The sequence below is a fragment of the Lolium perenne genome, chromosome 3 (assembly GCF_019359855.2).
Source record: "Lolium perenne isolate Kyuss_39 chromosome 3, Kyuss_2.0, whole genome shotgun sequence".
Taxonomy (NCBI): domain Eukaryota; kingdom Viridiplantae; phylum Streptophyta; class Magnoliopsida; order Poales; family Poaceae; genus Lolium; species Lolium perenne.
Window position 1 is genome coordinate 316126214 of NC_067246.2, and position 71677 is coordinate 316197890.

At 46.0% G+C, this 71677-nt stretch overlaps 3 protein-coding genes and 1 long non-coding RNA gene across 5 annotated transcripts; 2 read left to right on the top strand and 2 right to left on the bottom strand.

The window, feature by feature from the left end:
• Positions 1-5435: 5435 nt before the first annotated feature.
• Positions 5436-8619, top strand: LOC127340304 (uncharacterized). Its single transcript, XM_051366074.1, has 2 exons — positions 5436-6739; positions 8175-8619. Exons 1-2 carry the CDS (start codon positions 5436-5438, stop codon positions 8185-8187), a joined length of 1317 nt encoding a protein of 438 aa, XP_051222034.1. The 3' UTR covers positions 8188-8619.
• An 803-nt stretch (positions 8620-9422) lies between these two features.
• Positions 9423-12081, bottom strand: LOC127345558 (protein indeterminate-domain 7). The gene is made up of 3 exons (XM_051372045.2): positions 11628-12081; positions 10587-10995; positions 9423-10478 (listed from the first exon to the last, which is right to left on the bottom strand). Exons 1-3 carry the CDS (start codon positions 11896-11898, stop codon positions 9653-9655), a joined length of 1506 nt encoding a protein of 501 aa, XP_051228005.1. The 5' UTR covers positions 11899-12081; the 3' UTR covers positions 9423-9652.
• A 28663-nt stretch (positions 12082-40744) lies between these two features.
• On the bottom strand, positions 40745-49136 carry LOC127345559 (probable glutathione S-transferase GSTF1). Of its 2 annotated transcripts, XM_051372046.2 has the most exons (3): positions 48769-49136; positions 48599-48647; positions 47941-48497 (listed from the first exon to the last, which is right to left on the bottom strand). In XM_051372046.2, the coding sequence occupies exons 1-3, from the start codon at positions 48916-48918 to the stop codon at positions 48070-48072; spliced, it is 627 nt and encodes a 208-aa protein (XP_051228006.1). In that variant the 5' UTR covers positions 48919-49136; the 3' UTR covers positions 47941-48069. The 2 variants fall into 2 exon arrangements, 1 of the variants encoding a protein (XP_051228006.1); XR_007878751.2 differs by lacking the exon at positions 47941-48497 and adding an exon at positions 40745-42107 and having other exon boundaries at positions 48599-48910.
• LOC127345561 (uncharacterized) lies at positions 43607-45057 on the top strand. The gene is made up of 2 exons (XR_007878752.2): positions 43607-44359; positions 44601-45057. It is a non-coding gene; the product is annotated as an uncharacterized lncRNA (long non-coding RNA).
• Positions 49137-71677: the final 22541 nt, after the last annotated feature.

Here is a 71677-nt window from a genome sequence, read left to right on the forward strand (position 1 = left end):
CAGCAGCGGTATCATCGTTTGAGAAGCGGCAGGGGATCGAAAGAAAAAGGCAAGTGACCAAATATGAGGTGCCAAAAAGAATCCAAGAAAAGAAAGTTTTATAGTACATAGAGGATGACATGCGGGTCCCATGAGCCTGCAGGGTCCTCAACGTGGCATGAGGTCGAAAGAAAAATGCAAGTGACCAAATATCAGGAGCCAAAAATAATTCAAGAAAAGAAACTTGATTGTACATAGAGGATGACATGCGGTTCCCAATTAGCAGCAGCGGTATCACCGTTTGAGAAGCGGCAGGGGATCGAAAGAAAAAGGCAAGTGACCAAATATGAGGTGCCAAAAAGAATCCAAGAAAAGAAAGTTTTATAGTACATAGAGGATGACATGCGGGCCCCATGAGCCTGCAGGGTCCTCAACGTGGCATGAGATCGAAAGAAAAATGCAAGTGACCAAATATCAGGAGCCAAAAATAATTCAAGAAAAGAAACTTGATTGTACATAGAGGATGACATGCGGGTCCCATTTAGCAGCAGCGGTATCACCGTTTGAGAGGCGGCACGGGATCGAAAGAAAAAGGCAAGTGACCAAATATGAGGTTCCAAAAAAAATCCTAGAAAAGAAAGTTTTATAGTACATAGAGGATGACATGCGGGTCCCATTTAGCAGCAGCGGTCCCACCGTTTGAGAGGCGGCAGGGGATCGAAAGAAAAAGGTAAGTGACCAAATATGAGGTGACAAAAAAAATCCAAGAAAAGAAAGTTTTATAGTACATAGAGGATGACATGCGGGTCCCATTTAGCAGCAGCGGTATCACCGTTTGAGAGGCGGCAGGGGATCGAAAGAAAAAGGCAAGTGACCAAATTTGAGGTGCCAAAAAAAACTCCAAGAAAAGAAAGTTGATTGCTCATAGAGGATGACATGCGGGTCCCAATTAGCAGCAGCGGTGTCAACGTTTCCAAGGCGGCAAGGGATCAAAAGAAAAAGGAAGTAGCCAGAAATCAGGGGGTCAAAAAAAATCCAAGAATAGAAAGAATTTTTGTTCATAGAGGATGACATGCGGGACCCATGATCTTGCATCGTAAACGGCTCGATCGGAGAGCGTTGAACGAGATGGCGCGATCGAGAAAAAAAACAATGCCAGAGAGGCTGCCATCTGGGCCCTACATCCCTCGGCGGTGCGGATTTGCGTTGACTCGGCCGGCAAACCCGAGAATTCGAGATGCACCACGTCCCGGGCCACCATACGCAACGTTTTGGCCGTTTTCGTCGGGCTAGGTGGCCTCAAAAACGAGAAAAAAAAAACGTTTTGACATGCACAACGGACAGACCCAAAATCATCGGCCATGGTACACCAGCAACCACGGCGCGACTTCAACTTCGTTGGCCATGGCAACTTTTCTTGTAGTGATATAAACCTGCTACCTTGTAAAAACCAAAACTTAAGATTGGTAGCTCCGATTAGAGTGAAACCAATTTTGTTGGAAAGAGGATGACAAGAGCTTACCCAATAAAATATGGAAACTATTGGGGGTGATTTTCTATTATTTTTAGAGGTGCAACACCTCAACATGAGAAACCGAGAAAATCACCAAACTCGAAAATGCAACAAGTGATCTATGCGAAATCCGTTTTCGATGAACTAGAGCTTGTCATGAGAATAAGCACAAGCTCTAAAAAATCCCATGGATAAGATCGAAATAACAACCAAGAGAGATGATGCAAGGATGCAAAGGTTTGAGCTCTCCGAAGGATACGATCGAGTTACTCACTCGAGAGCCCTCTTGATAGTATGACAACTAAACTATAAACCGGTCTCCAACTACACTATGAGACCGGTGAGAAAGAAACCCTATCAAGAGCAAACCTTATACTTGCGCATTCCACTTGAGCTTGATGATGACGATCTTGACCTCAACAAGATGGAACGCCTTTCTTGATTGTGCTTTCTTGACGAAGTCTTGTGGATTGCTCCCCCATAATCCACCATGGGAGAGCTTCTTCTTCGGTGCATCTTCACATATCCATGATCACCATATGGATTGCTCCCCCATAATCCAACATGGGAGAGCTTCTTCTTCGGCGCATCTTCACATATCCATGATCATCATATGGATGGCAAGACTCAAGCAAAGGATCTTTTAGAGATGGCTCATCTTGAACTTGCACTTCATTTCGTTGATGTCTTGAAGTTAACCTTGAGAGCTCACTTCATCTTCATCTTCAAGACATACTTGACACTTGATCTTCTTCATTTGCATGGCAAGACTCAAGCAAAGGATCTCTTCGAGATGCCTCATCTTGAACTTGCACTTCATTTCTTCATTCTTCATCATGTTGATGTCTTGAAGTAACTTAAGGGCTCACTTCATCTTCAAGACATACTTGACACTTGATATCCTTCATCAATTTCTTCTTCTTGCAACCTTGAAGCCAACATATGGTTCAAGCATTGCCTATGGACAACTCCTACAAATATAACTCAATGCAAACATTAGTCCATAGGGATTGTCATTAATTACCAAAACCACACATGGGGGCTCCATGCACTTTCACATGTCTCCCCGGTGTGACCCTAAGCCTAAGCCTAACCCTAACTGTAAGCCTAACCCTAAATAGTAACCCTAACCCAAAACTTGTGTGTGTCCACATGGTGTGTGTACACTAGTGTGGTGGAGTGTTGTTGTATCCAATGTTGAACCCCCGGGTGCGTCCGACTACACGCACATGCGCTGACGACACTTAGCCATGTTCGTATGTGAGGAACTCCCGGGAGGGGCTAACCCTGAGAGCATATGGGGTGTTCCTTGTCACCACTTGCCCCTATGACCTAGCAAAGCTCAAATGGAGGCATAAGTCCACCGGGGAGGCGACGCCGGTGCCCAGTCAATGATGTAGACTGCGTGATCAACAGAATCAGGGTTTCTCCGAAAATCTACCTTTGGAGGGTGGGATGCCCACATGGTGTGTACACTAGTGTGGTGGAGTGTTGTTGTATCCAATGTTGAACCTCCGGGTGCGTCCGGCTACACGCACATGCGCTGACGACACTTAGCCATGTTCTGGACGTATGAGAGGAACTCCCAGGATGCGCTAACCCTAAGGGCCTATGGGGTGTTTTAGCTGGAGAATGACCGCCGGAGCACCAAAATACCAATAAATCTTGCATGTGGGCCTAGTAAGCGTCGTGGAAGGTATAATTCACCAAATTGTGCAACACATGTCAACCGGTGTGACCCTAACCGTAACCGTAAGCCTAACCCTAAACCGTAACAGTAACCCTAACCCCTAACCCTAAACCCTAACTCTAAACTTGTGTGTGTCCACATGGTGTGTGTACACTAGTGTGGTGGAGTGTTCTTATATCCAATGTTGATCCACCGGGTGCGTCCGGCTACACGCACATGCGCTGACGACACTTAGCCATTTTTGGGACGTATGCGAGGAACTCCTGAGAGGGGCTAATCCCGAGAGCATATGGGGTGGTCCTTGTCACCACATGCCCCTATGACCTAGCCAAGCTCAAATGGAGGCATAAGTCTACCAGGGAGGCGACGCCGGTGCCCGGTCAATAATGTAGACAACATGGTCAGCCGAATCAGGTTCTCTCCAAAAATCTACCTTCGGAGGGTGGGAATGCCCACATGGTGTGTACACTATTGTGGTGGAGTGTTGCTGTATCCAATGTTGAACTCCCGAGTGCGGCCGACTACACGCACATGCGCTGATGGCACTTAGCCATGTTCTGGACGTATGAGAGGAACTCCCGGGAGGCACTAACACTAAGAGCGTATGGGGTGTTTTAGCTGAAGAATGACCGCCGGAGCCCCGAAATCCCAACAAATCTTGCATGTGGGCCTAGTAAGTGCCGTGGAAGGTATAATTCACCAAATGGTGCAACACATGTCTCCCCGGTTTGACCCTAACCCTAACCGTAAGCCTAACCCTAAACCGTAACCCTAATCCTAAACCCTAACCCTAAACTTGTGTTTGTCCACATTGTTTGTGTACACTAGTGTGATGGAGTGTTGTTGTATCCAATGTTCCCGGGTGCTTCCGGCTACACGCACATGCGCGGACAACACTCAGCCATGTTCGGGACGTATGTGAGGAACTCCCGGGAGGGGCTAATCCCGAGAGCATATGGGGCGGTCCTTGCCAACATATGCCCCTATGACCCAGCCAAGCTCAAATGGAGGCATAAGTCCACCGGGGAGGCGACGCCGGTGCCCAGTCAATAATGTAGACAACCTGGTCAGCCGAATTAGGGTTTGTCCGAAAATCTACCGTTGGAGGATGGAATGCCCACATAGTGTGTACACTAGTGTGGTGGAGTGTCGTTGTATCCAATGTTGAACACCCGGGTGCGTCCGCCTAGTAAGTGTCGTGGAAGGTGTAATTTACCTATGACCTAAACATATAAAATGTGTGCTAAAAGAAAACTGAGGGAAAGAAAGGGTAAAAATAGCTCTTTGCCGTGCACGATTGCATGACAAAGAAGCCTTTGCCGTGCACGGTTACACGGCAAAGAAGCCTTTTCCGTGCACCTTTGCACGACAAAGAAGCTTCCCGCGTTGAATAATTCTGGTAGGCCATTTTTCGCGGGTTATAAAATCAAATGGCGGGAAATTTTCGTGGTGAAATAGAATTTGGGGGTTCAAATCTTTGCCGTGCTTGACAGTAAGGCACACGGCAAAGCCCTGCCGTCACCACGGCTCCGTCAACTGCGCCATAGAGGTGGGCCCTGCCTGATGGTATGCTGTGTATTTTCTTTGCCGTGGGCCTTTTCTGGGCTTTGCCGTGAGTATTTCTTTGCCGTGTGTTATTTGTAGTCTTTGCCGTGTCATTTTTCTTTGCTGTGCGTTGTCTCTGGGCATTTGCCGCGCAATACTTCTTTGCCGTGTGCTCTAATTTGTTTTGCCGTGGTTGCCTTCTTTGCCGTGAAGCAACGCACGGCAAAGGTGCAACGCACGACAGTGATGAATTTTCCTATAGTAGATGCACCAATTGTTTAAAAAACATATTTCAAAATATCAAAAAATCTGAAAAATAAATCCAGATATTATATGCCCGCACACTAATTTCGTGAAAATGATGTTTTTTGTGACTTGTGTAAAAAAAGATAATTTTAGGTTCCGCAAAATAGCCTTTTACGAGATGTTGTTCTGTCTTTTTTGCACAGCCCATAAAAATTGTCCTTTTCTCATAAATATTTGTGTGTAAACATAGCATATCAAGATGTACACCTAGAATTTTTTCCACATTTTTTTAACGTTTAGAATTTTTTTAAATACATTATTCATAATGGTGCATTTGCACCTATAAGGTAAAACAAAATATCCCCTCTTTGGACCCTAACCTGCGTCAATCTCCAATTCTCGATCCCCTTTGTACCTTAACGGTTAAGGCTTGACGCTCAAACCCACGGTAACCTACCCAAAATGGAAGGAGAGACTCAGCCCCCGCCCCCACCCCCGCCGGCCGAAGTGGCGAGCGAGAACCCGCTGCCGCCTGGCGAGATGGTGGGCGAGTCCCAGCCGCCGCCGGGAGAAATGGTGGGCGAGACGCAGCCGCTTCCGGCGTGCGTGTCCAAGGTGCTCGACGACGACGACCTCCTCGCAGAGATCATCGTCCGCGTCGGGTTCCCCACCAGCCTCGTCCGCGCCGCCGCCGTCTGCAGGCGCTGGCTCGGGCTCGCCTCCGGCCGCGCCTTCCTGCGCCGGTTCCGCAAGCTCCATCCGCCCAGGCTCCTCGGCTTCTACCTGGAGCAGACGGAGTACTGGGACGGCACCGCGCGCTTCTTCCCGATGCTGCCTCAGCCCTCGCCACCGGAGCTCGCCGCCGTCGTACGCCGCGCGAGCTTCAGTTTGGACTTCTACAATGACGCACGGACCGACATGGTGGGCTGCTGGAACGGCAGAGTCGTCACCTGCTTGTTCGCATCTCATTTTTACAAGCGCAAGGAATTCCGAAGCGAGATTATGTATGCAGTGCACAGCCCGCTGTGCTCCGAGAGAGGTATGGCCGTCATTCCAGCATTAAACCTCCCAATCAGGAATGGCAATTTCTGCAGATACAGACAACTCTTCTCCAAAGAAGAAGGCCATGTTTATGTCATGATGGAGTCTACCAGGGATGAAAGGGAATCTACGATTCATGTATATATGCTGCAAAATGGTGATGATGCTTGGCGCATGCATCTTACATTGGCTGCTGACAACTTCATTTATACACTATATACCCCAAACAGCATTCTCGTTGACGACAAAATCTACATGCCAAACGGCTGGAATGAAATTCTTGTCTTGGATTTGACGGCCGCAAGCTTCACCACGATTCAGCTCCCAGAAGGGGTGGATTTTCGTGAAACAGGCACCACTATGTTATCGCGGGCTGATGATGCTTCTGCTGTGTACCTCATCCATGCCAGGGAGCTTCAACTTCGCATCTGGCTCCACAAGGGGGGCAATTGGTTGCTGGTGGATAACATTTGCCTGCGTGAAATGTGCACTCATTTGCTTGAGGATGAGCCTACTGCTCTGCTCAAGATAAACCATATGGGAGACTATACTGGTGAGTTTCTGTTTTTGGAGATTGGTCAATGCGCACACTACTTGGATGTAAAGTGCAGAACGCTGCACAAAGTGTTTGAGAGGACAGAAGAGGATGTGTATCTTGGCAGTATCTTTCCCTTTATGATGAGCTGGCCTCCCATTTTCCCTGCGCTCAAGGATGGTCCTGCAAGGTTTGTCTCTTTGCCTTTCGATGATCTGTACAGTGCCCTTCTTGAGGTTACATAGTCTTGCAATGTACATCGTGTGTCTCACTGTTGTATAGCAGAACGGTGTTAGGTAAATGATCGATTTCTTGGGCCATTTAAACAATACTATTAGTTGTTACGCGGCATTACGGAATGCTCGGCTTAAGATTGGTTCAGTTCTGTATTGATTCCTTGGGCCATTTAACGATACTAGTTAACAACATTAGTGAATGTTTGTCATAAGATGATTTAAAACCACTTGCCTACTAAGGAATATTACAAGGTATTTACTGATGGTCATAGTAAGGTGACCGTTTGTGCGTCATTGGCTAGCTAGAATGTGCATGTAGATAGGTAAGAGAATTAGAGAGATAGGTGTTTTGCTTACTGCTACTTGGATGACTATTTTATATCTAAATGCAACTACCAGCCATATATTGTCATCCGTAATAGGTTTTTGCATAGCTAGTAATATTATTATGGGATCAATTTTACTTGTAAAATCACATTTCGTAGTGCCCAACTGGCCATGGCTACTGTTATCGTTTTCTAGACGCATCACCCATACTAAAGTATCAGACTACAGCGAACGACTTCATGGAAAAACCTTGTGGCACCAGACATCAAGCTTCCTGAACTTGTTCTTCCCCCGTTGTAGTCTGACATAGTAATTTGTAGTGCTGCTGTAAAATAACTTGGTTGTTATTTTAGCACGGACCTCTCATTCCGTTATAATATCACAGTTATCTGAACTATCAGTGCAGAATTACAGTTTGAACCTACAGATGTATAAAACATCATGTATATATAAGACTAAAAGCTGAAAGATGCCTAGCCTTTTCTATCATGTTGACCAGTGTGTTTTCTTGCCCAGAAGTTTTGTCACAAACCCATAAAGCCTGGAATTTTAGCTTCATGTTTCTTCAATATAATCGTGCTGTAATTTTTTTACAGCGTACCTTTTAACAGTGAACCTCAAGCTTGTTTGTGATTCCTAATACTTTGTTTTTCAATCTTGCTTAGTTGATCGTATATAACCTTTTTCTCGAACACAAGTGGTAGATTTTACACTGGTACATTTAAGTGATTCAGATGTAACAATGAAAATTTCCTTACATATGCCGCTGCTAGTCCTAGCTAACCGTGGCTAATTTTTGTTTGTGTTGCATTTGTCATTCTATAATCAGAGTTCCATTCACTCTAAAATGGAAACATGACTGCTGTAGTTTTTGGAAATATGAGCATATTGCCAGACCCAATTCACCACTTTGATTTATGAGTGAACATGACAGTTAACTATTGATGTACTAGTCACTTCAGTTGTTAGTCCATTTGATATTTTGATGCTTAAGGTGACAGGAAATATATATTCTGGTGCTTAATTACGTCCATCCTGATACTACTGTTTTCTCTGATACAGCAATTCTATGTGAAGAACAAAGATAAGAGGAAACTTTTGGATGGTCGGCGACAAGGGCCACCATCCATGAAGAGCTGAGAGCTGAATTTCCTTAGTAGCAGTTCTTTAACTATGCTATTAATTAGGATGATACATAACTGGAAGCAGGTGTCCTATGCTATGGTATTGCAGCTGTTACCGACCAGCATATTTCTGTATCGCTAAGAAAACCTTTATATTCAGTAGTGGATTAAGTAGGATGATATGTAACTGGAGCAGGTAGTCCTTTCCTATGGTATTGTAGCTGTTAGCGACCAGTATATTTGTGTGTTGGTAAGAAGACATGTATGTTCTGTCATGGATTAACTGGAGTAGCAGGCAGTCATATCCTACGGTATTGTAGCTATTACCCTGGTTGCGAGCAGTGTATATTTATGTGCCGCTTGGAAGACCTGTATGTTGGGTAGCTATCCTGCCTGATTTGCTTGCCTTGCGCTCTGGTGTGGTTCCGCATCTGCTGCTAGCATGCTTGCTGCTTGTCGAATTTTGACAATTGTATTCTTGTTTAGTATTGCTTGATCGGTTTCAGTTACCTATGTGTTTCTTATTGTTCACCGTTGCCTTGGATTAGTTTGGACGAATACAGGGGCTTCAATATGGTTTTACACTTGGTTTGCCTTGGATTTGTTTAGATTGGCTGAGTTTCCTTTCTACAGAAACTATTTGATCAAACCATTTCATTCACTAGTATGAGACCGGTTCTATCAACTAGTCTAGCGACTGGGACTGGGAGACACCGTCTGGCAAACATGAGTAGAATGGTGAAGGACGGCAGGTGAGCGCTAGTGCTCTGGTTTGGGCTGGATTTGAAAACCAACCCAGCATTGTGTGTAGCTCTGACGTAGCAGTAAAAGAAACTTCGTTTGACACCAGAATCTGTGTTAGCCGAGATGCCACTTGGGCTAGTTCAGTAAGGAGTTGTCTTGGAAATGGATGAACAAGCAGTTGTCTGCGAGCCATCCATATTTCACCCCATGCTCTAAACAGATGTTACAAAAAAGAGTGGAGAGGTGTCAGAAATACAAATTCAGTATAAATGAGAAAACAGGCACATGCGACATGAATTCCTCGGAGAAACAAGTTATTGTTAGTTTTTTTTTTTCTAACCGATGGCGTTGCAACACATTAAAGAAACCGACACCGACAAACAGACATCAACAAACTCCGAAGTTTTATGAAAGCAATTTGAAGTCATCGTCTCTAGCTTGGTCTCGATGTTCTTCCATGTACCCAATAAAGAATACACACAAGAACATGCCTGCATAAATTTAATACCTCGAGGGTGTTGGATATATCACGAGCCACCCACCAGATATGTGAGAATCTTATACCGTTAAACACACGAACACACCTCTCACAATGATGTAACCATTGCTTCATAGTCGAAATGCTGAAGCAGAAGATTGTGATCATGTCCCCCATGATATTACCCGAAAGACCTAGGTCCACGGGCCCATGTGATCCGCAAACGGGTTGGCACCACCGAAGGTCCTATGATGCTCAACGCCCATGTAATCCACGACATGCATGTCGTCAACTCGTCGTTGCTCCTCTGTCTTACTCCCACCGCTCATCACTGAACTAGCGGTCGTTGTCGTGTGGGTGCTATGGGCTCCTTCGTTGTATAGCTGGCCTGGCATCAGCCCACCTACATCGAACCCAACCAGTTGTGCCCCATCTTGTGGCAGTCCATCATATGCTCTCATCGGCCCAAATGGGCCTGAAATAATAGGGCGGTCAAGCCCAACCATTGTGGATCCAAAGCCTGTGTGGGTGAAGCTAGCGGCATACGGCCCATACCCGCTACTTGTGGTCGCGCCCATTTGGGCCGCCTTCTGCAGGAGCGCCGTGGCAGACATGCTGGCTGGGCCGACCGGCGAAAACCCCATGGCGGCATCAGTCGATCCGCCTAGCCCCAGTGGGCTGAACTTGGTTCCGCTGAAACCGGAAGGAGAGGCGCCGAGGCTGGACAGCATGCAGCCGAGCGGATTGTCGTCGGCGGCGGCGGTGTCATCGGAGAACATCTTGAGATGCGGGCTCTTGATGTCCCCGACGAAGCCGGAGGTCTCGTCAGCTACGGCGTCGACGTCCATGTCCACGTCGTCGTTGTGGCTCGACGGCAACAGCATGAGGTGGTGGTGAGTTTGCTGCTGACCCTGGAGCGCCGAGGCCACCGTGGCCATGCTCATGGCGGGCTGCGGCAGCTTATTGTTCTCCTGCGCCAGCGCGTCGCAGAACGCCCGGTGCGTCACGAAGCTGTCTCTCCTGCGCACAAACCAAGAACCAAAGCGAAATTGTTCAGTTTGATGATGATCACCTCACCGAGGCTGATGCAAAGGATCACAGAGAGAAAGCGTGGCCAGCGTGCCGTACCTGGAGAAGAGGGTGCCACAGTCGCACTTGTACTCGCGGGTGCCGCAGACCTTGGAGTGTGCCTTCCAGTCCGAGTGGACGGCATAGCGCTTGGCGCAGCGGTCGCACTTCCACTTCTTCTCGCCGTGCTTGCGGCAGAAGTGCTTCTTGATCCCCGTGAGGTCGCCCAGTGCGCGACGAGGGTCGTGGTGCACGCACGACGGTTCCGGGCACACGTACGCGCGCTTCCGCGGCGGCGCGCCCTCGGCGCCGGTGCCGCGCTGCCGGAGCTTCCACGGCAGGTTGTGGCCGCGCCGGTGCAGCTGCAGGTTCTGGTCGCGCTGGAACCCCTTGTGGCAGATCTCGCACACGAACCGGTTCGTCGCCATCAGCGTCGTCGGCGAAAGCGCGATCACCTCCGCGCTTGGGTCTGTGTGTCCGTCATCACCGAGTGAACGCAATGCATTGTCAGTACTAGAAAACGAGTGTGAAGGCAGGCTACTTCTCAAATTTACATGATTTGCAAATGTAATTTACTAGTCAGTTAAATAACTGAAGGGCATGCACACAATTTTTGCAGAAACTTTCTTACGCAGTTTTTTACACTCATTGGATCGATAGCTAAAGCAGGTTTGCATTAAAGAACATCTTCTAGGTCGTCATTTTCTAAAAGAAATTCAAGGGAATTCTTGGTGTTTACTGAACCTACCCGTCTCATTCAGAATCGTACGAGCAAATCTATGGGCAAGTGGAGTATTCTTGAAACAGACGTACAGTATAAGTCTTGTCATTTCACCCTAGTTTTCAGTGTCAGGAGACTTGGACTGACTGACTAACAGTCGCTGCCACTATTGACTTTGCCATGTCAATAATTGCAGCCACAAGACCGATCAAGAAGAACACGAAATTCAGTCAAAAGAGAAGGAATTCAGCAACCAAAAATTTTCTGAGAACAATGAATTAGCAATTCAATTGAAGTTGAAACAGTACAAATCGGCATGCAATGGCTCAAACTATATGTGCATGAACGATAGATTCAGATGCCTCCATGCATACACGCACCTGGTGTGCCTGGAAGGCTTCTCTTCTTCTTCTTGGCAGCCGGCAGGGCAGGCGGCGAGGTTCCACCAGTAATCACGTGCTGGAGATCACCGTCGTCTTCACCAATCTCCGGAGGACTTGAAACGAACGGCTTGCCGTGGTATGGCAGCCGGCCGAATTCCTCCCCTAGCACCTCTCCCGTGTTGTTCACAGAGGAGAAGCTGTGTGTGCACTCCCTTGCGGCACCGCACGCCATGGACGGCGCCATGCAACTAAGCTTGCATCCTTGCATGAGCCAGAACACACTCACCAGTAGGCTGAAGAACTGCCCACACGATTGACCAGTTTCTCTGACTAGAATTCTGCTACCTTTTGCTTCTAGTGATGCTCCTGCAACTCTGTGTAGAGCAAAGGAAGTAGGTGAGTGCTCAGTGTGTTCGTGTGTGCGTGTGTGTCTCTGCCAAACTCCCTGTGACTTGTGAGTGACAGTGGAGAAGAGAAAGGGGGTTGGTCTTATATTTATGCCTTCTATTATCTATTCAACTTTTTTCACATCACCACATTACCTTTCAATGTGTGTTCCTGTCTTTATCTTTGTGTGTCAGTGCTGACCGGAGTGTGGACTTCACATGATAGTCCCTGGATTTTTCTCTCATGCACTTGTAATGCTTGATCTCTTCAGTAAAATCAGAGTTTTAGTCCTTTTGTCAAAACAAACAACTTAATTCAAGATTAATATTGCGGCCTGAGGAGTGTAGTGGAGACTGAAGAGTGTTACTGGAAAGATCTCGCACCGTAGTAGTTTTTTTCCTATACAAAAACATTGCATAGTTTGGATCTAGTACCTTCGTTGTTGCCACACCCTCGGGAGTAGAGACAACGCTCAAGCTTTTCCGGGAGGAGGGGTCTATATAAAACACTTGCTTCTTGCCCTGAGAGCAACTTGTGGTCAATTTTAGGAGCTTCTTGTTGCCTTGTTTTCTTGCCTAGGTGCTCCGTGACTCGTTTTCAATTCATAGGGAATCAATTGTTGATTTTAAAATGTGGTTACCGATCCCCAAAACCAATCTTCTTCCGTAGAAATTTACCACCATGCGTTTTTGGGTAGAGAATTGAATGTGATCTAGTTAAACATAGATATAGCAAGTCATAGTGCTAGTTTCTTAGCAAGTACTAGCCCCACAAAAATAATGATGTGGTAGCTAATTTAGGAGGAGAGAGACAATTACACTAAGGTAGATGGATACCCTATCATAGCCATAATACGAGAAAAATTAATGTTAAATAGATATTGTACTACCTCTATTTATAAACAGACACCTGCAATTTGTCTAAATCTAAATGTATCTAATCGCTATTTAGTGTCTAGATACATCTAGATTTAGACAAACCTCAGACATCTATTTATAGACGGAGGGAGTACATAATTTTGAGTTGAGATTCTACATATTAGTAAATACAATAAGATCATGATATTACTCCATGTATTATAGAGATAGTATCATAATATGATATCATATGCATGATACTAGTATAATACTACACACTATAGCTAGCTTAAACGGCTCTTGCTACGTTACCAAATTGATTGACCATGGACCTCAGGATTGGCTTGGAAATACAACGATGATGCATGGTGCATGCTTAAATTGGAGGATGAACCTAACATAAGAAACATACCAGGTTGGACACACCAACGGTGCTAAGAAGGAAAAAAAAAATACGTCAAATGTTAAGCGTACCGGTACTCTCCTCTCCCCTTGAACATGGCTGAAAAGTATTTCATAGACTTAGTCATCAGTTTGGAGCCCTGCTCCCCACCTAACCCTAACCCCTCCCCTACCCCCTCGCCCCACCGCCGTCGATGGTTGCCGCCGGGCCTAGCCCGCGCGGTTGATGGCGGCGGCGAGGCCCCCTCCTCGTGGTCGGCTGGCGGAGGTTCAGCGCCCCGCATGAGCAGGCTCCCCTCGCGGTCTTGGCGGCGGCGTCCGGTCAACGGCTGCGGGAGGCGCGAGCGGTGACTGGAGAAGCGGGCGGCGGCGCGTCGGGCGTCCGCTCCGCCTGGGCGGCTCCCCACCTAACCCTAACCCCTCCCCTACCCCCTCGCCCCACCACCGTCGATGGTCGCCGCCGGGCCTAGCCTGCGCAGTTGATGGCGGCGGCGAGGACCCCTCCTCGTGGTCGGGCCGGCGGAGGCTCGGCGCCCCGCACGAGCGAGCTCCCTCGCGGTCTTGGCGGCGGCGTCCGGTCAACGGCTGCGGGAGGCGCGAGCCGTGGATCGGAGAAGCGGGCGGCGGCGCATCGGGCGTCCGCTCCGCCTGGGTGGCTTCCGGGAGGGCGCAGGGTGCTGGGCGCTGGGTGGTTCGGCCAGCCGGGCAGGGGCCCGACCCCGTTTCGAGCCCCCCCTCGCATCTCCTCCGCCGAATCTCGCACTACCGGCAGCCATGGTGGTTGCTGGCCGCGGATCTCGCAGCGGAAGTCCGTCTCCGTGCAATCCTCAGATCTGGCCCCAGCGAGAGTCGTGGTGGCTGTGGGCTGCCTAGATCTTTGGAGTTGCTCACTTATCTGGTGATCTGCGTGGGCAGATGCCGGTGAGGTCGGTCGTCGCCTGTTCGGGAGCGGGTGTTCTGCGTCGGTGGCGGTTCTCGGTGCTCTGTTGCGGTCCGGCGGCGCGAGGAGTTTGGTTTCAAGGCTACGGCCTTGGTCGGTGGGAACCTTGGTGGTTGACGGGCGAGCCAGCCAGAGGTTCTGGTGCTGGTCGGTGGCCATGGTCATGCGGGCGACGTGGTCGCGGCGAGTCGCGTGTTGTGGCAGCGGTTCGGTCGTCGTTTGACGGCCTAACCTTATGTAGAAGGAAGAGAGGCCACGTCGAGGGGAAACCCTTGCCCGTTTGGGCCATGATGGCGATGTCCGTGGACGCCGTCCCCTTCTTGAAGGCGTCATGGGGCTTCTCTCCGTCTTTCTACGGTCTCCGGGTGAAAACCCAAGATCCTCGGATCGGGCGGTGGCGGCACTCCGGTGTCGCGATCTTCTTGAAGACATCGTCTTGGAGCCCACAACAATCAGCTCTCCGAAGGTTGTGTGGCGAAGGTGACTTCGCTTGGCGATCTTCGGCAACGCTTACTTTGTACCCTTCCCTTGTTGAGTTCCCTTGGTGCTGCCCTCTGGTGTGTGGGCAGCGTGGGTCCGTCCATGGTGGTGGTCGGCTTCCGGTGGCGTTTCCGCGACGGAGGGGTTCTGTCGACGGCATGCGTGTTCGATGGCTCGCTCTCGGGTGAGCTGAGCTCCGGCCCCACACTGTTGCTGTCCAACTCTACTCCGGTCCTTCATAGTCTTAGTAATGGCCGACCTTGTTGTCCGCTCTTCCGGTTGTAGCTTCTGTTGGTAGTTCGCATGGGTGTGTGGTTCATTTTGTAAGATGGATTCAACACTTTGTATCTTGTCGCAGTTGGTGGCTTTGTTAATTCAAAGTTGGGCAATTTCGTGCCTTTTATCTAAAAAAAGATATTTGCATGACATTCCAAACTATTTTATTTTTTATTGTTTGAATGAATTTATAAACAATCATTTAAAAACAATTATAATTTGAGCTATAGATATATGAAATAAGGTCTAAAATCTATATTCATGTATCTATGTACAAATGTAGTGAAGATCTAGAAAGAAGGTGAGACATTCAAATGTTGTGGTGGATAATTATTGGTTATATTTGCATGCCATTTCGATTATTTATGATAATATGTAAAATGGTCCCAAAAAACAGACACTTCCAATAACAACAACAACATCAAAGCCTTTTTCCTAAACACATTGGGGTAGGCTAATATTTTCAAGAAATATTTATGATAATATGTAAAATGGTCCCAAAAACTAACACTTCCCATCTCCATAAATATTTTAAATAAATTGGGCAAAGTTACAATAAGCACTACATAAAATAGAATCATCAAATGGAAGTTTAATGGAACTCAACAAGGAGGGCCAGGAATCTCTCATTATACCATGGTGAGCACGAATTTCGAGAAATAAATGAAGGGTGATGGAAACACCCACACTGATGCGTGTAAGTACAAAATCCACTCTCTCTATAATAATACTTGAATATGGACCTAAGAAATATGACACTTGGTATGTAATCATATTATGTGTACTTTGTGTCGCTGTAAAAATTGCAGATGATTTGGACATAGTTAGAAAATACAAGCTTCACAAAATGGACTCTTGAAATGAAAGTTTTGACTCAATTCTAACCATAATGACCAAATTTTTGTCTACACAAAATCAATACTCATCATTAGTTCAAGTATTAATATGAATTAACATTGCTACTAGGTGGGGGGGTAATTTGTATTTTTTGTTATTTGAATGACCAAACAGGGATTTTTGCGAAACAATTTGAAAAATATTTTGTTAATTATGCCAATATATTATGTACATACACTACATCACATTTGAAAGTTTGTGTATAAATTTTTTAAAATACAATTTTTTGAAATAAATGCGGCACAACAAGTCCCTACAATTGTTTTATTTTAATAATAAGAGAAAAAGTCCATATCCGTGAGAACTTGAACCTGAGTAGGTCGATTGTACATCCACTTTCCTAACCAAATGGATCACTTCTTAAATACAACTATTTGACTATTATCTATTGTTTAAATACTTTCTATGCAATTATTTAAACTGATTCTAATTTGTACGATGGATACGTGAATATTTCCAATAAATATACAAAAGATATTCACGTACCTAACTATAATAGCCCGTGCCATGCCGGTTTTGAACACTGAGGTACACAACAATCGTGAAGTTTGCACAAAGGCGGCAAATAAAAGACGCAAGGTATAAAGACATCAGGAAAAGTGCAATACAGAGCTTTCTTTCTCGTGGCACTTATGATCCGCCGCGTGCTCACGCGTGGCGGCACCAAGCCAATACACCTCACATCAATAGAAAACACAAAATTTATTATCCTGAGCACTGCATTTTTGGTAAGCATAAAAGAGTTAAATTCAATGCTTCCGTTCATAGTACTAAAGGGGTTCTAGATTATTTGCATGCTGATGTGTGGGGACCTTCCCGCAAGACTTCTCTTGGTGGTGCAAATTACATGCTTACTATCATAGATGATTACTCCAGAAAAGTGTGGTCTTTCTTTCTGAAACATAAATCTGATGTGTTTGATGCTTTTGGAAAGTGGAAAGTTATGGTAGAGAAGCAAACAAAAAAGAAAAGTTAAATTGCTTCGTACTGACAATGGCATGTAGGTTTGTTCTACTGTTTTCAATGATTATTGCAGCGACAAAGGCATTGTCAGGTACCACACCATCCCATATACTCCTCAGCAGAATGGTGTGGTGGAGAGGATGAACAGAACCATCATCTCCAAGGCTCGCTGCATGTTGTCTAATGCTGGTATGCATAGACGTTTCTGGGCTGAAGAAGTCTCCACCGCCTGTTACATGATAAACAGGTCACCTTGTATTTCGCTTGATAAGAAAACTCCTATTGAGGTATGGTCTGGTTCACCTGCTGATTATTCACAGTTGAGAGTTTTCGGTTGCATTGCTTATGCTCATGTTGATAACAGAAAGCTAGAGCCTAGGGTTGTTAAGTGTGTGTTTCTTGGTTATGGTTCAGGAGTTAAGGCATATAAGTTATGGAATCCTGAAACTAAGAAAGTTTGCATAGCAGGAATGTTGTCTTTAATGAGGCCATATTTTATAAGAGTTCATCTACAGATGTTTCTGATGCTATTGATATTTCTGATGTTTCTAATGATGAGCAAGAGGGGATTAGCGTGCAGGTGGAGCACGTTGAGGAAAAAGAAAGTGAAGTTGCTAAAAATGATAACACTGTTGTTCAGCACTCATCACCTGTTTTGCAGCAAACAAATAGTTCTATTGCTGCTGATAGACCGAGGCGTAACAAAGGTCCACATCCTCGTTTAATTGAAGAGTGTAATCTTGTTCACCATGCTTTGAGTTGTGCTGAACATGTGGAGCATGATACTGAACCTGCTACATATGCTGAGGCTGTTGCATTCGTTGACCGCGTGAAGTGGATTTCTGCTATGCAAGAAGAGATGCAATCGCTTGGCAATAATAGCACATGTGATGTTGTGCGCTTGCCTAAACAAAAGAAGGTTGTCCGCTGTAAGTGGATATTTAAAAGAAAGGAAGGTTTGTCTCCTAATGAGCCTCCAAGGTTTAAGGCAAGGTTAGTAGCAAAAGGTTTCAGTCAAATTCCAGGTATTGATTATAATGATGTATTCTCTCATATTGTGAAACATATATAGTTCCATTCGTGCATTCTTTGGTATTGTGGCTATGGATGATCTTGAGCTTGAGCAGCTAGATGTAAAGACTGCTTTTCTGCATGGTGAGCTTGAGGAGGAGATATACATGAACCAACCTGAAGGTTTTGTTGTGCCTGGTAAAGAGGATCTTGTTTGTAAGTTGAAGAGGTCTCTTTATGATTTGAAATAGTCTCCAAGACAGTGGTATAAAAGGTTTGGTTCATTTATGATTGCACATAAGTTTAAGAGATCTCAATATGATAGTTCTGTTTATATCAAATTTGTTAATGGATCACTAATATACTTGCTGTTATATATTGATGATATGTTGATTGCTGCCAAGAGCAAGAAAGAGATCACTACTTTAAATTCAAAATTAAGTAGTGAGTTTGACATGAAGGATCTTGGTGCTGCTAAGAAAATACTAGGTATGGAAATTACAAGAGACAGAAAATCTAGTGTGTTATTTCTTAATCAGCAAAATTACACTCAGAAAGTTCTTCATCGTTTTAATATGCATGATGCAAAGTCTGTTAGTACACCTATTGCTCCTCGCTTTAAATTGTCAGCATTGCAATGCCCTGGTACTGATGGAGATATTGAGTACATGTCACGAGTTCCATATTCTAGAGCTGTTGGTTCCTTGATGTATGCCATGGTCTGTTCTCACCCTGATTTATCATATGCTATGAGTTTGGTCAGTCGATACATGGCTAACCCTGGTAAAGAACATTGGAAAGCTGTTCAGTGGATTTTCAGGTACCTTCGTGGCACATCCAAAGCTTGCTTGAAGTTTGGCAAGAACGGTGAGAGACTCGTAGGCTATGTGAATTCAGATTTTGTTGCCGGTTTGGATAAGAGAAGATCCTTCACAGGTTATGTGTTCACTGTTGGTGGATGTGTTGTGAGTTGGAAAGCAACGTTACAACCTGTTGTTGCCCAATCTACGATCGAAGCAGAATATATAGCAATTAATGAAGCTTGCAAATAGTCTATTTGGTTGAAAGGTTTGTATGCTGAGCTTTGTGGAGATGATTCTTGCATTAACTTGTTTTTTGACAGTCAAAGTGCAATATACCTTACTAAAGATCAAATGTTTCATGAGAGGACAAAACACATTGATATCAAGTACCATTATGTTCGCGACATTGTTACTCAATGTAAACTGAAGGTATGCAAGATAAGTACTCATGATAATCCTGCTGATATGATGACAAAGCCAGTTCCTGTTTCCAAGTTTGAGCTTTGCTCGAGCTTGGTTGGTATAACTGTTTAGCCCAAGTGGTTGTTGGCGCCATCAAGTGTTTCTTTGTTCTTCAGGAGATTGTTGAAGTTCATGCTACAAGATGGAATTTGTCTCAAGGTGGAGTTTGTTGTATTGTGATCCAAATTCATTCTAAAGGGAGGCTAACTTCTGACGAGCGGAGCGAGGCCCGTCACCGGTAGGCTTGGGCCGAAGCGTAGCGGAGTCTGAAGTTAGCCTCCCTTTAGAATGAAGTTAGCCCATATGACGTGCCCTGCAGGAACGCCTGCGAAGGGGGCTGCGGGGGGCGGCAGGCCCCCGCGGTACGGTTCGATGCCACCGTCTATAAATACCTCTTGTAAGCCGCCGGCTAGGGTTTATCAGATTATAAGATATCCCACGGCGTTTGTAAACACTCCCCGATATAGTGAAGTTTTGCTGGCTGGCGCCCGTGATTTTTACCTCTCTTTGTTGGAGAGGGTTTTCTGTCGTTGCCTATTCGACGGTACCTCGGAGGAGGGATCCTCACGAGGGGGAAAAGAAGTAGGGGCCATAGGGCGGAGTGCACACGGGACGGTGGTACGCGAGTTACCCAGCTTCGGATCACCTGCACGATGACAGGGCCTACTGCTGCTTGTCTGGAATTATCTGGGCGCTTTCGCGTTGTTACAATGAGTTGTGGTTGTGCCTCTAGGGCTCCCAGGATCCGGCTTATAAAGGCGCACGGATCTAGGGTTTACATGGAGAGTCCTAGCCGGAATACAAGTTACCTAACTACGGTACAATATCTTGCCGTGTACGTCAAGGATCCGCCGTCCTTCTAGGCCCTGCTGGATCCGGTTACTTTATGGGCCTCCACGGATCCGGCCTCCTTCGTAGGTCGGTTAAGATCCGGCTCCTCGTTCCTGGGCTGGACTTCATCCTTCACGATCAACAAAGAATCGGGCCGCCCGATGGGCCACATGCCACCATCACCGTCGGTGGGCCACCCGGGCTTGCCGGATCCAGGCCATGTCGTTGATATACCCATAAAGTATACCCACAATAGTAGCCCCCGAAGTTCTCCGAGATTCATCATTCTTCCGACTTCATTCAGCTCGGAAACGAAGAGAATCTTGAAGAGCTTCAAAACTTCTTACTTGATTCCGGGTTCATTCATTCGGAAATCCTTCGTCTTCAGATTAGGTATCGCAACGGAGACTCCGCTTTTCCCGCGCACAACTTCCTTTTTTCCCGCGCTAAATTTTCGCAGATGCAAATCTTTAGCCGGAAATCTCGGGAGTGCATGGTTAAGTTACCTCCACGTCGTTTTACCGCACTTGACCTAAGACACGCGTCATCCATCCAACGGCGCGACCGTTCCGTTTCCACCGTTGGATCCGAATCCCGAATCTCCGCGCGTGGCCTATATATAACCCTCGCCCGCGGTAATTTCTCATTCTTTCACCTTCTTACCCACGTCGTCTTCTTCCTCGCGCCGCGCCGCCCGACAGATCTCATCTCCGGCGAACTTTGCCACGGTGAGCTTCACGCGCCGCCAGCTCAAGCCTCTCCTCGCGCCAAGATTCCCTCGGTTGAACGGGAAATCCTTCCCGCCGCCGATTTGTGGTCACGCGAAGCGATTCCCTGCAAGTCCGGCGACCTCGACTCCACCGGAGCTCCGTCGAGCCACCGCGCCATTAACGGTACGTGCGCCGGCCTCGTAGAAGATAAACTTAGTGTAGATCCGGATACTCAACTTAGCTCGCATGGGTGCAGCCGGAAGCATGCCTCACGGTTCTCCTCACTGCACTGGTAGTTCTCCGAGTAGTCCGGATCCCAGTGCCGTGGAACCAATTTGCCCGGATCCCATTGCGTATCTACCACCATATGTTTCCGACGTTAGGCTTGCTCAACCGTTCTCCGCCTCTTCCAGTACTTTACTAGGCCGGATCCCAACAGCCCAAGAGCTCGAAGAGGAGCTACAAGGCCAAGCTAGAATGGCAGCCAAGGTACAAGAGGTGGAAAACAAGAAAGCTTCCAAGGCCCGGAGCCGTGAAGGGGTGCGGGGTCAATGGTGGCCCTGCGAGACAACTGACGCGGAGCTCCGGGAGCTTCAAAACGAAGGCATGATCTCCGAGCACTGGAGTTTCACACGCGACTCCGACGTTCCCAAACCTGACGCGAATGAACGCGTTATGACAAAGGCGTGGGTCGAACGCGGATTATCACTCCCTTGCTCGGAGTTCTACCTCTCCGTCCTCGACACGTACGGGCTCCAGCCCCACAACATCTGCCCCAACTCCTACCTCTTGCTCTCGAACTTCGCAACTCTTTGCGAGGGGCATCTCGGAATCCGACCCGACATCAAATTATGGCAATTCTTTTTCCGAGTGAAGAAAGAGACGAAGGACAAGGCCATGCTAAACTGCGGAAGTATGACGTTCATGCTCCGCTCTGGTCGGATGTATCCTCCTCACAACTCCCACGAATCCGTCCGGTACTGGAACGCCGGATGGTTTTATGTGAAGAACGCGTCAGTTCCGAGCATCCACGATGGACTCCCGCCCTTCAGCAACACGCCTCCGGAAGAATTGGCGAGCTGGAGCTTCATCCCCACGCTTGCCCAAACACCCATACTAGAGAAGGCTGCGCGGAGGATTTCCTGGTTAGTTCATGATGGACTAACCGGAGCCCAGCTCACCCTCAGCTCGTTTACCCGGAGGATCCAACCCCTGCGCTACAACGCACGCCTGATGTGCGCTTACACTGGAGCGGACGATCTCCTCCGAGTCACTCGCCACGATCTTCCGGCCGACTCCCTCAAGAGAAGGTTCAAGACGTTGGTGAAAATTCCTAGGGGCCAACAGGTCCCGGAATTGATTAAGGATATCAGCACACAAGACAAATGTCCTCCGGTAAGCACTTAATCCTTCGCATTCCTTTATCTTCTCACAATTTTCTAAGTGTTTAACTTGTTCTGCTCACCCTTTTCGCAGCTTGACTCTCTGGCGGAGGAAAACCTACGCGCCATACTCCGAGTTCCCGTTAGCGGTGACTCGGTGGAAGAGGATCCGGAAGACCCTGAGGAGGAATAAGAACGAGTGCCCCGAAAGGCTGCTCCTCGACCTACAAAGCGTTCCCGCGCCAAAGTCTCTGGCTCCAACGCCGGAGGCAGCGGCGAGGCTTCCGCCAAGAATCCCAGGGCGACCAAACCACCTCCGCTTGATTCTAGGAAGGCGGAGCGCCAGCGCCTGAAGATGCTTTCGACAGCAGGGAAGCCCTCACGTCCCAACATTCCGGGCGCAGCGTAAGCCTCCGAGTAACATGCGTTGTTTATCTTGTTAAGCTGTGTTATGTATACTTTTCTTTTACTTGCTCACAGGAATCCGAACCCTACCACCGCGCGGACCAATGTTCAGGAGCATATCACTAAGTATATGCAGAAGAAATCTCCCACCGTTGGTCCCTTGACGCCAGCTCCGCCGAGCGCTCCACAAGCCCCCCTGCAACCTTCTCCTCCTCCCGCGGACCAGTCTCCAATTCCTGCCGCACCCACTCCACCGGAAGTAATTCCGGTTAGCAGCGACAAAGCGAGCGGAGATGGTTCCGGCGGCAAAGGTCCCATCAACGACGAAACTGAAGGACGAAACCAGGGGGAGGCAGAAGTTAATTCCTCCGGCAAAGCTGAAGCCACCACAGGTGATATGGTCGTTTTCCCCAAAAACTTTGGAGATCCGGCTGATCTTACTTCCACCCCGAAAGCCTATGCCACGAAGTTTTTTAACAAACTAACGGAGGCAGAGAAGTGGGAGCTGGAGCAAGATTTGCTCAATGCTATGCTGAACAATGCCTGGGATAAACCGGACGTTGAAACGTCGGAGATTCAGGACGTCAAGAAAAACATTGGCGAATTCTTCGACAAGCTTGTTTGCAAGCAAAAGGTAACTCCCCAGTAGCCCCCAAGTATTTAGGCGGAAACTTTATCAGTTAGCATCTGAATACTTTTAGAGAACTCAATCTGAAAGGAAAGTTTTAAATGTCGTGGTAGCCCCCAAGCATGATGGCGGAAAAAATTTCCAGCGACAATGCTTTAGAAAGACTTAAACCATGATGGCGGAACTCACTCCATTTCTGACTGTGTTTGCAGGAACAAAAAGCTCTGCATTACGAGTTGCACAAAAACATTGCGCTGCAGTGTCGTGTGACCATCAGCCAGGCGGAGAAAATCCAGCACTTTCAGGCGGAGAATGCGGATCTGAAGAGACAACTTTCAGAAGCTCAAGGTTGGTTTCCGATTATCTGACGGCTGTGGATTATGTTCCGCATTTTCTGACCTTGATGCTTTATATAACTATGAGCAGGTGCCTCCTCTTCTCTTGCTGCAGCTTCCTCCGAGTTGAAAACTCTACGTGCTTCACAGAAAAATCTTGAAGCAAAACTCGCAGAGGCAGAACAGAAAATTTCTGAGAAGAACTCGGAGCTTGCTCGGAAAACTGGTGAGTTTGAGCTGAAAAGACAAACTGACAACGACACCATCCAGAAGCAGCAAAGAGAAATTGGAGGTCTCCGCAAGTATATGGAAACCGCAGAGAGCTGCTGGGACCTGCTCAACTCCGACGTCATGGGTACGTCCTCGAAACTTATACGACAGCATATGTGTAACTTGTTGTATTTAACAAAATTTGCATCTTCCAGATCCACTTGGATATGATGAGGAACGTCGGAGCCAGTTCCCGCGCGATGACCTGCTTCAGCTAGCCGGAGAAGACTGCAAGGATCTCATCTCCGCCTCCAGGAAAATCTGTCACAACCTCAACATCAAGAAGAGCCGAACCTGCGATGTGCGCAAGCTCATCAAGAGGATGGATTTGCTTCCGGAGCTGATTGTGGACCTGCAATCCTCTTCAGCACGGGGTGCAGCTGCCATGTCCTTGGCTATGTGCTTAGCGCATAATTCGAGTTTAAACCTGGACCGGGTGACTTCTGGCGTTCCTCCGGAATGTGATGTCAATGCGCTGCTTGACGCAGTTAGCGGCTATGATACACGCATTGCTCGGAGGATCCGCCATGATGAATTTTATGAGAAGGTGGTTCTTCCTGCTGACGAACCTCTCGAAGCTGAGCTTTTGGAGGATCGCGAAGCGGAAAACAGACCCGCCCAGTCCGGAAGCCAGTATACGTGGACAAGCTCAAAGAACCAAGGTGGCGCTGCTTCTCCGACTGCAGCTGGAGCGGAAGAAGATGAAGATGTCTCTTCGCCTGCCAAAGACGCAGAGAAGGAAACTCCGACTGACGCAGGGGGAGCTGATGCCAACGTGGAAACTTCTCCGGTTAAGGAGAAGTAAAAACTTAGTCCTGCGGAAAAACAATGCATCATTTTGGCCCCAGCGAGGGTTTGTATATAACTTTAATTCTTAAGTATCTAGGGACGAAACAATTATGCGTGGGCGGAAAACTTATCCTGCTATCCGTTAGAATTATTTGCATGTTTCGTTTGTTAAAAGCAAGTGCTGGTTTGTTAATTTTCCGGCTTACTCGTTTGACCTTTCACGAGCCGGAAAACCATTGGCCGGAAACGCTCGCCTGCGGCGACGAAACCCAATGGCGTCCGTCCATAACCCCGGAAACAAGCCCCCAGCCTAGGTGCCGGAAGTCGCTACCAGGAATCCACGAGTTCGCAACAAAAAAAATTTCCACCAGAAAACTTAGGCTTACGTCTTAAAGGATGATTTTGAAAATCACAACTTTCATACACGCCTAGGCGGAAACATCCAGCTCCGCGGTTTTAGTCGGAAAAACATACATGATCTAAAATGAACAAGTAAAGGAGGTAAAAGACTCAAAGAGTGAACCATAAGCTTTATTTCATTGATCATGTATAACTATTACAGAGTTTGTAACTCGGAAAGAATATGCTAAGTGTAGAAAGGACGTAGCTGTGCGATGTTCCAAGGGCGATCTGTCTCGTCGTAGATGTCATCCGGATCCTCACGCTTGCGTTTCCGGTGCCAATTAGCAGGTCTATCCTTCAGCTCGCGGAAATCAACAAGGTAGTACGACCCGTTATGAAGCACTTTGCTAACGACGAAGGGTCCTTCCCATGGAGATTGCAGCTTATGGTCTTTCACCTGTCGAAGGCGGAGGACCAGGTCTCCTACCATGAAGGAGCGATTCCGAACTCGACGACTGTGATAACGTCGGAACTTCTGCTGGTAGATGGCGGAGCGCTGGTCAGCTAAGTTCCGAGCTTCCTCGATCAGGTCCACAGATAGCTGTCTGGCCTCGTCAGCTGTTTCTTCATTGTAGGCGGAAACTCGCGGTGAATCGTGAATGATGTCGGAGGGAAGCACGGCTTCGGATCCATATACCAGGAAAAATGGGGTAAACCCTGTTGACCTGTTAGGGGTAGTTCGCAAACTCCACAAGACAGCTTCCAACTCGTCAGCCCAAGCTCCAGCTGCTCGTCGCAGCGGTTCTTCAAGGCGTGGCTTAATTCCTGATAATATTAGGCCGTTAGCCCTTTCAACTTGACCATTGGATTGTGGGTGAGCCACAGATGCAAGGTCCAGCCGAATCCCTACTGTCTCACAATAATCCCTCAACTCTCCTTGAGCGAAGTTTGTGCCATTATCTGTGATTATGCTGTGTGGGATGCCGAATCTCATCACGAGGCTGCAGACAAATTTTAGTGCCGTAGCACCGTCGGCTTTTCTCACTGGCTTAGCCTCGATCCATTTGCTGAACTTGTCAACAGCGACCAAAAGGTATTCAAAACCGCCAGGAGATGATCTTTTTAACTTACCAACCATATCGAGCCCCCAGACCGCAGACGGCCAGGTGATAGGTATGGTCTTCAGCTCTTGGGCTGGAGCATTTGGTTGAGTAGCTTAGTACTGGCAACCTCGGCAGGTTTTTACCAACTTGTCAGCATCTTCTTTAGCTGTGAGCCAATAAAATCCTAGCCGGAAAGCTTTGGCAACGAGGGACCTGGGGGCGGCATGATGCCCGCAATCCCCTGTATGGATCTCTCTGAGGATTTCAATGCCATCTTGATTGGAGACGCATTTGAGAAATACCCCTGTTGCACTTCGTTTGTAGAGCTGTCCATCAACAATTGTGTAGGACCTTGCTCGTCTGATGATCTGTCGCGCGAAGACCTCGTCCTCTGGCAACTTCTGATCGATGAGGTAGTCCAGGAAAGGCTGTGTCCAAGCCGGAATGATAGCCATCACTTCCCTAGCCGGAGACACTGCCACTTCTGGGTTTTCCGGGTTAGCGCCCTTCACCGAGGGTATCCGGAGATGCTCCAGGAAAATTCCAGGCGGAATTTGCTTCCTGCCGGATCCGAGCTTGGATAGCATGTCTGCCGCTGTGTTATCGTCTCTCCTGACGTACTTGACTTCGTATCCGAGGAAGCACTTGGCGATCTCGTCAACTTCGTCTCTGTAGGCCGCCATGACGGAGTTTCTGGCGTTCCAGGTTCCGGCTACTTGTTGTGCCACCAGGTCGGAATCTCCACAGCATATAATGTGCTTGATCCCGATTTCCTTAGCGATGCGCAGACCGTGTAGTAGAGCCTCGTATTCCGCCATATTGTTTGTAGCTTCGAAGTGGATCTACAGAACATACTGCAGTTCTTCTCCGGTAGGGGACTTTAGGGTGACTCCGGCTCCTGAGCCTTGATGCTGCTTGGATCCATCGAAGTGCATGACCCATGTTTCTGGTTCCGGCTCCAGACTTGCATCCGGAGCTTCTGTCCAATCTGCGACGAAATCTGCCAAGACTTGGGATTTAACCGCAGTCCTAGGCTTGTAAGCGATGTCGAAGGCGGATAATTCGATGCCCCATTTGGCCGTACGCCCTGTTGCGTCAGCGTTGTTGAGAATTGTTGACAGCGGAGCCTTGCTCACAACTCATCGGGTGCTCTTGGAAGTAATGTCTCAGCTTCCGGCTGCCTAGGAACACTCCATAAGCTAGCTTCGAAAGTGAGGGTATCTTTGCTTTGACTCCGTCGCACTCGCTAATGTAATAGACAGGTCTTTGGACGTCATATTCGTGACCTTCTTACTTTCGCTCCAACAAGATTATGATTCTGATGAATTTGTTGGTAGCTGCAGGATAAAGGAGCATTGGCTCGACTCTTTGGGGCTGCCAAGATAGGTGGGGAGGTAAGTATTTCCTTCAACCCCGAAGAGCTGCGTCGGCTGCGTCGTCCCGCATTTAATTTGTCTGTTTTCTTCAGCAGCTTGTACAAAGGTAGCGCCTTCTCGCCAAGACGGCTAACAAACCTACTGATTGCTGCGACGCAACCAGTTAGTCGTTGCACATCTTTAAGACAAGTTGGCCGTTTGATACACAGGATTGCCTTGATTTTTTCCGGGTTAACCTCAATGCCTCTGTGAGAGACGATGAAGCCAAGGAGTTTTCCGGCTGGCACGCCAAAGACGCATTTCAGCGGATTCAACATCATCTTGTACCTGCGGAGGTTGTCGAAGGTTTCTGTGAGGTCGCTGATCAAGTCGGATCCTTTCCGGGTCATGACCGCGATGTCGTCGACGTAAGCGTGCACGTTTCGGCCGATTTGGTCCTTCAGGCACCGCTGCATCGTACGTTGGTAGGTGGCACCTGCATTTTTCAAACCAAAGGGCATGGTGACGTAACAGTAAGTGCCGAAGGGGGTGATGAACGAAGTTGCCTTTTGGTCAGACTCCTTCATCCGGATCTGATGATACCCGGAATACGCATCAAGAAAACACAGAAGTTCCGCCCCCGCCGTCGAATCAATGACTTGGTCAATGCGCGGCAAGGGGAACGGATCCTTCGGGCAATGCTTGTTCAAGCCGGAGTAATCGATGCACATTCTTAGTATTTCAGTGTTCTTTTTGGGTACAAGGACGGGATTTGCGACCCAATCGGTGTGGATAACTTCTATTACAAAACCTGCCTCTAGTAACTTAGCTAGTTCCATTCCTATGGCGCGACGCTTTTTATCTCCAAAGCGTCGCATAGCTTGCTTCACCGGTTTAGCCCCCGGATTTATGTTGAGGTAGTGCTCGGCGAGTTCCCTAGGTACTCCGGACATGTCAGAAGGTTGCCATGCGAAGATATCCATGTTAGCGCGGAGGAACTCGACGAGCGCGTCTTCCTATTTGGGGTCCATGTTGGCTCCGACTGAAACCTGCTTGGAAGGGTCGCCTATGATGAGGTCGTGCTTCTTGGTTTCTATCGCGGCCTTGAAGGAGTTTTTGTGCTCGGAGATCTGCTTCTTGGTGGTCTGCATCTCAGTCGGATCCACCGCGGCTCTGTAGCCTTTCAGCTCTTCTCCAGATATCACAGACTCTGCGAAGGCGGCTTCGCCTAATTCGCACTCGTGAGCCTTCTTGTAGTCTCCGGATACGGTAATCATACCCTTAGGACCCGGAATCTTGAGCTTGTTGTAGATGTAGCACGCTCTCGCGTGGAACTTGTGGTAGGTGGGCCTGCCGAAGATGACGTGGTAGGAGCTCTTGAAGGGCACAACTTCAAACGTGATCTTCTCTTCGCGGAAATTGTGAACATCGCCGAAGGCCACGGGAAGTGTGATGCTGCCGAGAGAATTCGCCTTCTTACCCGGAACCACGCCATGAAACTCAGTTGTGCTGTGTTTGAGCTGTTCCTTGGTGAGGTTCATCCGCTCTAGAGTCTCCAGGTACATGATGTTCAAGCTGGCTCCACCATCCATGAGGCACTTGGAGAAGTCATACCCGTCTATGCGGGGACTTACAACCAAGGCGTAGCATTCTCTTGGCACAATGGCAGGGTGATCCTTCCTATCAAATGTGCACGGGACTTCCGACCACCTGACATACTGCGGCACAGCCGGAACTGTGGCGTTCAGGATCCGGGTAGCTGACTTGGCAGCGCGGACTGTTGGGGTTCCGAGGAAACTGTGGTAAGCCCCCACGCTCTTTTTCTTGAATGGGTTGGATTTACCTGCGGACCCTGCCTTGGGATCCGGCGAGTTATCATCCTCATCCATCGCCTCGGAACTATCTTCCTCTTTGTCCTTGTTCTTGCCCTTGCCTCCCTTGCCGCGTGGGCGGTGCTTCCGGGCTCGCTTGTATCCTGCCTCCGGGTCATTCTTTAAATCATTGACCCACTTGCAGTTGCGGTTGGTGTGAGTGGACTTCCCTGTAACCGGGTCCAAGTGGGCCAGGCAGGGCATGTCTCTGTACTCCTCGTAGGTTTGCGGGGCGCGGGATCCGCCGGCTGTGACCTCAGTGGCATGCTGCTGACCCCTGCCGGCTCCGCCTCCACGGCCGCGTCCTCTTCCGCCTCCTGAACCTCCGCGTTGAAACGCCATGGCGACCATCTCGGATCCGCCACTCTTCTGGTCATCAGGGTTCTTGCGCTTATGGCTACTGCTGTTGCCGTTATCACGGTTCTTCTTTTGCTGGTGCAGGGGGATTGCTGTGGCTGCTAGATCTCCGCCAGCGTCGTCATCGGCGGCAGTATGATCACTGGCGATGGTGATCATGTCATCCAAAGTCAGCTTGTTTGCATTGACCAAGCAGGTCAGCTTGTGCCGCAGCAGTCCTCCTCGCTGCAAGCCACCAATGAAGGCGTGCATTGCTGTGCGGTTATCAACGTTCTCGCACTCGTTTCTGCATGCCAACCATCGGGTGAGGAAATTCCTGGACGTTTCACCCTTCTTCTGGATACATGCCTGCAGGTCGCTTGTTGTGGCAGGTCTCTTGTAGGTGCCCCTGAAGTGTTGCTCGAAAGCGGTCTTCAGGTCAAACCAACAAAAGATGGAGTTCTTCTCGAGGTCGCTGAGCCAGATCCGGGCTGGACCTACAAGGTACAACTGAAGCATGCGGCAGGCGATGTTAGGGGTTCCTCCGGTGAAGGTTACAGCATTATAGTAATCCTCAATCCAGGTATCCGGCCTTTCCGTGCCATCATAATTCTTCAGGTTTCCGGGTAGCTTGAGATTCATCCTTGGCTTTGGTTCCTCTCGAATCATCCTGCCAAAGCATTTTGGACCGATGTAATCAGCTCTGTATTCGTTGAGGCGTTCCCGCGCGTCGCGCGAACCGTGGCGAGGAGACTGTGAACGAGAGCGAGATCTTCGGCCGCCACCTCCGCCTCCACCTCCGCCGCCACCGCTAGGTGGTGGTGAGGGAGACCTGCGAGGGGGTCGATCTGACTTCTTGCTTCCGCCTTCAGATTCTCCGTGACCTTCCCGGTGCTGGCTCCGGCTTCTGTGGCTGCCTTCGTCATGGCGTTGGCTGCCCTGGCCGTTCCGGCTCCGGCGAAGCTCCGGGTCGCGTTCCTCATTCCGACTCCTTCTGGGCTCGGGCTCACGATCGTTGTTCTGGTTCCGACGAGGTTCCGGCGAGCGCTCCATGTTTCTGTTTCTTGGCAGCACGTTGTCGCGGATAACAATCCCACCATGCCCTGGGGGCCTGGTGTTTCCGGCTGGACTACGGCGGCGAGGGGGACGCGGGTAACCATTAGGCGGAGGAGAGGGGTTGCGGTACTTGTCCCGTCCAGAGTACATTGCATCCTTTCCCTTTCTTGGATCTGACGGAGGCGTCTTTGACGGCACGGGGATCGGATTTGGGTGTTCCCTGGCTTTTCTTCTGCGCTCCGAGGATCCGGTGTGTGATTCATCGTCGGGATGTCGATTGGCGCGAGCATCCTTCTGTGCGGTAGATACACAGTTATCCGGATTGGATTCTAACCTACGCGAGGTATCCGCCTTGCTTTGCTGCTGCATTGCTGAAGCGATAAGTTTGCGGAGGTAGTTGATATCAACCTCTTCGTCCTTCTTTTTCAATAGCTCCGCAGCTTTTAGCATGTTGTCCTTTGGGGTTTCCAGTGGCAGCTGCTCTGCGGGCGTAGCGAAGTTGATTCTGCGGGGCGGAATTGCTTCTCTAACGATTCGATCGGCCTCCGCCTGCGCATAGGTCATCTTTACTTCCCACTCTTGCCTCATGCTCTTGACATGCTCGAGTGTGTCAGCAATTTCGCGATCCTGTCTTTCGAAGTGGTCCATCAAGCTTGCAGCTTCTGCCCTTTCATCCCTTATTGCGGCTGCGGTATTGGCGAGCTTCTTGGCTGTGGCCAGCATTTCCTTTCTCGTGGCCTCTAGAGCCTCCGGATCTGCGGCGTCGCCCGAGGTTATAGGTTTGTTAAGAACTGCTCGTGCAACCATCTCTTCAGGTGACAGGAGTTCCTCCGAGGAAGAATCCCTGCGGGGTCGCTCCCGTGACATTGGAGATCCTTGGCGGGATGGCTGAGGGTCGGATTGGTTGGTTGCCTCCTCTGATCTAGGTTGTCCCAGCGCTGCTACGGTTGCAAGGACTTGCTTAGGCTGGGCGGAGTCGACTTCAGGCTGATCACCGAAACCGTACTCCCCTAGCTTGCGGTTGAACTCGTCAGTATCCATGGAGGAGGTATCTCCGGAAATTGGGCTCAGATTGCCCAAAATCGACTCTTCAACCGGAGTTTCGCTTTCTCCGACATGCTCAGCCTGATCCGGAACAGCGTCGTTTTCCGGTACCCCTACCTGCTCAGGACCAGCTCCGTCTTCTGGAGGGGCGGTTCCGGCGGTGTGGGCCAAGAAGTGTACGAAGTGGCACCTCTGCTTTTCTAACACCTGGGAGACCCAGGCGGATTTGCATTGGTCTTCCACCGTTATTTCCTGCTCAGGGGCGGATTGGGTGGGCGTTGAAATTTCCAGATCCGAGGCGGAATCTTCCTTGGGAAGCTCCTGCATCTCAGATCGGATCTTCGCGACTGCGTCCAGCTCTGCGGCGGTCGTGTCTGCGTTACTTACCAGTGGGTTTCCGTCGGAATCTACGGTTTCCCCGATGAAGATGTGTATGCCGCCAACTGGGACGATGGAGAGCTTGACAGGGTTTGTCCTAGCCGGAATCCAACACTCATCCGGAGGGACGATCGGCAGATTTCCGGCATAGAGGACGCGCCCCACAGCGATGGTGTCGTCGTAGCTTCCCATGGCGGAACCCTCCCGGTTCCGGCCTCCAGACGCCGCAGGCCCCACGGTGGGCGCCAACTGTCGTTGCCTATTCGACGGTACCTCGGAGGAGGGATCCTCACGAGGGGGAAAAGAAGTAGGGGCCATAGGGTGGAGTGCACACGGGACGGTGGTACGCGAGTTACCTAGCTTCGGATCACCTGCACGATGACAGGGCCTACTGCTGCTTGTCTGGAATTATCTGGGCGCTTTCGCGTTGTTACAATGAGTTGTGGTTGTGCCTCTAGGGCTCCCAGGATCCGGCTTATAAAGGCGCACGGATCTAGGGTTTACATGGAGAGTCCTAGCCGGAATACAAGTTACCTAACTACGGTACAATATCTTGCCGTGTACGTCAAGGATCCGCCTTCCTTCTAGGCCCTGCTGGATCCGGTTACTTTATGGGCCTCCACGGATCCGGCCTCCTTCGTAGGTCGGTTAAGATCCGGCTCCTCGTTCCTGGGCTGGACTTCATCCTTCACGATCAACAGCAACTGGGCTGCCCGATGGGCCACATGCCACCATCACCGTCGGTGGGCCACCCGGGCTTGCCGGATCCAGGCCATGTCATTGATATACCCATAAAGTATACCCACAACATTTTCCACGTTAAAATCTTGTGTCCCCTGCGTGTGTTCTTGTTTCGTTCTTCGTTATTTGTTTGTCGCTTTTATAACACCCACTTGCCAAGAAAAAACTTTTACATGCATTTTTACCTGTGTCGTTCAAAAATTTCGCCCGATATGACTTGTAGTGCCTACGCACAAATACGTGCAAGATCGAGAAGGAAAATGAAAAAAAAATGTTTGTTATGGGAAATTTTGACTTGTATTAGCATAAAAATAAATTACAATAATAATATTTTAAAAGTATACTAAAAAATCTAGAACATGGCATGATCCATATTAGAAGCCACAATATATCTATTGACTAGGATTCAAATCTTGTGAGGAGCAGAATACTGGTACCCCATCCTAGCTGTTCCGTTACTATGCACTAAAAAAAACTGTTCCGTTACTAGGTTTCAGCCTCTTCATGGGCACGCGGCTCTCTATGATTCATTTTTTGTTTATTAAACTACTCCTCATCGAGAAAACAAAAATACATACTGAAGATGATTGATTGACAGGATACATATATCCTGGTGAACTTGGTTCAGCTCATTTGCGGTGCAGCCGCCACTGTAATTTACTGCTCTTCTGCTTAGGATCCATAGTTCGAAGATGTATGATGCAACTGGTTGCATATATATTACGTGTGCCGTTCTCTTGTAGGCAGCGTACATCGCGGTCTAGTGGGTACATACATATGCTAAGACCAACGACGCAGTGCCAACGCTCTGCCTCGGGCGTTCGATGGCGTCGACATAGAGAGATAAAGAATGAAAGCTACGCGTGTAGCTTACGATCTACGTTCGTCGATGCATGATTTCGCTTGGAAACTTTCTTGTCAATGGGCTAGATGAGGTGAAAGATGAAATAGCTACTTAATTATATTATTAATCATGCAAGTGCAAGGCCTCAATCGATCAGTGTCAGTCTCTTGATTAGGCTAGCGAATCAACCTACTGATGATTGATCGATGACTACTAGCTAATCGCTTAGTTAGCTACTAATAAAGCTCGTCCTTTCACACGAAAAATGTACTACCAATTAGTTACTTCAATAGTTTTGTGCCTACCAGGTGTCAGAAAAAGAATATTACCATTGATATCCTTGTGCATAGCCTATGTTGTCACTTTGCCTTCTCCAGTTGTTCTCAGTTCTCACCGTAACACCGAAAAATACTAGGCATATGCTCACATCAGATTAATCAGCTGATACTACTAAGAGAGACTCCTAAACGTTGATAAAACAATTTATTGGGCCGTTATTGACGCGGAGACTAGAGGGTGCGATTTTGTCCTGCAGGTTGCAGCCATCTTGTACTTTTGTTCTGGAAGTAGTGTCACAGGCTCTCACAGCTGTAGCTCAGACGCATAACACAAACGCACTCGCAGACGTAACACGTTGATCAGCAGTGTAGTAGACAGGCTATTATATTAAGCCTTCTTGCTATTTTGCTTCACATTTTTTCTCTGTTTCGTTTGCGCATTGCATCGCAATCTAAGTCTACGAGATTGCTCTTACTGGCATCTAATTTGACGTAGTGCCATCTTACACACACGTCCTGATTTGTGTCTTGTGTAAGTGTGAACTAAGCATGGCTACATCAGGAAACAAAATCGTGTACACCAAGCCGCTCATTTCCCCCCTCCCATTCTCTCTCCTATCCCAGTATCTGAGAGCTCTCTCGAGGACACCGGGCCGACCCGAGGCCGATCTCGCCGGCGACACCGGTAGAGATGGGCAGAGGGGAGGCGCCGGAGTATATAGTTTAGGTAGGTTTAGCGGCGGTATGTCGGTAGAGGGCTTCTTGCCCGGTAGTTTGAGCGGACGACGAGATCTGGCCGCCTGGATCTCGGCTGTTGTAGGGTCTATCTTGCTTCTTCTTCCTCTCCGGTGGTTGGAGGGGAGAGGGATGCAGAGCACCGACGCTCCTTCAAATAAAAGCGAGGCGGTGTACCTCCTGTTGCAGAGCGGAAGCGGCGGGCGGCGTCTTTTCCTGGCCAGCCTTGGAGGCGAGGGGGAAAGCCCTTGCACGCCGACGAACAACGCCGTGGAAGGGCTCCTGGCCGGCCGTGGAGGCGAGGAAGAGCTCAGCCGCGTCGTCACCACCGCGTCTGCCTGCTGGAGGTCTTATCCTTCCTCTGGTGTAGAGGTAGCACACCAAAGCTGATCCTCTCGGCCGGCCATGGCGGCGAGGGAGAGGACAGTGATGGTGCTGCTACTTCCTTACACCGGTGGTGGTGTCTCATCTTCTCCAGAGCTGCGGATGCTTCATCAACTCCGCCGTTGAGGCGGCGTTCATCCTGGGAAGCTATTCAACGGGGGACCTACGCTGGCGTCACCGCCCTGCCCCTGCATCACATGGTCGAGTGGCAGCCCTTCTCCAGGAGATCTTACTTCCCAGAGACCAAGAAGTCCGAGGGGAAGATCTATCGCTCCTGCCACGACGCCGAACCAAGTGGTTCGTCCCCGGCGCCGGTGTCTGTTCTGTGGTGGAGCAACTCGACGGCGAGCTCCATCAGATGCGGTGCAGAGCTTAGAGGATCTGATTGCTTTTTTCATCTTTTTCCTGGGGTCTTCTCTGTAAAAGCTTCCTTATCCAGAATTCCCCTGAACTGTAGGGGTTTTTCTGTAATTTATAACCACCTTCGTTTATCAATGCAACTTCTAGGGTCTTCGGACTCTACGCCTGTTCAAAAAAAATTCAGGAAACAAAATCAAACCACAATGCAGAGCACTCCTACTAGTACTAGATTTTTTTTTTGTGAATACTAGTACTAGAATTAGGCACACCAATATAGTGTCACCATGATAGGTGTTGCTACTGGTACATTAAGAATCTTTGTAGGCCAGGAAATTCCACAAGGCAAACGAAAGAACATCTATCTCTCTTTCTAAACACATAAGATCTAGAGCCTACGCCCTACGTGCAGCGTAATATTATTCAGACACGACTGCTACTATGCTAAACATGATCTTGCTATGGTCATATGGTAAATCATTGGTGCCTGACCATCAAAAAAAAATCATTGGTGCCTCTCGACCGGTTCATCAATGCCTCCCCGAATCTTCGCCGCTTAATCATCGATGATGCAGACCAGATGTCAACACCTAATCTCAGTCACTGCTCGTTATAAGTAGTACCTCACAGTAGCAAGCAAAGGTGGGGCTACCTGCCTAGCAAGTCTATTAGTAACAAACTGAGGTAAGATATACTATGCATCATCTCTCGCTTAGGATGGCAACGAATTTAGGATTCTTAGCCGCTGTCAGTGTGCCCACATATGAAGACAGCAACCTTAAGCACTGTTGTATTGTGATCCAAATTTATATACTAAATGGAGGCTAACTTCTGACGAGCGGAGCGAGGCCCGTCGCCGGAGGCTTGGGCCCCGTGGTACGGTACGGATCGTTGGCACCGCCTATATATACATCTTGTAAGCCGTCGGCTAGGATTTATCAGATTATAAGATAACCCACGGCGTTTGTAAACACCTCCGGATATAGTGAAGTTTTGCTGGCTGGCGCCCGTGGTTTTTTCCCCTTCTGTGTTGGAAGGGGTTTTCCACGTTAAATCTTGTGTCCCCTGCGTGTGTTCTTGTTTCGTTCTTCGTTATTTGCTTGTCGCTTTTATAACAAGTGGTATCAGAGCCCGTGTTTCAATCTAGGGTTTTGCGACATGTCTTCCTTGAAGTTCGATCTACCGCAGCTGGATTACACCACGAGATTTTCTCTGTGGCAAGTGAAGATGAGGGCGATACTTACCCAATCTTCTGATCTGGATGAAGCTCTTGATGGTTTTGGCAAGAAAGATGCCAAGACCTGGACCGACGATGAAAAGAGGAAAGACCGTAAGGCTTTTTCATTAATTCAGCTTCATCTATCCAACAATATCTTGCAGGAAGTGCTGGCTGAGAAATCCGCAGCGGCGCTGTGGTTGAAACTGGAGTCGATCTGCATGTCCAAAGATCTAACCAGTGAGATGCACGTGAAGATGAAGTTGTTCTCGCACAAGCTGCAAGAAGGTGCGTCAATGATGAATCACCTATCGATCTTTAAAGAGATCGTTTCTGATTTGCTATCCATGGAGGTAAAATATGATGATGAGGATCTAGCTCTTATACTGTTAGTCTCGTTGCCTAATTCTTTTGTGAATTTTCGAGACACCTTGTTATACAGTCGTGATGAACTAACCCTTGCCGAAGTTTATGAGGCCCTCCAACAGAGGGAAAAGATGAAATCTATGGTGCAGACAGAGGGTTCGTCATCTAAGGCAGAAGCATTGCAGGTCCGAGGCAGGACCGAGAACAGAAACAACAACTACAACAGAGATAAGAGCAAGACCGACAGAGGTCGCTCAAAGTCCAAGGGACGTGATGGTAAGTTCTGCAAGTATTGTAAGAAAACTAGCCACAATATTGATGATTGTTGGAAGTTGCAGAACAAAGAGAAAAGAAACGGTACTTACCAACCGAAAAACAAATATGAGGGTGATGGTAAGGCTGCTGTTTCCAGTGATAATTCTGATGGCGATTGCCTAGTTGTGTTTGCTGGTTGTGTTTCTGGTAATGATGAGTGGATCCTTGATTCTGCATGTTCGTTTCATATTTTCTGTAACAAAGACTGGTTCAGTTCTTATGAGTTTGTGCAGAGTGGAGATGTTGTGCGTATGGGAGATAACAACCCACGTGAGATCGTGGGCATTGGCTCCGTTCAGATCAAGATGCATGATGGCATGACACGCACTCTGACAGATGTGAGACACATACCTGGCATGGCCAGAAATCTGATCTCTCTCAGTACTCTTGATGTTGACGGGTACAAACACTCCGGTTCTCACGGAGTTCTGAAGGTATCAAAAGGTTCTCTCGTTCACATGATTGGTGATATGAATTCTGCAAAGTTATATGTTCTTAGAAGTAGCACTTTGTCTGGTATTGCTGCTGCTGTTATTCCTGATGAACCTGGTAAAACTAATCTGTGGCATATGCGTCTTGGACATATGAGTGAACATGACATGACAGAATTACACAGGAGAGACCTGCTAGATGGCTGCAATTTGAGTAAGTTTGAGTTCTGTTTTGGAAAGCATAAAAGAGTTAAATTCAATGCTTCCGTTCATACCACCAAAGGGATATTAGATTATGTGCATGCTGATGTGTGGGGACCTTCCCGCAAGACTTCTCTTGGTGGTGCAAATTACATGCTTACTATCATAGATGATTACTCCAGAAAAGTGTGGCCTTTCTTTCTGAAACATAAATCTGATGTGTTTGATGCTTTTAGAAAGTGGAAAGTTATGGTAGAGAAGCAAACAGAAAAGAAAGTTAAATTGCTTCGTACTGACAATGGCATGGAGTTTTGTTCTGCTGTTTTCAATGATTATTGCAGCGACGAAGGCATTGTCAGGCACCACACCATCCCATACACTCCTCAACAGAATGGTGTGGCGGAGAGGATGAACAGAACCATCATCTCCAAGGCTCGCTGCATGTTATCTAATGCTGGTATGCATAGACGTTTCTGGGCTGAAGCAGCCTCCACTGCTTGTTACTTGATAAACAGGTCACCTTGCATTCCGCTTGATAAGAAAACTCCTATTGAGGTATGGTCTGGTTCACCTGCTGATTATTCACAGTTGAGAGTTTTCGGTTGCACTGCTTATGCTCATGTTGATAATGGAAAGCTAGAGCCCAGGGCTGTTAAGTGTGTGTTTCTTGGTTATGGTTCAGGAGTTAAGGCATATAAGTTATGGAATCCTGAAACTAAGAAAGTTTTGCATAGCAGGAATGTAGTCTTTAATGAGGCTATCATGTTTTATAAGAGTTCATCTACAGATGTTATTGATGCTGTTGATTTTTCTGATAATTCTGATGATGAACAACAGAGGATTAGCGTGCAGGTGGAGCACGTGGAGGAGAAACAAAATGATGTTGCTGAAAATGACACTCTTGTTCAGCACTCACCACCTGTTTTGCAGCAAATAAATAGTTCCATTGCTGCTGATAGACCGAGGCGTAACAAAGGTCCACGTCCTCGTTTAATTGAAGAATGTAATCTTGTTCATCATGCTTTGAGTTGTGCTGAACAGGTGGAGCATGATACTGAACCTGCTACATATACTGAGGCCGTTGCATCCGTTGACCACGTGAAGTGGATTTCTGCTATGCAAGAGGAGATGCAATCGCTTGACAAGAATGGCACATGGGATATTGTGCCCTTGCCTAAACAAAAGAAGGTTGTCCGCTGTAAGTGGATATTTAAAAGAAAGGAAGGTTTGTCTCCTAATGAGCCTCCGAGGTTTAAGGCAAGGTTAGTAGCAAAAGGTTTCAGCCAAATTCCAGGTATTGATTATAATGATGTATTCTCTCCGGTTGTGAAGCATAGTTCCATTCGTGCATTCTCTGGTATTGTGGCTATGCGTGATCTTGAGCTTTAGCAGCTAGATGTAAAGACTGCTTTTCTGCATGGTGAACTTGAGGAGGAGATATACATGGACCAACCTGAAGGTTTTGTTGTGCCTGGTAAGGAGGATCTTGTTTGCAAGTTGAAGAGGTCCCTTTATGGTTTGAAACAGTCTCCAAGACAGTGGTACAAAAGGTTTGATTCATTTATGCTTGCACATGAGTTTAAGAGATCTAAGTATGATAGTTGTGTTTATATCAAGTTTGTTAATGGATCACCAATATACTTGCTGTTATATGTTGATGATATGTTGATTGCTGCCAAGAGCAAGAAAGAGATCACTACTTTAAAGTCACAGTTAAGTAGTGAGTTTGAGATGAAGGATCTTGGTGCTGCTAAGAAAATACTAGGTATGGAAATTACAAGAGACAGAAGATCTAGTGTGTTATTTCTTAGTCAGCATAATTACATTCAGAAAGTTCTTCATCGTTTTAATATGCATGATGCAAAGTCTGTTAGTACACCAATTGCTTCTTACTTCAAATTGTCAGCATTGCAATGTCCTAGTACTGATGAAGATATTGAGTACATGTCTCGAGTTCCATATTCTAGTGCTGTTGGTTCCTTGATGTATGCCATGGTTTGTTCTCGTCCTGATTTATCCTATGCTATAAGTTTGGTCAGTCGATACCTTGCTGATCCTGGTAAAGAACATTGGAAAGCTGTTCAGTGGATTTTCAGGTACCTTCGTGGCACATCCAAAGCTTGCTTGAAGTTTGGCAAGACCGGTGAGGGACTCGTTGGCTATGTGGATTCAGATTTTGCTGCCTATTTGGATAAGAGAAGATCCCTCACAGGTTATGTGTTCACTGTTGGTGGATGTGCTGTGAGTTGGAAGGCAACGTTACAATCTGTTGTTGCCCAATCTACAACCGAAGCAGAATATATAGCAATTAATGAAGCTGGCAAAGAGTCTGTTTGGTTGAAAGGTTTGTATGCTGAGTTTTGTGGAGATGATTCTTGCATTAACTTGTTTTCTGACAGTCAAAGTGCAATATACCTTACTAAAGATCAAATGTTCCACGAGAGGACAAAGCACATTGATATCAAGTACCATTATATTCGCGACATTGTTGCTCAAGGTAAACTGAAGGTATACAAGATAAGTACTCATGATAATCCTGCTGATATAATGACAAAGCCAGTTCCTGTTTCCAAGTTTGAGCTTTGCTCGAGCTTGGTTGGTATAACTGTTTAGCCCAAGTGGCTGTTGGCGTCAGCAAGTGTTTTTCTTTTGTTGTTCAGGAGATTGTTGAAGTTCATGCTACAAGATGGAATTTGTCTCAAGGTGGAGTTTGTTGTATTGTGATCCAAATTCATATACTAAAGGGAGGCTAACTTCTGACGAGCGGAGCGAGGCCCGTCGCCGGAGGCTTGGCCCCGCGGTACGGTACGGATCGTTGGCACCGCCTATATATACATCTTGTAAGCCGTCGGCTAGGGTTTATCAGATTATAAGATAACCCACGGCGTTTGTAAACACCTCCGGATATAGTGAAGTTTTATTTGGCGCCGTGGTTTTTTCCCCTTCTGTGTTGGAAGGGGTTTTCCACGTTAAATCTTGTGTCCCCTGCGTGTGTTCTTGTTTCGTTCTTCGTTATTTGCTTGTCGCTTTTATAACAAGCACTACTATTCACCTCGTTCTGGCTACAGCAGAAACCTCATTTTTTTCGGAAAGTGCCAGAATTTTACTTTAATTAGTGCAAAATAAAATGAGGCCAACCGCTGCCGTGCTTTCTCTGGGAAATCGGCAAGATTATTGTTCACCGGTGCACATCGACGAGTTGAACGACGAACCGCCCGCCAGTTCACAGAAAGAGACGGTGAGTAGATCGGAGAAGAAGGTGGTCAGGGCCATCCGGCCAGTCCCCGGTGTCGATGGCCATGCGACGGGGGACATCGCCGACGGATGGGATGGTGGTGACGGCCCAAGACGACGCCAGCGTCCGGTGTCAGCCATGAAATGATCAGATTGATGATGATGATGATGTGATCGTCTCCTCTTTTTTCCTTATCTGAATCTTCCTCCCCTCACAAACAGATTCGTCGTGTCTTCACATGATTCGCGAGCCAGGACCGCGAGACCTACGGCCTCCAGTGTCACGCGGACAGATCATGCTGCTCAAGGCGCCATATCTTTAATCATCTGAATCTGCTTCTGCATGCTTCGGGATGAACTTGCATCATCAGGATGCCATTAACTTTGACACGAAATCGTAGCGGCCGACGTGAGCGCGGAGTGCAGAGTTCGCAAAAACTTGCTGGCAGGACGTAGAGCAAGTCCGCGATTAGGCATTTAATCTCTGATCGTCTGCTGCCGGAGAGCTGAGTCGTGTCATCCACTCATTCAGCGACAAAGTTATCCGTTAGAATTGGCTAGCTACCAAATGTATAGTACTGCATGTGCATGAGCAGTCCGAACTCCCAAGCAAGTTGAACGAGCGTGAATGGATAAATAGAGGCCGAGCTACATCTAACTTTTTATTTTTTAAAAATCGAAAATCATATTTTGAAGTTTTAAAAAAATTTAAAAAATCCTAGATGTAGTCAATGATGGAATCTACAAACATGCAAAATCTGAATGTGAAATTCTTATTACTTTAGGCTACAAAAAATGACAAATATGTGGAAGAATAGTGAATAGTGCACAAAACTATAAAACCTGTCAGATTTTATCATTTATGTGTAGTCTACAATACAAAAAATTTCACATTGAGATTTTACACGTTTGTAAATTTCTTCATTGTCCACATCCAAGATTTTTTTAGATTTTTTTAAAACTTAAAACTATGATTCCAAATTTTAAAAAATAAAAAGCTACATGTAGCTCGGCATCCGTTTGCAGTTTTTGAAGCGTCCATGACCTAGTATGACATGAAACCTATCAGAAGCAACAAAAAATTGGTTAAGGTTTTGTCGTGCAATTAACAGGAATGATAGCTCTAGGTGGGGGTTGATAAACATTACATTGTATAGATTGTATGTATATACGTAGGCATGTATTTGTACCCTGTACTACTATATATGAGAGAGGCTAGCCCTATTGGGCTATCCAATACCCTACCAATACTTTTGTCATGGTATCAGAGCCAAGTTCAAACCCCGGCTAACGCACTATTTATTCAACTATGAATAGTTGCAGGCCCCGATTACCCACGTCTAGTGTCTTCCCGTTTGTCCAGCCTAGACGTGACGGGAAGTGTTAAAATATATAGCCTAGCCCTTTCCAACAGTTCGAACTTTTAGAAAACTTGGCTAGTGCAGCAATCTAATATGGTATCATAGCGTATACTTCGTTATCAACTTCTACATGCCCCTTGGAGTTCTCATTGGTCCGCTACTGCTGAGTTGATTTGGATACATGCTTTGCTTGGTGAACTTGGAGTTTCTCAACGTCAGTCACCCATACTGTGGTGTCACAATATTGGAGCAACGTTTCTTTCTGCCAACCCGATGTTTCATGCATGTACCAAACATATAGAGGTTGATTTTCACTTTGTCAGAGAACGGGTTGCTCAGAAGTTGCTTTAGATACGTTTCATCTCCTCCAAGGATCAGTTAGCTGACATATTCACCAAACCCCTTCCGTTACCATAGTTTACGTTGTGTAAGTGCAAGTACATGGCACAATTGAGATTGAGGGAGGGTGATAAACATTACATTGTATAGATTGTATGTGTATACATATGCATGTATTTATACCCTGTACTAATATATATATATATATATATATATATATATATATATATATATATATATATATATATATATATATATATATATATATATATATATATATGGAAAATAGTGGGCTACCATGGGGTGTAGCTATGCACCATCATCTAACCATTCATCATCTCTATAGGGTATTTTCAACCGTAGATGTACTTGACACCGTTACGGTCATCCGTTAGGCACTTTTCATCTCTCCACCGTAGGTGTTTGCCTTTTTCTCTCCGCCGTGGACCACCTGCGTGTCGTCCTCTCTTTCCTCCCCCCCCCGCCGCAGCACTTTCGCCTGATCCAGAAGCCTCACCATGATTCGAACAGACTGCTGCCGTCCCCAGTCCCAGTCCTCCGTCGTCCGCGTCCTGCGCCGCACGCGCCTCAAGCACCGTCGCTATTGCCCAGCCCACCGGCGCCGCCTGTAAATCCATGCCCGACGCCTCGACCTCTCAGATTCCTCACCACCGGCGGGTCCTAGCCCCGTCCAGGCGCGGCAGCGGTGGATGCAACGCGCTGCGGCAGAGATTTTCCTTGGGCCGAGCTGCGGTAGGCTGACGCGGTGGTTGACCGCGTGCCTCGTCTCCAACCTCAAGCTGTGCGGTTGCGCTGCGGGTCTACCTGCTCTGGCTTGGCCCTCTCCCTACGGTAATCCTCCTCTGCTCTTACCGGGAGGAGCACCAGGCGGTATTAAAGGTAGGCTCGAGCGGTTCTCCAGGCCAGCTCCGCGCGCCGGCCGATTTTCCCCGTGCGCCCCGGCCAGCGATTTCCACCACGGATGCCCGTGCCGCTTATTCCGCGCGGCGGTGGAGATTGAGGACAGCATCGCGCGCCGTAGAGGAGGAGCAGGGCCGGCAACCAGTCCCTCGGCCGGATGAGTTCTGGGCTGCCAGGGCCACTCCACGCGGTGGCTGGGCGCGGGGATGGTTGTGTTGGTGGTCAACGGTGCGTTAGCGTGGCTGGAGCACGAGTGCCCGCCCTGTCCCTCCATGGGTAGTCTGCTTCCTTTCCCGGCCACCCCGTGCGCCATGCCTCCGACCGTCCAGCGCCGCCCCGCACGTGTAGTCTGCTCCGATGCGGTCGGCCGCCGGGATGGTTGGGTTGTAGCCGCGCATGACGCGCACGGCACGGCTGGGGTTCATGGCGGCGGCGGAGCGAGCCAACACTGGTTGACATGGAGAGGGCCGTGCTTAAGAACGCAGCGGAGAGAATCGCGACGGCCAGCTTCGGCATCAAATTGGGTCTTTTCTTATCGATCTGCACTTGTTTCTCCTCTTTAATTTCTGGTGGATTTGCTTCACCGTCTGAGGGAATCAGGCCCTTGTTGATTTTTCTTGTACATGGTGTTCTCCCGATCTAGATTCAGTTTGCTAATTGAATTCCTGGCGGAAGTGTGTTTCCGATTCAGTGGTACGAGTGAGCTGCCTCATTCTCTCTCTTCCTAAAATTCTTATTGCTCTCTCATGGAAATGCATAATTTGTCTGTGCTCAAGAAAAACCAGTTCATCCATATGGTGATTAACTTTTGGTTATTCCTTGATTAGTGCTCTTGGTATTATTCGATCAAATTTCATCTTGGTTTAGCTGTCCCTTTTTTATTTGCTGCCTCTCTGGTCGCCAGAAACTCAACTAGTACTGGCTCGTTCCGCAGGCGCACTGGCCGGCCAAGCGATGTCAAGGCGCGAGCAGCCATGGACATGGGGATGGCGAAGCCTGCTGCCGCCCAATGACAGATTGCAGAGGCGATGGCGGCAGCTGACAGCTTGCGGCGGCGGCGGACGGAGGGCGGCTCGGGACGGCGACGGCTGACGTCTTGGGACGGTGGCCGGCGTGCGACGGAAGCGAGAGGACAGCTTGCGGCAGCGACCAGCCACAACTACAGCGGACGACTAGCCAAACAAAGGATTTCAACCGGAATCAACCACGTTATTAGATTAAGGAGCGACAGAAACAAACATGATTTAATGGAATCATTTAACAGCGCTATCAGGTTATTAGCTAAAACAGGTGGCACAGTGCTTTTTTCTGTCGACATGAACGGCCCACGGTGTTTATTTTTGTTAATAGGTGTCGGTTAATAACTTAAGATGCCCTTAATTTTTTTTTTTCAGTTTTTTGTCTACTTGGAACGGGCACGGTGCGGTGGTACCGTCGGTTTCTTTTTTCTTATTTTTTTCTGAACTTGGAACAGCAAGGTGCGGTGGTCAGCCGCAATGCTTTTTTTTTCTAATTTGACAACATTTACACGGCACGGTTACCTTTTTGAAGTTTTGAATGAGCACGGCAACTTCTTTTCATAGTTTTTGCATGGTGCGGCTCTTCGCCCGAACGGACACTACTAACAGATTCTAACGGAAGCACATATCATAAAACCACATCCAACGGTTCTAAGCCTATGCGTAGCTACCACCCAATATATATATATATATATATATATATATATATATATATATATATATATAAGACTATATATATAAGAGAAAGGCTAGCCCTATTGGGCTATCTAATACCCTACCAATACTTTTGTCAGGGGTATTGCGCACTCGACATTGCAGAGTAGAGGAGGAGAAAAACTAGATCTAACTTGACTTGGGCCGGCTGCAACCTATGGTTGCGAGGTCTTGGGGAACTGCTGAGCAGCCCAGCAGTATGATACGACTCACATTCACATCTAACTGAGGCCAAAAGAAGATATATTGGCATTTTAAATTTTCAGCCCGCAGCTTTTTTTTGAGGAAAAGCCACCACCGCAAACTTTATTAATTATGTCTCTCAAAGGCATTGCCATGACTACAGCAAGGCGGATAGTTGAGGAATATCATTTGTTTCAGTTTCTTTTAAAGAAAAATGATTAGGTGCTGGTACCCCAAACAAATTCTTATAGTATTCAGTGATATAAACCTTTAAGTTTTCTTGACCAATAATTGTGTCCTCATCTTACTCAACCTATTCTTTTCACATTCTTATTTTCACCTCCTCATCGTACAGTATCAAACCCCCCTTCCCCCCCCCCCCCCCCCCCCAAGCATGGGTAAGAAAGTGTCTCCAGAAACATTTTTTTTGCGAGTAGACAAGCTCAGCAAGAACTTGTTGCTATGCTTTCCATACAGCACAACTAGGGATCACTCCAATTATCACATTTTGATGAAAGTTGAAAGTTGACACAAAGTTCACCCGTTACAATGTTCTTGACATGCAGCTTAGAAGAATTGACGCCCACTAGAATACCCCCTCCCTTGGATAGGTGATTTAAAAAATGGGTCGAGAAGTATGATCTCCCTGTCTCCGAGATAGCAAAGAAATCAAGCTTATTATGTTTCTTGATGGTTTCATGAATGAAAGAATATTTTTCCGTGCCCCCAAAGCCCTCACTATTCAAAAATCTATAGTTCATGTAGAGTAAATGTTTTTAGTCTAGTGCTTCTACAAACCACATAGCACTCTTTTACCCTTTTTTCTATAAGTATGTCTCGGTTTTTACTCCTTCAATGGTATGGTCCTTTAACCTCTTTGTTCTTCCATCTCTAGGTCAGCACTAAGGTCAGAAGTTTATTTTTTGTCGAAATAGGTAAGCACCACCTCCAGCCATTGTCTGCTAGAAAAATGATTCCCTTGGCAGGTAGAATAGCGCCACATGTTGCCATCGCCCAATCTGGGGGACCCAGATCTAGGGTTTCCTCCCGGAGCAACTTGAGCGAGAAAAACGGAGGTTACAAGAATGATGCTTTCAACAAGGTAGCGACAAACAGGCGCCGCCATCCATCCGCCGTGACCGAAGTCGGGGCTAGTTTTTGCCGGCAGCCATGCCTCACCGTCGGAGACCTACCAAACTAGCCACAAAACTAGAACTCCTTCGGCGAAAGAGGAAACCACCATCGCCATGCCTAAAGCAGATGCTCCAGACGACGCCCTCATGAAGCGGGAAGAGCCCCAGGTGAGCACCGGATGCTGCCGACCGCGGCCACCACGTGGATCACTAATTGCGTGGTGTGCTGGCGGTGGCACGGGTCCGATCTGGGCCCCACAGGACCATGGTCGTGAAGTGCAGCGCCAATGCGTACGGAGTAGCGCAGTGAAGGCCTTGGTTGATCGATCAGGAGCCCACCTGTGCAGCGACGACTGGAGCCCGACTGTGCGACATATAGCTTGCCTCCTGCTCCACAACCTGCCTGGATCATCTTCTTCTCTACAGCCGACTGGTGGAATGGGGGCTACCGGATCGGCATGAAGAAAGGTCATTGACCCCGCTGATCTATGAGTACCAAGTCATCAATCTGGTTTGTATCGTCCTCCTCGATCTGGCCGATGATTTCCGGTCTTCCTTTCGGAAATCTACGCTGATTTCCATGGTATTGACAGAAGTGAAGATTGTCATGGTGGATATGATCGGAGATCTATGTGGCAGAGAGGTGTATTGGTTGCGATGAAGACTTGCGATACATGTTTCTCCTGTGTGTTGGGTGTTTTTTTTTTGAAACCTCTGTGTGTTGGGTGTTGATGGCTTGCAGTAGTGGCCTTGGCAAGAGGAGCGGCAACATAGGTTGACTGCAATATTGGTGGTGCTTACCGGGTATTGACTATCAAATCGTTATTTACAGGGTGAAAGCTCAAGGTATGGTCTGTATTGGTTGTACTTGGCAGTGCCCTTGCTGAAGGCAATGTTTTGGAAACTCGGCCTTTCTCGAGGTGAAATCTATAGATATTCAATCAGGTGATGACAATGCTCGTGCATTAATTCCTTTTTGGAGGCGTTGTTTGTGAAAAATCTCTTTCCTGCCCGGATGTTATCTTTGGTGATGGTTAGAGTGTCACTTATGTGAGTGTTTAGTTTTTCATTTCTCCTTTTGTTTTTTTTCTTTGTGTGCATCTTTGATGTCTTTTGATATCTTGGTGGATAGGGTGAGTGTAATTGGCATCTTTGCGGTATTAATGTATTTTCTTTATCGAAAAAATATGTATTGTATGTAGCAAAAAAAAAATAGAGAGGAGCATAATTCTACAGCAAGAAAAGCCAAATCCAACAATATTAGGCGCGGCAAAGCGCCCGTAGGACCCGTTATTAGAACAAGGCAATCCATATGCATCGACATAATTTACTCTTTTCATGATGCCTTGATAAGCTATGTGATCTTCTTCACGCTCGGCCTATCCATTATGCCAGAGATCCATGACTTCACATGAGGATATCTACTTAGCACCGGTGCGTGAGGTGTAGCCAACAGGTAGTGTAGCATAGGTGAATGGCTTAGATCTGCCAGGCTGATGAAATCTCCAGCCAAATACTTGAATTTAGACAGACGTGCCTCGTAAACTTGGAAGACATCCTTCAGTTTCTCCAGACTCTCCTCCACAATCTTGTGGTCAGTTGTGCCTCCCATGAAGATAGGCACAATGAAGCATTGGAACGCGATTACTGACATGATTGGGTCAAACTTTTGGGACTCCACGTCGAGCCAAACGTCGACCATTGTAGATTCTGTGACGCTGCTTTCTTTGAGCAAGTCAGATGCGTGTTTGCGAAGCACATACTTGGAAATTGCACGCGACTCTGTTAAGATAAGAAACAGACCGTTGATTTTTTTCGAACAATTATTTTTGGGACCAATTTGCCATGAAATTAATTGATGAAGATCGCTGATTGTTACTCACCGAAAAGAACCAGATCGCCATCCTCGAACGCTGGGACCTGACCGAAGGGCTACAACAAACCAATACATGGAGACGTTGATCTGGAAACATGTTATCTCGGACGCGCAAGGTGAAACAGAGATTTGATTACTACGCTAGATAGAAGAAAGAAGTGGCGGCTGCAGACATACGTTGCGGGCGACATGCGCGGGGCTCTTCTGCTCGCCGGCGGGGATGTGGACGTGCACCAGCTCGTACTCGGCGCCGACCTCCTCCAAGCATATCAGCACCCGAGCCACGCAAGTCGACTTCGCCGGCCCGAACACCTTCACCGGCGACATCGGCGGATCGGTCTCTGCCCCCTTTGCTGGCTGAAGGATGAACAGGCGTGGGAAGAAGGATGCAGGAGGTGAGTGCGTGCGAGTTTAGTCTTCTAGTGAGCAGGCAAATCAGGAGAGAGCACGCCAGGAAATTAAGCAGCTTTGACTCGAGCCACTTGTTGTAGCTGAAAAGTTGGACGCGGTGGCCGTTCTACCTACTGTTGTGGAAAGTTCAGGCAGGTTAACTGTTATGGATAGAACCACATTACATGATTGATGAAAGGACGCGTGGAGAGGATGAGGCGTGAGGTGTCCCTGGCCGGCAGCAGTGCTCCTCAGTCGACGATGGTTCCGGTGACGACGTGTTGTGCTGGATGACGGAGCTCCGTGTGGTGTGGCGACGACGACGCGACTGCTTGGTTGTAGGTGTTGAAATATTGGGCCCACTTTTAGTGGCCCAAATTAGATTTCAGTTTTCCTATAAATCTCAAAGCCCACATAGTGGCAGCCTTGTGAGTTTGAGCCCAAGTTGGTGGCAGCTCACTAGGGAGTGGCAAGAGGTGGGAAGTTTAGTCCCACATGGAAAGTTGGGAGGAAGTTAGACCACCTTATAAGGTGGGGTGTTCCACCACTAGTAAGTGAGTGAGAATAGGAGTGCTACACGCGCGCTCCTCCTCCTCCTCGCTCGCTCGTCTCGACTCGACACGTCACGACGCGCGCCGCGCTCGTGGTGAGTGGATTGAGCCTCGAGCCGAGACTTTCCTTAATCCAATACACGAGTTAGGGTTTCCACCTCTCTCTCTTGCGCCGCCATCATAGCCTACTCCATCCCGCGAGCCGACGTGCATCGGCGAACGGGAGAGCAGGTCTCCGGAACCACTCGTCCTTGCGATCCTGTACGGGAGAGGGCGAATTAGGTTTTTGGGAAGCGCTCTGCGCGACTGCTCAAGCTCTTCATCACGGGTCGCCTTCCGTCCAAGTCGGGCGGTGCTGCCTACCGTCGTCTTCAACGCCATCTACTTCGATCCGTCGTTCCTGTCGTCAACAACGTTGTCATCAACAACGTTACTGCTGCGACATCATCTGCTACACCTCCACCGCCACCTCCACCAGATCGGTACGTGCGACATATCTCGATCTGTTTAGCGATGGATGTTGTACTTTGTTCTTTCTGCTACTGTTCATGTTGATCACTACATCTAGTATGTTTGAGTTTCACATGTTAGTAGTTACTGTCGTCATGCTTAATATTCTGGAATTAATCATGGAAATTGTGCCTAATTATCCAACAATCCAAAAACCTAATTGTAGGCAATTTCCTGAGTTAACAATGGCTGGTTTTGCTGATGCACTGAGACCGGATAAGTTTACCGGTGTGCACTTTAAGAGGTGGCAAGTTAAGGCCACGCTCTGGCTTACTCATCTGAAAGTGTTCGAAGTTAGTGATGGTTTACCTGAAGGAACTATATCTGACCAAGATCAGAACAAGTTCAAGGAAAACAATACTCTCTTCGTCGGATGCGTTCTGAGTATTCTTGCTGATCGTCTGTGTGATGTGTACATGCACATAACAGACGGTAAAGAGCTCTGGGATGCACTGAATGCTAAATTCGGTGCAACCGATGCAGCGATGAACTCGTATATCATGGAGAGCTTCCATGACATCAGGATGGTTAATAACCGTTCTGTAGTCGAACAAGCTCATGAGATACAGTGCATTGCGAAAGAGCTCGAACTCCTTAAGTGTGCCTTACCTGACAAGTTTGTGGCTGGATGCATCATCGCTAAGTTGCCTCCTTCATGGAGGAACTTTGCCACAACTCTCAAACACAAGAGACAGGAGATATCAGTTGAAAATCTGATAGCGTCTCTTGATGTTGAGGAGAAAGCTCGGGCTAAGGATAATACTGAGAAAGGAGAGGGTCAGTCTAACGCCAACATGGTGCAGAAGAAACCCTACAGCAAGAACAAAGGGAATAACAAGCCCGTCTTCAATAAGCCTATGAAGACTACAACCTTCAAGAAGAAGAAGATGATAAACAAAGCAGATCTGAGCTGCTTTACCTGTGGAGAGGCTGGCCACTTTTCTAAGGATTTGTCCGAGAGGGCAGACCGTAAGAAAAAGGCGAGGCAAGTCAACACTGTGACCGCTAGCAATGCTGATGGGTACGGTAATCTCTTTACTGTTCTTTCGGTATTTCAATCTCCATGTTGGTGGATTGATACGGGTGCTAATGTTCATGTGTGTGCTGACATATCCATGTTCACTTCTTACCAGGTCGCCCGGGATTCTTCTGTCTTGATGGGGAATGGGTCACATGCTTCTGTTCGTGGTGTTGGCACGGTAGATCTGAAGTTCACTTCGGGGAAGATCGTGCAGCTGAGGAACGTGCAGCATGTCCCTACTATGAACAAGAATCTCGTTAGCGGCTCCCTTCTATGCAGAGATGGGTTTAAGGTTGTTTTAGAGTCGAATAAAGTGGTTGTTTCCAAGTTTGGACAATTTATTGGTAAAGGCTATGAGTGCGGAGGCTTGTTCCGTTTTTCGCTTTCTGATTTCAGTAATAAGTCTGTGAACCATATATGTGGCAATGTTAGTGATGATACCAGTGTTTGGCATTCTCGTTTATGTCACATTAATTTTGGTTTAATGTCTCGGCTATCCAGTTTAAGTTTAATTCCGAATTTCACCATTGCCAAAGGTTCTAAGTGCCATAGTTGTGTGCAATCAAAGCAACCTCGGAAGCCTCACAAGGCGGCCGAGGAGAGAAACCTGGCACCTCTAGAACTCATACATTCTGATCTATGCGAGATGAATGGTGTGTTGACAAAAGGTGGAAAGAGATATTTCATGACATTGATTGATGATGCGACTAGATTTTGCTATGTTTATTTGTTGCGAACTAAAGATGAAGCTTTAGACTACTTTAAAATTTATAAGGCTGAAGTTGAAAATCAACTAGAGAGAAAGATCAAGCGTCTTAGGTCGGATCGTGGTGGCGAATATTTTCCTAAAATCTTTGATGAATTCTGTGAGGAACATGGCATTATTCATGAGAGGACGCCTCCCTATTCACCCCAATCAAACGGGGTTGCCGAGAGGAAAACCGCACGCCGATCGACTTGGTGAATTCCATGTTAGCCACCGCTGGTTTATCAAAGGCATGGTGGGGGAGGCTTTGTTGACTTCATGTCATGTCCTGAATAGAGTTCCTAACAAGAATAAAGATAAAACCCTTACGAGGAGTGGGCTGGGAGAAAACCATCACTTTCGTATTTGCGCACATGGGGATGTTTGGCGAAAGTCAATATTCCAATTACTAAGAAGCGCAAACTTGGACCAAAGACAGTGGATTGTATCTTTCTAGGTTATGCTCCGTGGAGTGTAGGATATAGATTTTTAGTAGTTCAATCCGAGGTACACGATATGCATGTTGATACTATTATGGAATCTCGTGATGCAACATTTTTTGAGAATATGTTTCCTATGAAAGATATGCATAGCATTGCTAGAATTTCTCATCGAGATAATTCTGAGTCCAAGACATCTAATGAGTATTCTGAACAATCACATGAGAATGTTACTGAGAAGGATGACAATGAAGCTCCTAAACGGAGCAAGAGACGAAGGATTGAAAAATCCTTTGGTGATGATTTCATTGTGTACCTTGTGGATGATACTCCCACGTCCATTGCAGAGGCATATGCATCTCCAGATGCAGATGATCGGAAAGAAGCTGTCCATAATGAGATGGACTCGATTCTTTCTAATGGAACTTGGGAGTTGTCGTAACGACCCCATGGATGCAAGCCAGAGGCTGCAAATGGGTGTTCAAGAAGAAGCTAAGACCTGATGGTACTATTGAAAAGTACAAGGCACGGCTTGTAGCGAAAGGCTACACACAGAGAGAAGGCGAAGATTACTTCGACACCTATTCACCTGTCGCTAGACTTACCACCATTCGAGTACTACTATCCATGGCTGCCTCCTATGGTCTTATCGTTCATCAAATGGACGTAAAGACAGCTTTCCTTAATGGAGAGTTGGAAGAGGAAATCTATATGGATCAGCACGATGGGTTTGTAGTAAAAGGTGAAGAAAGAAAGGTGTGCAAGTTGCTGAAATCTTTATATGGCCTAAAACAAGCACCTAAGCAATGGCATGAGAAGTTTGACAGAACTTTAACTTCTCGTAGGCTTTGTTGTCAATGAGGTCGACAAGTGCGTTTACTATCGCCATGGTGGGGGCGAAGGTGTTATACTATGTTTGTATGTGGATGATATTCTGATCTTTGGTACAAACATGAAAGTAATACACGAGGTCAAGTCTTTCTTGTCAAAGAGCTTTGATATGAAAGATCCGGGAGAAGCTGATGTGATTACGAACATCAAGCTGATTAAGAACGAGAGTGGGATTACTCTAACGCAATCCCATTATGTTGAGAAGATTTTGAGCCGGTTCGGCTATATTGATAGCAAGCCTTCTTCAACACCTTATGATCCCGGTGTGACACTACGCAAGAACCGGAGGATTGCCATAGATCAATTGAGATATTCTCGGATCGTTGGCTCACTCATGTACTTAGCGAGCGCGACTAGACCCGACATCTCTTTTGCTGTTAGCAAGTTGAGTAGGTTCATGTCAAACCCGGTACCGATCATTGGCATGCACTTGATAGGGTCATGCGCTACCTATGTGGTACAATGAGTTATGGGATTCACTATTCAGGACACCCAGTGTGCTTGAAGGATATAGTGATTCAAATTGGATCTCGAGATGTAGCTGATCTCGTACGCCACAAGTGGGTATGTATTTACCTTTGGAGGTGGCGCAGTTGTCATGGAGATCTTGTAAGCAAACCATATTGACGAGGTCAACTATGGAAGCAGAACTTATCGCTTTAGACACAACCACCGTTGAATCGTAATGGTTGCGTGATCTCTTGATGGACTTGCCCGTGGTTGAAAAACCTGTTCCGGCAATCCTTTTGAATTGTGACAATCAAACCGTAATTGTCAAAGTGAACAATTCTAAGGATAACGCGAAGTCATCAAGACACGTCAAGAGACGTTTGAAGTCTCACAGAAATTGCGAAACTCCGGAGTAATAATCGTTACATATATTCAAACAGACAAAAACTCGGCAGATCCCTTTACAAAGGGACTATCACGTAATGTGATAGAAAGTGCATCGAGGGAGATGGGTTTGAGACCCGTTGATGTTACGCCATAGTGGTAACCCAACCTTTGTGATCGGAGATCCCGTGAATTAGGACCTGGGAAGAACAAACTAGTGGTTTAATTGAGGAGAGTATTATGTAACCCTCTCTATGTGAAGATGCACAACTCTCAGTTGCTGTAAGGCAGGTTGGCAACAAGCCTTAATGTGTTTATGTTGGCTATTTTAGCAAAGATGTTGTCCTACCGAGCATTCTTGAAATAACACACCTATATGAGTCCGATTGTTAAACGTCGCAATCTATGAGATTTGGGTGATCTCTAGTAAACTCATGAAGAGACCATGAAGTATGACGCATATGCTTCACCCGCGGGGTAGGCTACTGGCAGCCATGTACTGGTCATGACTTTGAGTGAAACCCTGTTCACGCAAAACTTGCAATTCAAGGCTTAGTCCATTGTTCAAGTGTGAGTGGATGTAGCTTAAGGTTCTAGGCGGAAGTTCAACTTAACAGTCTCCGCTGAAACACTGGTATATAAACAAGCAGTGAGTATTGGTAAATCTCTAAATGGGGATTTGAGATCTGGTGGGGGATTGTTGAAATATTGGGCCCACTTTTAGTGGCCCAAATTAGATTTCAGTTTTCCTATAAATCTCAAAGCCCACATAGTGGCAGCCTTGTGAGTTTGAGCCCAAGTTGGTGGCAGCTCACTAGGGAGTGGCAAGAGGTGGGAAGTTTAGTCCCACATGGAAAGTTGGGAGGAAGTTAGACCACCTTATAAGGTGGGGTGTTCCACCACTAGTAAGTGAGTGAGAATAGGAGTGCTACACGCGCGCTCCTCCTCCTCCTCGCTCGCTCGTCTCGACTCGACTCGACTCGACACGTCACGACGCGCGCCGCGCTCGTGGTGAGTGGATTGAGCCTCGAGCCGAGACTTTCCTTACTTTTTGCAGCTCAGGAAAACGAACAGAGTCCTAGACGGACGCGTCGCAGTTAGTCGGTTCGGGTCGCTCCCGGATCGTGGGCTATCTGTAACCGACTCGAAACGTTCGTGCGACGTGGGCGTGGCCCACGCACGTTGCCTAGGGTTTCCCGAGCCTATATAATCTCCTGCCCGGCTACCGCAGAAAAATATCCAATACACGAGTTAGGGTTTCCACCTCTCTCTCTTGCGCCGCCATCATAGCCTACTCCATCCCGCGAGCCGACGTGCATCGGCGAACGGGAGAGCAGGTCTCCGGAACCACTCGTCCTTGCGATCCTGTACGGGAGAGGGCGAATTAGGTTTTTGGGAAGCGCTCTGCGCGACTGCTCAAGCTCTTCATCACGGGTCGCCTTCCGTCCAAGTCGGGCGGTGCTGCCTACCGTCGTCTTCAACGCCATCTACTTCGATCCGTCGTTCCTGTCGTCAACAACGTTGTCATCAACAACGTTACTGCTGCGACATCATCTGCTACACCTCCACCGCCACCTCCACCAGATCGGTACGTGCGACATATCTCGATCTGTTTAGCGATGGATGTTGTACTGTTTGCTCTGCTACTGTTCATGTTGATCACTACATCTAGTATGTTTGAGTTTCACATGTTAGTAGTTACTGTCGTCATGCTTAATATTCTGGAATTAATCATGGAAATTGTGCCTAATTATCCAACAGTAGGATGAAGCGGCGGCTGGTGGTGGCGCTGTCCAACCCAGATCTGGGTCCTTTGGGCGCTATATGGGTCTAGGTGGGCCAGACCTATGCCTTCCTGAGCCATCATCGATGGACGGAGGAGCGGCTCGAGCTGGGGCGGTAGGGACAGTGTTGCGCTTACTGCAGCGCGGCGACGAAAACTTCACGAGCGCACCTTGGGCTCAGCCGGGCCAGAAGGGGATGGTTTGTTTCTATTGCTGCATCCGGACGGTCACCGCCAATGGAGGTGGAGGCAGTTCTCTCTCGCGAGGCCGTTGTTCCACTGTTTCTCATCTCGGTTGGTCCTTCCCATTCCTCTTGGCCAGCCACAGTAAGACGACATACGTGATCGCAAGACCGTGGTAGCATGTGTTGTTGGGCAGCGAGTTTGGTGGAGCACGTCGGCGTGGTTGGTTGAGGGTCGGGAGAAATCCTTGTCGGTTTGGCCAGCCGACGTGGTGACGCCCACGGGCGGCGCCATTCCTTCCTAGAGGGCATCACATGTACCCCCTTTCTCCTCACACCTTCGAGTACCGGGGGAAATCCTAGAACTAATACGGGCAGCAACGTCATCATCGTCGCATTCCTTCTTGAAGGTGTTTCTGGGTACGCGACGCTCCTTAGTGCTAAGTGCATGGTGGGAATTCTTTTTAGGACGCAACGGTGGCAGGTCATCTTCATTTTCGTCGATCCGGCGTTGTTGACATTTCTTTTTTTTTCTCTTTTGTTTGTTTTGTGCTTGCGTATGCTGAGGCCTCTCCAGTTGTACCGTGTGATTGATATATTAATATATTAGTGTGAAAGCCTATTTCTAGGATGATATACGGTACACATTTTTAAGAAACCGGAGTATAGTTAGTAGATTTCCTCATGTAAGTAGCGGATGTAGGATTGAATGGGGGGGGGGGGGGGGGGTGCCAAGCTCAGTCTTCGGGTTTATCTCAACAAGTACTTCCAGAAGTAGTGAATGTTTGTTACCAGGTGTAACAAGATATAGTTGATAAGGATAAAATGTCCTTTCGAATTTGTATGGATTTCTGAAATTGATGATCATGCACTGTTTTATTTGTATAGATATTGTAGAGGGGCATATCCAATCCTCTTTTATCCGCTAGTTCCCTCTCTTTGGTTTAAGAAGATAGAGCAGCTTGGTAGCTCACTAGTTTCAATACTACTCGTCGCAACCAACCCCCTCCCCCTCATACTTCATTTTATCCTAATCTGACAAGTGGGCCAGCCGCATAAGAGCCACATCATGCCGCAACTGAGTTAGCGCCGCGCCAAAAGATATTCGCGCTGGTCAGCAGTTGCCAATTAGCCTACCTACATGTAACAAACGTTGCTAGATATTTTCTTTTCTAGATGCAATTTTGAAAATGTGGTTAAACTCGTAAAATCATATCTTTTAATCTATAACTCCAAATTAAAGTGGTGTATAAAAATTTATTCAAAAAATGTGAAGAATCATAGCAAAAGTTTGAATTTTTGAAGTTTCTCCATGCATAGTGGCAGTCTGACCTTGAATTTTTTTAGGTTTATATGGATACAAACCAAAAAAAAAAATCCTCAAACCTCAGATTTTTCTCTCCTATAAGGCTCTCCTACCTGTGAAGCGTGAAATGGTGGCCATGTGCACCTTGCCCTTGGTAGCCACTTCACAAAAAACCACGCGTTTTGCCTCATTTGGCCATTAATAAGATGAAAAATCTATTTTTGTGGGGTAAATAAAAAAGTTAGTTTGCAATATTGTTTGCCACGGAAATATGAGCATCTCTGCAAAAGATGGGTCAAGGTTTGCAAGTTTTTTATGGATGTTGCACTAATAAAGGTCACTTAGAAAGCCAAGTGAAATCCTCGATGGTGCCAACATTTGTGAATGATTCTTCTTTGGAACCTCGGCATGCTATTTATTGTATTTTTTCCAAGGTACTAAACAACATATCATGACCCCATGTGCAGGTTTGCTATTTTATAATTTTTTTGGATCACCTTTGATTGAATTTGAAATTTCGTGCAAAGTCGCAGTGGCCACCATTTGTACTAGGTGGATGCAGTGCATATGTTCGGGCATTTTTTGGGGGTTCCACACCGCCTTGTATTTCTCAAAAAAAAACTTGAATTATACTTTATGTTGAGGCAGTTCAAATTTAAATTTAAATGGATTACCTAAAAAATAAATCAATATATGGCTGCACACCATGCATGATAAATCCCTGAACCCTAGATTTTTCCTTCCTACAAGGTCCTGCACATGAGGAAAGTCAGGTGGTGGTGATGTGCACACTACTCTTGTTAGCCACTTTACAATAAACCCCCCGTTTTTCCCTTTTGGAAAATAATAAAATGAAAAATCCATTTTTCTGGAGTAAACCAAAAATTTCTACTTTGCAAAGTTGATGGCCTTGAAAATATGCACATCTATGCAAAATATGCACATCTAATTAACCAAGCTTAATTGGGTACAAAGCCAAGTAAACTACTAGATGATGCCAAGATTTGTGAAGGATTTTCTTGTGAAACCTTGGTATGCCATGTTTGGTATTTTTCTTAGATACTATATCACATATCATGAGTCCATGTGTAGGTTTGGAATTATTTTCAATGTTTTGAACCATCCTTGGTTGGATTTCATATTTCAGCCAAACTCTCAGTGCCCACCACGTGTGCTAAGTGGATGCAGCACAAGTGTTTGGCGGGTCCACACCTTCATGGTACCTCCCTGTATTTTCTAGGAAAATTGAATTGTATATGTACACACAGTTCAAATTTGAATTTAAATTGATTTAGCTCAAAAACATCAGTAGATGGTCACACACCAAGGTAAATACTCAAACCTTGTAATTTTTCTTTCTACTAGGTCCACCCGTGAAAACTTAAGTGGTGGCAGTTTGGACACCACTTGGTACCCACTTACAAAACCCACTCGTTTTGCCCTTTTTTGGCCACTAATAAAATGAAAATTTCATTTTTGTTGGGTAAAGCAAAAAAACCCTTGTTTGCAAAGTTCTTGGATTTGAAAATATGCACATCTCTATAAAATATGGGGTTAAGATTCACAAGTTTGTTATGGATCTTGCAGTAACCAAGCTCAGTTGGGTATAAAGCCAATTTAACTCTACATGGTGCCAAGATTTGTAAAGGATTCTTCTCCGAAATTTTGGTATGCCATGTTTGGTAATTTTTCGAGGTACTGATCACATATCATGACTCGATTCACATGTTTGCGAATTATGAATTTTTTGAACCACTTTTTGGTGGATTTCAAATTTTGATCTAACTCGCAATGTCTGACACATGTACTAGGTGGATGCAACGCGCAATTTTGCTATTGTTTTGTGGTTTCACACCTTAGCCATTGATGTCTACGGATGCTTCTATTCTTGTAGACAGTGTTGGGCCTCCAAGAGCAGAGGTTTGTAGAACAGCAGCAAGTTTCCCTTAAGTGGATCACCCAAGGTTTATCGAACTCAGGGAGGAAGAGGTCAAAGATATCCCTCTCAAGCAACCCTGCAATCACGATACAAGAAGTCTCTTGTGTCCCCAACACACCTAATACACTTGTCAGATGTATAGGTGCACTAGTTCGGCGAAGAGATAGTGAAATACAAGTAGTATGAATGAATATGAGCAGTAGTAACGGCGCCAGAAAATAGCTTACTGGCATGCAGTTGATGGTAGTATTGCAGGAAGTAAAGATGCAGTAAACGAACATGTAGCAGAACAGTAAGTAAGCGGTGTTTGCAGTATTGGAAACAAGACCTAGGGATCATACTTTCACTAGTGGACACTCTCAACATTGCAATCATAATGGAATATAAATAAGCACTTCACTATGCTATTCCGAATTACTCTCTAGCAAGATAACGAACTCTAATTCATCATGTAGGCAAACCTTAAAGATGTATTCCCAAGTACTAATGAACACCCCACGCTGTCACTTTGAGCATTCATAGGAGGTACTAACACACCACAATTTCATAGAGACATCCAACTCAAACCATAACTCAGTGAATAAGTATTCTGTGAAATATAGCCTAAAAGACCCACACGGTGCACACACTGTCACTTTTACACACGTGGGACAAGGAGTCTCCGGAGATCACATAAGTAAAATCCACTTGAATAGCATAACGACATCTAGATTACAAAGCTCATCATATGAATCTCAATCATGTAAGGCAGCTCATGAGATCATTGTATTGAAGTACATGGGAGAGAGATTAACCACATAGCTACCGGTACAACCCTTAGCCTCGATGGAACTACTCCCTCCTCATGGGAGACAGCAGCGGTGATGAAGATGGCGGTGGTGTCGATGGAGATGCCTTCCGGGGGCACTTCCCCGTCCCGGCGGCGTGCCGGAACAGAGACTCCTGTCCCCCGAATCTTGGCTTCGCGATGGCGGCGGCTCTAGAAGGTTTCTCGTACCGTGGTTTTTCCGTATCGATGTTTTAGGTCAGGCAGCTTTAAATAGGCGAAGAGGCGGAATCGGAAGGGTTACGGGGGCGCCACACAATAGGGGGGCGCCCCCCCCCCCTTGGGCCGCGCCGCCCTACCGTCTGGTGGCCCTGTGGCCCTCCTCTGGTCCCTCTCCGGTGTTCTGGAAGCTTCGTGCAATTATAAGATGCCGGGCGTTGATTTCGTCCAATTCCGAGAATATTTCCTTACTAGGATTTCTGAAACCAAAAACAGCAGAAAACAGGAACTGGCACTTCGGCATCTCGTCAATAGGTTAGTTCCGGAAAACGCATCAAAACGATATAAAGTGTGAACAAAACATGTAGGTAATGTCATAAAACTAGCATGGAACATAAGAAATTATAGATACGTTTGAGACGTATCAGCCATCTACTTGTATTTTCTCCAAAAAAAAATGGAATTTATTTTGTGTACACGTATTTCTAATTTGAATTTAAATGGATTTAGCTCAAAAATAAATCACCATATGGCTGCAGACCAAGATAAATCTTCAAACCCTGGATTTGGCCTTCCCTGCAAGGTCCCCCACCTATGAAAATTCAAGTGGTTGCAGTTTGCACACTTCCATTGGTTGCCACTTCATAAGAAACCACCAGTTTTCCCCTTTTGGCCACTAGTGAGATGAAAACCCATTTTAGTTTGGTAATTCAAACAAAACCTTGCTGGAAAAGTTGTTGGCCTTGGAAAGATGTATATATCTGCAAAAGATGTGGTCAAGATTCGTAAGTTTTCCATAGATCTTTTAGTAACCAAGCTTAATTTGGTAGAAAGCGAAGTAAACTTCTACATGGTGCCAAGATTTGTGAAGGATATTTCTCTGATGCCTTGGTATGAAATGTTTGATATTTTTCCTAGATACTATATCACATATCATGACTCCATGTGCACATTTCCTATTTTTTTCAAATTTTTTGAACTACGTAAAATTTGGGTCAAATCGCGGTAACCACCATGTGTTTTAGGTAAATGTGGGGCACATGTTTGGCCATTTTTTTTGGGTTTCAACCTTCATATCACCTTTATGTATTTTTCAAAAAAAATGAATTGTAATTTATGTAGATGCAATTCAAATTTGATTTGGCTAAACAATAAATCAACATATGCATGCTGATGCCCACAAATATAGGTGATCGCTGAAATCTTCGATGTGAAGTATTACCCAGATTTATAGTTCGACTCAAAGGGAACACAATAATACCAATAAGACTTTAGCAGCTTAGACGTCACTCTCAACCACACATGTATACCAATAAACTTACAAAGCAAGTGGTTATTTTACTGGAATTGATTCAAAGCAGTAAAGACAAGTAGTAAACATCAACATCAAATTTCCACTTTTCACTGGAAATACTATTATGTAACTTTCAGTGGCTAAAAGCGTAGGCATGAGGTAGTAGAAGGGTGTTGTATGAATGATTATTGATCAAATAATATAATACAATTAACATAGAATCCATCTCTAATTCAGTTGTGTCGAGGTGTGTGCTCCAAATATAGCTATGCATACTAAAAAAAGAAAATTTGCATAATATCTTTTATCCTGCTTGCCCATTTTACCGGGGCCAACTTAGAAATACAAGAAATTAAGGTCTATCCTTTCGAATAGCCCGGAACGAAGCATTAAGATTCATGAACACACAATATCCTCTAACTACCACATATTCCACTTGTTTTTACGTATCTGTCACCTTACGGATTCGCATGGTCAACATAATAATAAGTAATACACCTTGCAAATAGATATCAACCTCTTATATATGATAAAGCAATATAGGTTTAATACTAAAATCATGTCGCTCGGGCCTTAGTAACAAGCATTAAACATAGCAAAGGTGTACCAATACTCATACATGAATATCCTCAAGACGAACACCTAAAATCTCGATACATATGGCGATTACATGATCAATCTCATGCAACCCCCATCTACCTCTTAAGCCTACCGAGAACTACTCGGTCATCGTGATGGAGAGTAAGCCCATGATTGTTGGTGATGATGTTAGTGGGACGGTGATGATTAAGAAGGCCTCAAAATCCCTCTCTCTGTGGTGGAGAGCAGGATCAATCTGACCCCCAAAATGAAGATCGTGGTCTCGGTGACGCTCTGTTTCGCGAAACGCTTTTTGCTTCTGGCAGGGTATATTTTTACGGTATATAAGGCATCACGTGAAGGGGTGATGCGAGACGATGCTCGAGGGCCATGATGGGCGCCCCACCTGTGCTCTTTTGGGCCCTGTGGCCCCTCTCGTCTGGTCCAAAGCTCCATGTCCCTTATTTTAGTGACAAATTTTTGTGGTATTTTTCCGATTTAGTTTCCTACGAAAACAGATAGAAAGAATACTTTTGCTAAAAAAAAACAATAGAGATTTAATAGTTTATCCAAGTACAGTGAGATTCTGAAGCAAACCTTTGAGCAAAGTGTTTGAAAAAGTAGATATATTTGAGATGTACGAGATAATTCCTCGAACCCTAGGTTTTTCCATCCTACAAGGTCCCCCGCCTAAAGGAAGTCAATTGGTGGTTGTGTGCCGACCGCCTTTGGTAGCCCCTTCACAAAAACCACCCGTTTCCCCTTTTTGGTGACTAATAAAATGAAAAATCTATTTTTTGTATGGTAAGTGTTTGGGATATGCTAATTGGGTATACCAATGACGTAGTCTTATTCTAGTAAGCCCGGATGGTCCACATATGGTGGTCGGGGCTATGGCCTTACCAGGCGGCCCAGTTGCTGATTGACTGATGTCTACGGGTGCTTCTATTCTTGTAGACAGTGTTGGGCCTCCAAGAGCAGAGGTTTGTAGAACAGCAGCAAGTTTCCCTTAAGTGGATCACCCAAGGTTTATCGAACTCAGGGAGGAAGAGGTCAAAGATATCCCTCTCATGCAACCCTGCAACCACAAAGCAAGAAGTCTCTTGTGTCCCCAACACACCTAATAGGTGCACTAGTTCGGCGAAGAGATAGTGAAATACAAGTGGTATGAATGAATATGAGCAGTAGTAACGGCGCTTAAAAGTGCTTGCTGGCGTGCGATTGATGGTAGTAATATTGGCAAAGTATAAATGCAAAGAAAACAAGAAACAAGCAGCGATAGCAGTATTTAGGAACAAGGCCTAGGGATCATACTTTCACTAGTGGACACTCTCAACATTGTTCACATAACAGAATAAATAGATAGATGCTAGACTCTACACCCTCTTGTTGGATGATGAACACCACTAACTGTGTAGGATTACACGAACCCTCAATACCGGAGTTAACAAGCTCCACAATATTCAATGTTCATATTTAAATAACCTTAGAGTGCATAACAGATCAACATAACCAAACCAAATACTAACATAGCATGCACACTGTCACCTTCACACTACGAAATGAGGAATAGATCACATCAATACTATCATAGCAATAGTTAACTTCATAATCTACAAGAGATCACAATCATAGCCTACGCCAAGTACTACATGATGCACACACTGTCACCATTACACCGTGCAGGAGGAATAAACTACTTTAATAACATCACTATAGTAGCACACAGATAAATTGTGATACAAAACACATTGCAATCATAAAGAGATATAAATAAGCACTTCACTATGCCATTCATAACAGTGAATAAGTATTCTGTGAAATATAGCCTAAGAGACCCACACGGTGCACACACTGTCACCTTTACACACGTGGGACAAGGAGTCTCCGGAGATCACATAAGTAAAATCCACTTGACTAGCATAATGACATCTAGATTACAAGCATCATCATATGAATCTCAATCATGTAAGGCAGCTCATGAGATTATTGTATTGAAGTACATAGGAGAGAGATGAACCACATAGCTACCGGTACAGCCCCGAGCCTCGATGGAGAACTACTCCCTCCTCATGGGAGACAGCAGCGTTGGTGAAGATGGCGGTGGTGTCGATGGAGAAGCCTTCCGGGGGCACTTCCCCGTCCCGGCGGCGTGCCGGAACAGAGACTCCTGTCCCCCAGATCTTGGCTTCGCGATGGCGGCGGCTCTGGAAGGTTTTCTCTGGTTTCGTCGAACGTGGTAGGGTTTTCGCGACGGAGACTTTAAGTAGGCGGAAGGGCAAGGTCGGTGGAGTCCTGGTGGGGCCACACACTAGGCCGGCGCGGCCAGGGCTTGGGCCGCGCCGCCCTACTGTGTCCCCACCTCGTGGCCCCACTTCGTTTCCCCTTCGGACTTCTGGAAGCTTCGTGGAAAAATAGGAACCTGGGCGTTGATTTCGTCCGATTCCGAGAATATTTCCTTACTAGGATTTCTGAAACCAAAAACAGCAGAAAACAGCAACTGGCCCTTCGGCATCTCGTCAATAGGTTAGTTCCGGAAAACGCATAATAATGACATAAAGTATGCATAAAACATGTAGATATCATCAATAATGTGGCATGGAACATAAGAAATTATCGATACGTCGGAGACGTATCAGCATCCCCAAGCTTAGTTCCTGCTCGTCCCGAGCAGGTAAACGATAACAAAGATAATTTCTGGAGTGACATGCCATCATAACCTTGATCAAACTATTGTAAGCATATGTAATGAATGCAGCGATCAAAACAATGGTAATGACATGAGTAAACAAATGAATCATAAAGCAAAGACTTTTCATGAATAGTACTTTCAAGACAAGCATCAATAAGTCTTGCATAAGAGTTAACTCATAAAGCAATAAATCAAAGTAAAGGTATTGAAGCAACACAAAGGAAGATTAAGTTTCAGCGGTTGCTTTCAACTTATAACATGTATATCTCATGGATAGTTGTCAATGCAAAGTAATATAACAAGTGCAATATGCAAGTATGTAGGAATCAATGCACAGTTCACACAAGTGTTTGCTTCTTGAGGTGGAAAGAAATAGGTGAACTGACTCAACATAAAAGTAAAAGAAAGGTCCTTCAAAGAGGAAAGCATCGATTGCTATATTTGTGCTAGACCTTTTATTTTGAAAACATGAAACAATTTTGTCAACGGTAGTAATAAAGCATATGTATCATGTAAATTATATCTTACAAGTTGCAAGCCTCATGCATAGTATACTAGTAGTGCCCGCACCTTGTCCTAATTAGCTCGGATTACCAGGATTATCATCGCAATACACATGTTTTAACCAAGTGTCACAAAGGGGTACCTCTATGCCGCCTGTACAAAGGTCTAAGGAGAAAGCTCGCATTTGGATTTCTCGCTTTTGATTATTCTCAACTTAGACATCCATACCGGGACAACATAGACAACAGATAATGGACTCCTCTTTAATGCATAAGCATGTAGCAACAATTAATGTTCTCATATGAGATTGAGGATATATGTCCAAAACTGAAACTTCAACCATGATTCATGGCTTTAGTTAGCGGCCCAATGTTCTTCTCTAACATTATGCATGCTCTAACCATTTAATGAGTAGTAAATCTCCCTTACTTCAGACAAGACGAACATGCATAGCAACTCACATGATATTCAACAAAGAGTTGATGGCGTCCCCAGGAGCATGGTTATCGCACAACAAGCAACTTAATAAGAGATAAAGTGCATAAGTACATATTCAATACCACAATAGTTTTTAAGGCTATTTTGTCCCATGAGCTATATATTGCAAAGGCGAATGATGGAAATTTAAAGGTAGCACTCAAGCAATTTACTTTGGAATGGCGGAGAAATACCATGTAGTAGGTAGGTATGGTGGACACAAATGGCATAGTGGTTGGCTCAAGGATTTTGGATGCATGAGAAGTATTCCCTCTCGATACAAGGTTTAGGCTAGCAAAGTTATTTGAAACAAACACAAGGATGAACCGGTGCAGCAAAACTTACATAAAAGACATATTGTAAACATTATAAGACTCTACACGGTCTTCCTTGTTGTTCAAAACTCAATACTAGAAATTATCTAGACTTTAGAGAGACCAATTATGCAAACCAAATTTTAGCAAGCTCTATGTATTTCTTCATTAATAGGTGCAAAGTATATGATGCAAGAGCTTAAACATGAGCACAACAATTGCCAAGTATCAAATTATTCAAGACATTTTAGAATTACTACATGTAGCATTTTCCGTTTCCAACCATATAACAATGAACGAAGCAGTTTCAACCTTCGCCATGAACATTAAAAGCTAAGAACACATGTGTTCATACGAACCAGCGGAGCGTGTCTCTCTCCCACACAAGGATGAACTTATTCAAACAAAAACAGAAGCAAAAACAAACAGATGCTCCAAGTAAAGTACATAAGATGTGACCGAATAAAAATATAGTTTCAAGAGAAGAAACCTGATAAGTTGTCGATGAAGAAGGGGATGCCTTGGGCATCCCCAAGCTTAGATGCTTGAGTCTTCTTGAAATATGCATGGATGAACCACGGGGCATTCCCAAGCTTAGACTCTTCACTCTTCTTGATCATAGTATATCATCCTCCTCTCTTGACCCTTGAAAACTTCCTCCACACCAAACTCGAAACAAACTCATTAGAGGGTTAGTGCATAATCAAAAATTCAAATGTTCAGAGGTGACACAATCATTCTTAACACTTCTGGACATTGCCGAGAGCTACTGGAAGGTAATGGAACAAAGAAATCCATCCAACACAGCAAAAGAGGCAATGCGAAATAAAAGGCAGAATCTGTCAAAACAGAACAGTCCGTAAAGACGAATTTTAAAGTGGCACAAGACTTGCTCAGATGAAAATGCCCAAATTGAATGAAAGTTGCGTACATATCTGAGGATCACGCACGTAAATTGGCAGATTTTTCTGAGTTACCTACAGAGAATTCTGCCCATATTCGTGACAAACAGAAATCTGTTTCTGCGCAGTAATCCAAATCTAGTATGAACCTTGCTATCAAAGACTTTACTTGGCACAACAATGCAATAAAATAAAGATAAGGAGAGGTTGCTACAGTAGTAATAACTTCCAAGATTCAAATATAAAACAAAGTACTGTAGTAAAAAAAAACACATGGGTTATCTGCCAAGAAGTTCTTTCTTTATAGCCATTAAGATGGGCTCAGTAATTTCAATGATGCACTCGCAAGAAATAGTAGTTGAAGCAAAAGAGAGCATCAAGAGGCAAATTCAAAACAAATTTAAGTCTAACATGCTTCCTATGAAAAGGAATCTTGTAAATAAATAAGTTCATGAAGAGCAAAGTAACAAGCATAGGAAGATAGAACAAGTGTAGCTTCAAAAATTTCAGCACATAGAGAGGTGTTTTAGTAACATGAAAATTTCTACAACCATATTTTACTCTCTCATAATAACTTTCAGAGGCATCATGAACAAACTCAACAATATAAGTATCACATAAAGCATTCTTATTCACATGCATAAAAGTATCATTACTCTCCACATAAGCATAATCAATTTTATTAGTTGTAGTGGGAGCAAATTCAACAAAGTAGCTATCATTATTATTCTCATCAAGTGTAGGAGGCATAGTATAATCATAATCAAATTTACTCTCCATAGTAGGCGGCACCAAAAGACCACTATCATTATAATCATCATATATGGGAGGCATATCATAATCAACATAAACTTTCTCCTCAATACCCGGAGGGCTAAAGAGATCATTTTCATCAAAACCGACCTCCCCAAGCTTAAATTCTTCCATAGCATTAGCAACAATGGTGTTCAAAGCATTCATACTAATAACATTCCCATTAGCATACATATAAAGTTCCATGGGTTTTTTAATTCTCTCTTCAAACACATCATGTCCTAATTCAAGATAAAGTTCATAAAGATCTCTCATTGTGTTGTTGTTTTCCATTAAGCCTAACTAGTGTGAAACAAGAAACAAAAAGATGCAATTGCATGATCTAAAGGAAATAGCTTCGAGCACTCACACACCGGCAACAGTGCTAGGTGTAGGATAACGTTGCATAGAAAATAAAAAATTTCCTACCGCGAACACGCAATCCAAGCCAAGATGCAATCTAGAAGACGGTAGCAACGAAGGGTTTATCGAGTCTCACCCTTGAAGAGATTCCAAAGCCTACAAGATGAGGCTGTTGTTGCTGCGGTAGACGTTCACTTGCCGCTTGCAAAAGCGCGTAGAAGATCTTGATCACCGGCGCCACGAACAGGCAGCACCTCCGTACTCGGTCACACGTTCGGTTGTTGATGAAGACGACGTCCACCTCCCGTTCCAGCGGGCAGAGGAAGTAGTAGCTCCTCTTGAATTCGACAGCACGACGGCGTGGTGTCGGTGGCGGTGGAGAACTCCGGCGGAGCTTCGCTAAAGCACGCGGGAGCTATGGAGGAGAGGGGGGCGGCTAGGGTTTGGGAGGGGGTGGCCGGCCACTTGGGGGGTGCGGCCAGGTGGTGGTCTTGAGGTGGCCGGCCCCCTCCCCTTGTCCCTCATTATATAGGTGGAAGCCCCAAGGGTTGGACTACAAGTCTCCGAATAAGACCCGAACCCAAAACCTAGGAAAACCTACCCAAGCTAGGACTCCCACTAGAGGTGGGAGTTCCACCTTCCATGGAGGGGGTGGCCGGCCCCCTTTGGGGGAGTCCACTTGGGACTCCTCCCCCTCTAGGGTTGGCCGGCCATGGAGGTGGAGTCCCTCCGGCACTCCACCTTTCTTGGTGGTTTCTTCCGGACTTTTCTAGAACCTTCTAGAACCTTCCATAGAACCTTCCGTATCATTTTAAATCACATAAAATGACATCCTATATATGAATCTTATTCTCCGGACCATTCCGGAACTCCTCGTGATGTCCGGGATCTCATCCGGGACTCCGAACAAATATTCGAACTCCATTCCATATTCAAGTTCTACCATTTCAACATCCAACTTTAAGTGTGTCACCCTACGGTTCGCGAACTATGCGGACATGGTTGAGTACTTACTCCGACCAATAACTAATAGCGGGATCTGGAGATCCATAATAGCTCCCACATATTCAACGATGACTTTAGTGATCGAATGAACCATTCACATATGATACCAATTCCCTTTGTCACGCGATATTTTACTTGTCCGAGGTTTGATCATCGGTATCACTCTATACCTTGTTCAACCTCGTCTCCTGACAAGTACTCTTTACTCGTACCGTGGTATGTGGTCCCTTATGAACTTATTCATATGCTTGCAAGACATTAGACGACATTCCACCGAGAGGGCCCAGAGTATATCTATCCGTCATCGGGATGGACAAATCCCACTGTTGATCCATATGCCTCAACTCATACTTTCCAGATACTTAATCCCACCTTTATAACCACCCATTTACGCAGTGGCGTTTGATGTAATCAAAGTACCTTTCCGGCATAAGTGATTTACATGATCTCATGGTCATAAGGACTAGGTAACTATGTATCGAAAGCTTATAGAAAATAACTTAATGACGTGATCTTATGCTACGCTTAATTGGGTGTGTCCATTACATCATTCATATAATGATATAACCTTGTCATTAATAACATCCAATGTTCATGATTATGAAACTAATCATCTATTAATCAACAAGCTAGTTAAGAGGCTTAGTAGGGACTCATTTGTTTGTTTACATAACACACATGTATCAATGTTTCGGTTAATACAATTATAGCATGGTATATAAACATTTATCATAAACATAAAGATATATAATAACCACTTTTATTATTGCCTCTTGGGCATATCTCCAACAGTCTCCCACTTGCACTAGATTCAATAATCTAGATTACATTGTAAGGTACCTAACAGGCTAACACCCATGGCATTCTGGTGTTGGTCATGCTTTGCCCTAGGGAGAGCTTTAGTCAACGGATCTGCTACACTCAGAAACGTATGTATTTTGCAATTCATTTGCGTTTTCACGCATCACTCATTTTCCAAATGAGTCGGCATTAAATATGTTTGGTCTTCTGGTGGAACCTTAATTCCGCGGTCTGAAATATGTCACTAATATTGTCATACACAATATAGCTTCAAAGTTCTGACACTATCGGAACTACACCAAGTTCTCAAAGAACCTCTTGACTTAACATCCTCAGTCATTGTCAAAACAATGACATATTCTGCCTTCGTTTGTAGAATCCGTCACAACATTTAGAACTCTTCTAAATCTAGCATTGTGCTACCTTTTAAACAACACTTAGCCTAATTTTGAGATTGAAATTTTATTTTTATATGTGACAAAACCAATATTGGTGCAACACCTTACAGCGATTTGTTTGTCATTTCTCCTTACAAAATTATTTATATATCCTTGGTTCTTCTAAAGTACACAGGGATATTCTTACTGTTTGTCCAATGATTATCACATGAATCATTCTGGTATATGCTCCTAACATTTTAGAGCACAGGACGTCTGATTGTGTACATATTAATTGTGATCTAAATCACTCATGTGTTTTTATTCATTGAGTGTCAGATACACTCAAGTTTTGTTAAAACTTCACATGACAAGAACATTTTCTTAATATTTCTATATTGAACTACTTCAATATCCTTTCTATGTACTTTGACTTAAACTTATTATGTGTTTCAATCTATCTTCATAGATCTTGACACTAAATATGTTTCAGTCCATATCCTTTCATTGAAGTTAATTCTCAATGAAACCTTTTATAATCAAGTATATAATTACATCATTTATAACCAACTATATGTATCTACATAAAGTATTATAAATATGTCTCAGCGCTCCCACTTAATTTCTTGCAAATGCAAGCCTCTTCATCGTTTCTGATGAAATCAAAAACTCTTTGACTATTTCATCCGGTGAAGATTCCAACTCCGTGATACTCACTTCATCCAATTGAAGTTCGTTTACCTATCTAGTATTCCACGGACTAGCAAAACAATTGGTTGTATCTTGTATACACCTTTAATACACACTTCTGTTAAGTAATGTATTTTGCCATCCTACTATCATATCTCATGAAAGAAATATGTAGCGATTACTAGAATAATCCACATAGACTATAAGCATTGCTACGGAAGATCTAATCTTATCGTAGTCAACTCTTTGAACTTTGTCGTAAACAACTTTTCGACAAGTCGAGCTTATTCAAGGATATTCCATCCAAGTCCATCAATTTTATAGATCCGTTTACTTTCAAAAAGTATTCATCTATCTTGGATTTCATGACGTATAGCCATTTTAACGGAGTCAGGGCCCATCATAACTTCTTTGTATGTAGTTGGTTTATCATTGTTTAAAAACAATCCTTTGTTCACAAATCATTTATTTGATCACAAAGTAAACCATACCTACAAGGTTCAATAAGTACTTCGATCTCCATGACTATAATATTTTGTAGACATGGGAGCCATGATCGTCGCGGCCACTTCCGGAACCAATTTCGATGCTGCGCTACTCTGATCATTATGCTCAGGTTCATAAACCTTATCAAGTTTTATTGTCCTCCCACTCAAATACTTTGCTAAAAACAATTTCTTGGAAATAAGTAAGAAACATCGACAAACACTTTTGTCTTT

Coding starts and splice junctions, on each gene's coding strand:
- LOC127345559 (XM_051372046.2), bottom strand. CDS start 48,918: ATGTCGCCGGTGAAGGTGTTCGGGCCGGCGAAGTCGACTTGCGTGGCT. Junction 48,648..48,768: donor CCGCGCATGTCGCCCGCAAC/GTATGTCTGCAG, acceptor GGTTTGTTGTAG/CCCTTCGGTCAGGTCCCAGC. Junction 48,498..48,598: donor TGGCGATCTGGTTCTTTTCG/GTGAGTAACAAT, acceptor TTATCTTAACAG/AGTCGCGTGCAATTTCCAAG.
- LOC127340304 (XM_051366074.1), top strand. CDS start 5,436: ATGGAAGGAGAGACTCAGCCCCCGCCCCCACCCCCGCCGGCCGAAGTG.
- LOC127345558 (XM_051372045.2), bottom strand. CDS start 11,898: ATGCAAGGATGCAAGCTTAGTTGCATGGCGCCGTCCATGGCGTGCGGT. Junction 10,996..11,627: donor AAGCCTTCCAGGCACACCAG/GTGCGTGTATGC, acceptor ACGGACACACAG/ACCCAAGCGCGGAGGTGATC. Junction 10,479..10,586: donor TGTGGCACCCTCTTCTCCAG/GTACGGCACGCT, acceptor GTTTGTGCGCAG/GAGAGACAGCTTCGTGACGC.